General features: G+C 38.2%; 1 protein-coding gene across 1 annotated transcript; it reads left to right on the top strand.

Annotated features, from left to right (window-relative positions):
• Positions 1-32092: 32092 nt before the first annotated feature.
• On the top strand, positions 32093-54381 carry EMB (embigin). The gene is made up of 10 exons (XM_039710012.1): positions 32093-32668; positions 37582-37662; positions 40725-40799; positions 42915-43074; positions 44274-44362; positions 47781-47905; positions 48836-49112; positions 49859-49892; positions 51516-51583; positions 54130-54381. Exons 1-9 carry the CDS (start codon positions 32584-32586, stop codon positions 51550-51552), a joined length of 963 nt encoding a protein of 320 aa, XP_039565946.1. The 5' UTR covers positions 32093-32583; the 3' UTR covers positions 51553-51583; positions 54130-54381.
• The last annotated feature ends 17708 nt before the right edge of the window (positions 54382-72089 follow it).

Raw genomic sequence — 72089 nt, 5'->3', positions numbered from 1 at the left:
GTGACCACCGCGGTGTTAATTGCGCTGCTCTCCCTTCATTTTCCATCAACACTGTCTCGCAGACCTAAGGGCTTCGGGAGAGGGCTCGGGCAGTCCAGTCCCGAGCAGTGGACGCTCATCCAAGTTACAGGCTTGGGGCTCTAGTCCAGAACTAGTAATGACCATAATATAACTTGGAAGGAATCATCAAGTCCGCAGAAACGGTATTCTTCCACTCCAGTGCAATGTGTATAATTAATAAAACCAGGTCTGAAAGTAGTATAAACAGATTTGATATAGTATGGAAAGAATATTCACAAAATTCAGGTTTTATGTATTCACCCTGCTCTAAACAGCTCCTGTGGATTATTCATTCATAGTGGGTGGCTTTTCTTTTTCATTTAGGAAGTCTGTATTAATCTTTCAAACACAGAAGACAAGCAGTATTTTATGAAAAATTAACCCCATATTTTTTCTATCTATAGGAGGGAGTAGAAGGGAACTTTAAATCCATCATGTGATAGGACTTTCTGCCTCTTAATAAAATCATTTGTCTTGAAGGGAGACTTCTAGATAAGTTTTCAGTGTGGAAACTGTGCAAGATTGCTTTTCATGGAAGTCTGTCCTTACATAAAACTTACATACAGTTAGGAATATATTTTTTTACCATACAAGCTTATTCTTTTTTCCTTCTGCTTTGGTAACAGGGAGCAGCAGGCTAATGCTTTTCAGCAGGAGATTTATATGAGGAAGTTGTTCTGGAACCCATAGCAGGAGGTCTGGAACTAGATGATTTTCAAGGTCCCTTTTAAGCCAAACCATTCTATGGTTCTATGATTTTAGTCAGCAAGACTTTTCCAAGGCATACAGAAGTTGTCACTATAGTCCAAAATACAGTATAATATGGTAAGACACTGTCATTCTGTCCTGTGATGCAACGTTGGTTAAGAAATGCTGCTTCTTGAGGTGTGTTTCTAGCTCTTCCATCTAAAACATCAGCCGCCATGTTTGCTGCCTTCCCCTTCATCACAGTTTAAAGACTTAATCAGAACTTGATTTATTCTGGTGGGGTTTTGGTCCTGAACCTTGTAGTGAAAGGTCTCTGTTATCCCTCCCAGGTGGATCAGGAAAGGGAGAGGTTATTGGCCAGTTGCAGCATATTTATGCTGACAATTCTGCTTACAGTTTATTCTAACCACAGGGTTCTTCTCAGTGTCATGTCAATTAGCACAATTCTTGACTGCCTTTTTTGAGCCTCAGACTATTTTCATAGGCTTGGTAAAAGTGTACTGAAAAGTCATCCATGAACTAAAAACACCATGTTTAAGAAAGTTAGTATGTTTGGCTTCACAGCATCCACTGAATTAAACAAGAAGTCTGCAAGTATGGTTATTTATTGTATTTTGTTGTTGTTGTTAGTGGTTCTTAAATTCCTGTTTTCTTAAGTCAATTTGGCCGTTGATTTACCTGATGACCTCAGTACAGTTATGTCAGCAATTGCTGATTTCAGTGAGGAAAAGCTCAATCATAGCTTGAGGTCATTCCATTTATTAAATACTGAAAATCAGGTGTTGGAAAGTCAAGGTGAATCCTTAGAATTTATCCCTAAATTTGTAAAGACAAGATGTTGGCATCCAGGTGCCTTAAGAGTTATTGCAAAGGTATCTGTATGCATGCTTTAATCCCTCTACAGGGGATGTACCCCCTGTGCTGGTTTTGGCTGGAGCAGAGACACACAGCTGTGAAGAAACTTCCTGGAGAGCTTTACGAGTAATTTCATGAGCAGTAGGACAGTTAGCCTTGAAAGTAATGGTCATGGAATTCAGGATATGTCTTTTTCAGTTTTAAAAACTGGTTCATGTAATTTCTAGTTTTGTCCCAAGTTCAGCTCAGCTCAGTTATATTGTACTGAACTGATTAAGTAAAAAAGAAAAAACTTTTGTGTTAGTACTCCCGGAAACCTGAAAATATTTACGGAGGTGTAAATTAAGTGGAAAAAAAATTAAATTAATGGAGGTACATTATTAGAAAACTTATGTGAGAAGACTGGCCCAAAATGTAAAACGGGAAAATAGAAACAACACAGTGAATGTGTTTCAGTAATGTGTGAACAGTGACTGAGAGAAAATACATAGGTCAGACAAATTCTGCTCATAAATGCATTTTGCCTTTTTAGACTAAGCAGATTTCTTTCATTTTATGCCAGAAATAACTTCCTTTCCCACCTATTAGTAAAGCTGTTAGAAATATTTCACTCAGCATCAGGACACCCTGTTCTCTCCCCAACTCTCTTTATATATTTTTCTAAATGTGTTCATGTGACATACAAACACACACTAAAAGTCTTAAGAAAAACTAAAAAAACCCCAAACTTGAAAGTTTGCCATTGTAGGGCATATATACAAGTTAGGGCAATGGTATTTGGCATCTGTCTAATATCTCTAGTGCAGGAGAGCATTCAAAAGGGCAGAGGTTAGAAAAATAATCCAAAACCACAAAATGGCCATCAACACTCCAAAAAAGCAACAAAAATCTTTATCCACTTTCATATGCTCCAAATAAAGCTCTATTAGAAGCCAAACCAAATTAATTTTTCTCCAAGGTCCAGGAATATCTGCCAGTCACCAGTAGAAGGAAACTCAGAGGTATCTGAAGACAGTGACTTCCAGAGGTAGAACATTTAAATGATAAAACCATTCCACTCTTAAGGCATAAAACACAATACTACCCTTCCAGCAAGCTTCTTTAAAATGACACAATGATTTCTAAAGCAAGCCGTCCATGAGCCAGCAGTGTGCCCTTGTGGCCAAGAAGGTCAGTGGTGTCCTGGGGGGCATTAGGAAGAGCACTGCCAGCACGTCAGGGAGGTGATCCTGTGCCCTTTGCTCAGCCCTGGTGAGGCACATCTGGACAGCTGTGCCCAGTTCATGGCTCCTCAGGACAAGAAGGACATGGAGCCCCTGCAGCACATCCAGCTCAGGGCTACAAAGTTACCAAGGGATAAATTTTGAGGAGAGGCTGAGGGAGCTGGGCCTGTTCAGCCTCAAGAGGAGACAACTGAGAGGGGACCTCATCAATGTCAGTGCCTGCAGGCAGGGGTCAGAGCAGGGACCGGGCTCTGCTTGGCAATGCCGAGCAATAGGACGAGAGACAACAGGCGGAAACTGATGAACAGAAAAGTCCACCTGAACATGAGGAAGAAATGCTTTCCAATTGCCCAGAGAGGTTGTGGAGTCTCTCACACTGGAGATATTCAAAAACCATCTGGGTGCAATCCGGTACCATGTGGTCTAGCACAGCCCTGTTTGGTCAGGGAGGACCTGACAGTAGCTATGGGCCCTTGCAGCCTGACACCTGCTCTGAGGCTGTGATTAGCCTGAAAACACAGCACTGAGGTGCGAGAGATGTAAGAGCAATACTTCCCTGCTAACAGAGAAGTGACATATGGCATAAAAATATCTTGGGTATAATTTTCACTAGCCATATATTATTAGCAACTACATTCTAATATTCTGATGTAATAGATGTAATGATGTAATAATATGCAGAATTTATGTAATTTTCTTTAAGCCTGTATGAGTTTTCAGAGAGATACAAAGTCAGCTGTGCTTAATACCATTACTGCTGTCCATCCAAGTAGTCAGTGGCACTCCATGTATATACAATCCTAAGTGATGTTTTCCTGGTGAAGCTATAAATATATTGACTTCTTTGGGTCATCACTACAAATCTGTGATTAAAACACACTAATATGGTTTACTTAACACAATTTCAGACTGAATTTCACTGTAAGTAAAGCATCTTTACTGATTTTTGGAGTGAGCTAGTACTGATCCATTGAAAAAAGTCACTTCCTTAAAAAAAAAGTTAAAATGTAATTAATAACATGACCTGAAATATTGGTTTAATTCTTAATAAAAACTTCAAATATTTTTGATTTTAAAAAGTAATGTCTTCAATTACAATATGAAACAATAGTTTATATATATATATCAGCTGTCCAACCCTCAGTAAGTTTTTAGGAATTATTTTAAGCTGTCTTATAGCTTAGGGAGCGTAAAAACTCTCACGTGACTTTTTGAGGGGAAAAAGCATTGAATTAATAGAGGACTAAGCCTTATTTTTTTTTTTTCAATTAATTGTTGAAATTTCCAAAACAACTGTATTTCTTTTTCATTTTAAAAAGTGTATGTATTAAAAAGCAGCAACAGTCACCTCAAAAAAACCCATAAACATGTACAGGTGCTACACACAGATGTAGTGTGGATTGCTGTGAATTGCTATGACAATGATCTCTAAACTTTCCATTCAAGTGAGTGCACATCCTTCCAGATGGCACCGAGGCCCACAGAAGCTAAACCTATGGCTGCTGGCATGATAAATGTTCCTAGCAATGTTTAGTAAAGCATGTAATTAGAGTCCTAAATGACACGACATTTCATTGTAACTCTTAGTATTATACTTTATAATGATGGTTTTAACTTGTTCTTCTTTTTCCTCCTTCACTAGTATCAGCTCAGCTTTCAGTCTGTGCTTGTTTGCCTCACTTCCCCTATTTATTTTTCTTTTCCTCACTAACTCCTACACAATTAGGACATTTTTTTCCTAGTGCATCTCATTTTTCCCTCTTTTCAAGCTCTGAATTTCTGTGTATCCCATCCATTCAGTACCTTTCTTGCAGCTCACTCTTGGTATATCACTTCATAAGCAACTTGTGTTAGAAGGGCTGAAACGGAACTTTCTTTGCAGAAATTGGAGTTTTAAAAGAAAGGCAAACAGTAATATTTCAAAACCTTATATGCACAATTTTGTGATGTCAGTCACCATCAAGTCCAGAGGGAAACCCTAAAGTTCCTAAACAGAGTTGCCTCTTTCCAGTAACCTTGCTATTTCTACAAGTCGTGGGCATTCCTCGTTGCACAAGGGCGATGCTCTCTAATGGAAGTGATGGGGCCTCAATTCTCAATCACTCTGCAGCAGGGTAGGTAGCATATTTCTCTAGAATTTGAGAGTCCGGAATGTATAATAGACTCATTAAGTTGAGCTTACTGTGCCTCTTATCAGTTACAGCCTAAGGCCAAGCAGTGATCAATGCTGAAGGTCCACCCTCATAACAAAGCATAACATAACAAAGCATAACAAAGCCTGAGCATAACAAAGCCTTCCCATCAGTCTGAGGCACCTGTCTCCAGGAGTGCAGATAAGCACCTAAGCCCAGGGGAGAGGCAGAATTTCAGCTCCCTTCCTTACCTGGCCACAGGCTGTGCCTCTTTACAACTCTTCTAAATAACCTTCCCAAGAACTTTACTGCTCCCAGTCACTTCACAGGGAACCTGGATGGCTTTGCTGTGCACACAGAATAGCTGAATTTATGACCCTGAGACCTGTAAACACTGCTCCCAGTTCACACTTTGTCCCAGAATTTTAGTGAATGGCTCAAGAGTACACAATTCCTGAAATTTGTACTATTTCTGGTGTCATTAAGCAGAGCTGAACTTACTACATGGTAAATTTCTCAATTTCTGAGCAAACACATGGTTTAAAACCTTAAAACAATCTACTCTGTTCTCTTATCCAGACTGCAATTTCTTACTAGCAAATAGTCATGCCAGAAAGTACTCAAAGCATAAAATACTTACCTTGCTAAAAATAATCAATTAATTCCATTTTCTGCTATACTAAATATCATTCACCAAGTCAACATCTATTATCAGGCACTGATGCTTTCCTTCTGTAACAACCTCCATTGCAGCCATCCTGTGCCTGATCTTAACTAAGAATCTGTAACCCCAAATTAAAAGGGATTGTCAAGTATTTCCTGTTTAGCCGGAATTGATAGGGTGGGAAGCATTCACACCTTGCAAGGTTAACCTTTAGAAACTGAAGACTAATTCCACCAGCAGACCATGTCACATTTACACTGCAGGCTGTGGGGTACTGATACCTGACCAAACTCTAAATGAGAGGCTGAAGAAGAGGGAAGATTAGCCTCTGTGCTGCAGCAGCTATACTCTTTCCTGTACCCAAGCAAAGTCATATAGTGTTTGCTCAGCCACTGCTGCACAACCTTGCTTAACTTCACAGACATAATTAGATTTGGGTGCCTGCATTTGTTCCCTTCAGAAGATTGGAACCGGGAGTTAATGCAATGTGCAGTCAGTCCTCTTAAACCAAGGCTCTCTTTAATCTTAAGGAACTAAACATAAAAGAAAGTGACATTTACAATAATTAATGAGCGTATGCAACTGTCTCATCTAACTCTTACCAAAAGCATCCCAAGCTTGTATACAACAGCCAAACTTTCAGACTCACTAAGGGTGTCTTCTTTGGTCACTTTCCCACAGTCTTTCATCCAGCTCCTCAACAGCTAAGGGTTTTATCTTTTTAACTGTTTACAAGCCATCTTTTATGGTTGTTTCTCATCTGGTAGAAGAGTTGTGTCATGTGGCAGGAGCTAAGGTAGCTTTTTCTCCTTTATAAATAATAGCTCAGCCATTGTATTTAACATTAAAATCATGGAAAAGAGTGCATTATGTGGGGTTTTGCTTATTTCTATAGCTGTCAAGAAACACAAACAAACACATAAAGTATTCATCACATTGACCATGTCTTTTGGTAGTTATGCAGACAATTTGTTTGCAAGCCATGCTCATGATTGCCACAAATATAAAAGAAAGTGTGTAATATTTAAAACAAAAATACCTGTCCCAAGGAAGTGTACAATGTTGCAGGGGGACAGAGAAGAAGGGGAGGTAAAAACCAAAATTAATAAAAATTTAAGAAATAACAGGAAGAAAATGAGTGAGATGTCTTTTACTCGGAAGAGAAGAAACATTTAGGTAATTCAGTTTTTTTTAAAGGAATAAAGTCAGTATTTTTGCTCCTTTTTAAATAAAATAATGTCCATGGGTGTTAACTATTAATGAAGACCTTGCTTTTGCAAAGCATATCTAAGCTTTCAGTATGAGTAGTCCCACTGATGCAAGCAAGACAATTTATGAATTAAAATTAAATTATTAATTGGGTTTTAAACACAAGTCTTACTTGTGCCACATCCATACTTTGTTGTTTTTTTAAAGAAAAAGCATATTAAAAAAGGTTTCTGTGAAACTAGTGATGTTTTGCCTGTTACAGTAATCGTCTATCTATCTATCTATCTATCTATCTATCTATCTATCTATCTATCTAATTTAAATTAATAATACAAGCAAGGCCTCATAAATACAACATATTCTTGAAAAGAATTCCAAATCAATTCACCGTGTTTATTGTAAAGATTCATTAATATCTTTGGAAAGGAAGTTGGGATATGAAGGGCTTGGGGGAGCTGTGGGTGAGAGGCTGCACATGCCCCGGCCATGGCACTGCCAGCCCAGAGAGCCAAACGTGTCCTGGGCTGCATCCAGAGCCCCGTGGGCAGCAGGGCAGGGAGGGGATTCTGCCCCTCTGCTCTGCTCTGCTGACACCCACCTGGAGCACTGCATCCAGAGCTGGGCTCCCAGGAAGGACATAGACCTCTGGACTGTGTCCAGAGAAGAAACACAAAGATGGTTGAAGAGATCGACCTCCTTTCCTGTGAGGAAGAGCTGAGAGAACTGGGAATATTCAGCCTGAATATGAGAAGGTGACTTAATTGTGTCCTTCCAGTATCTGAAGAAAGCCTACAAGAAAGATGGAGAGAGACTAATCACAAGACCATGCAGTGACAGGAAAAAAATAGTAGGTTTGTATTAGAATTTAGGAAGAAATTCTTTACTGTGAGGCTGGGTAGGCACTGGCACAGGTTGCCAAGAGAAGCTGTGGATGCCCCATCCTTGAAATTATTTAAGGCCAGGCTGGATGGGGCTCTCTGCTACCTGGTCTAGTGAAAGATGTCCTATACCTGGCAGGTTGAAACTGGATGAGCTTTAAGGTCTCTTCCAACCCAAACCATTCAATAATTCTGGTTTTATGGCATGACCACTAATGAAGCAAAGCTTATAGCTGTGTATGTAATATCTGTATTCTCCATTACTTCCCTGATACACAAAACATGCAGTAAGACCATGGTTATATGCTAAAAGTAAAGATACACTCTTGCAGACAGTTTTTCTACCTTAGCTCAGAGAGAGGAGCGTCATATTAATTCAACACCACAAAAGTATTGAGAGAAAACATGAAAAAAAAGTTTCTGGATTAAGTGTGTTTTCAGATCTTCTATATCTTCTATGTGACCTTTTCAGCTTCCCTTTTCTTTCTCAGTTCTGCTTTGATTCTTTCTCTTAAATGAGATCTAGGCTGCCAGCAGTGAAGTAACCCATTTTACAAATCCTGTTGTAGCTCCATCTGTTTTGGTTGAACTTTGTCCCATCTAAAACCCATAAGCACTAATTAAATATATTATAAAATGTAGATGAGCTGTCTTGTGACTGATAATGTTGTTTTACAAAGCTTACAGTGTGTTTATACTAAAACTTGCTTAGAATAAGACTAATTTTTTGCAACAGTCACAACATAAAGTATATAGTTGTCTAAACAGACTAACTGAATTATACTATTCTTGCTATGTAGGAGTAGTATAGAAAAGCAGCCACAATTGATATTAGGCCTTTATTAATGATTTCCAGGTGCAAACTTCAGGGTTTTTATGTTTTTATATAGCATTTTATGCTTGATTTTTTTTTCTTTCAAATCTTGAAAACATATACATTTGTAAAATATTTCAAGGGTGAAAATAATCAGTTGATAATGTGTCAGCAGATTTTCTTTTTGCATTTGCATCCACCTGAATTAATTACTAATATGATCATCACTGTCTTTATTTTAGTTTTTTATATATGCTGTATGAGGTCTGGTGTGTAAAACAGTGATAAAATGTTTTATAAGGAGATTTACCTTGATCTTCTTATCTTTGTGAATTTATTTTATACCACTATGGACATTTCTGTACTATCAGCCTTTTTTTTTTCCTTATTAAATTAGATTTTCATCTTCCTACATAATCTGAATTCTGTAAACTACACAGACATAGCTCTTGGCACAGAATTTCATACTGAAAAGAGAATGCTAAAAGACAAATACAAATGGATAGTCTTCTAACATATTCAGGTCTGATTTATGCATTTCATTAAGCATGGTCACAAGAGCAGCATTGAGTAAATAGTAGGAAAAAAATCTTCATGAAGACATTTACAAATTCCTCTCTTGACTATAATCCTACCCCTTATACTTGCTTATCTTAGAAAATATTCAGCAGGATTGTTGTATTGGATGATATCAATAGGCAGACATGATAATTCTGGTACTAGTATTAGCATTTACATCGAGACAGAAAATTATTCTTTTCTGTTTACATGGTCTAGAAAGACACAGTATTATGTAACATAATCACAAAAAATACCACAAATAAATATCTAAAAATATTAGAGTGAACTATTTTCAAGCTATGTAGTACTCAACACATGTCCACAGAAAGGTGTTTAAATTAAGTAGTGATACATATATTCATGAAAATGGCAGGGCAATGGTTTTGGTATTCTGAGGTCATTTCATCTGAAACTTTTGCTGTTGAATCATCAAACAAGGTAAATCATATTTGGTTTTTATCAAGCTAAACTTATTTTTGTCAACCCTTCTTGAGACTGAAAAAGGACATAGAGAAGTTCTGGTCCCTTTAACAAAAAAATTATCTTTTCAGCCTGAAACAGAAAGTTTTGTTTTGGGACACTCATTTGAGGGAAAACTAAAGCTCATAAAACTGCCCTATGAAGAAACATCATTTTGTACAGGATTACGAGGCCTGAGGAGGCCTCATATCAATGCCTCACATTTATGGAATGCCTTTTGACATGTGTGTAAATATTTTACAGAAGATGAAACAGCTTCAACAAAGGACTCTAGCTCTAGAAAACTCCATCAGCTCCTAGCTAAAATACTTGGTAGAATTCAGGTTTGGTTTTCTGCCTTGATTGGAACAGAGAAGCAATGAACCTTCAGCTCCACTGTTTTGAAATCCCTCAGGAGGACCCCAGGCCCTTGCTCAATGTTTTGGTTTAGAAAAAGAGAGACAACTTTACAAGCTCAGAGCAAATGCACTCATTCTGATAGCTGTGTATTTACGGCACTCTTTTCAGGACCATCAATCTGTCTCCTGAAGAGGAAGGAACGCAGTTCTACTTTCCCATATGTGGAGTGAATGCACAAGCCACATAATTCAATGAAGGAGAAGATTATGTTCTGCTGGGAAAAAAATAACCTATTCATTTAACCAGAATAAAAAAGTCAAAATCTCCCTTAGAAGGCATTTCTGTTACTTGACAAAAAGAGCAATTGTTCATACCACTCTGATACTCTACTAAGAAGGAATAAGTAAGAAGAATGTCCAGGAAAATTAGGCATAATTTGAGCACCTTTGGAGTTTTGAAATCCTTAATTTTCAGAAACTTGTTGATTGACATTGCCATTAGTATTCTCAAGGCCATGTTCCTTGAACTAGAACATCCAGTGGGGCAAAACATGATCAATCAAAATCACTGAAAAATACAAATTTTTTAAGCATACATTCAAGAAGGAGAACAGACACAAAAAGATAATAGATAAAAGAAAAAAAACCCCAATCCAGACTAGACTTCGAATGTGAATTTTTGTGTAAATGTCAACAACAGCCATTACAACATACTATAGAAGGCAGTTTCTTCCTTCCCCTCCCCAATTCCTCCCCTGAAATGATGATGAAATTTCACAGGTTCAGTTCAAGCTTCCACTGTCCACTTATCTTCTGCCTTTGCTTATGTGTACCTTTTGACCTTGTGCAAAGAGTGAGCTGATGCAGAGAATGAAACCGAAAATCAGGCATACATAAAAAGTGATTTTCAACTAGATCAGGTCTTGAAATGGCTTTTTGCAAAACTGTACACAAAGTAACGTGCTGATTCAAGAGAGGAGATGGGACCAGCACAAACCACACCGGTCTGTTGAAGCTATCCTGAGAAGTTTCCTGTATTGGTTTGGCACAGCCTGGTTTTTCATAGCAGGAGGACCACAAAGGAGGTTCCTGTGAGAAGCTGCTGGAAGCTTTCACTGTGTTCAGCACAGCCAAACCCTGATGGCTCTGAAGCTGGACATGCTGCTGGCCAAAACTGGGCCAATGAGGGAGGCTGGTAATATCTTTGTGATTACATATTTAAGAAGAAAATCAAAACAAAGTCACAAGGTTTCAGCTTTTAGTCAGCGAAGAGGAGGGGGAGGTGAGAACATGTGAGGGAAACAACTTGGAAAACAACAAGGTAAGTGGAGAAGGAGGGGGAGGAGGTGCTCCAGGCACCAGAGCTAAGATTCCTCTGCAGGCCATGGTGAGACCATGGCGAAGCAGCTGTGACCCTGCAGCCCACAGGGATCCACAGGGGACACAGAGACCCACCCACAGCCCATGGGGACCCACAGGGCATGCAGAGATCCACTCACAGCCCACAGGGATCCACAGGGGACACAGAGACCCACCCACAGTCCATGGGGACCCATGGGGGATGCAGAGATGCACCCACTGCCCATGGAGAGTGGACCCACACAGGAGAAGTTCACAGAGAACGTTCCCATGGGAGGGACTCCATGGCCTCTCAGGGGAAGGATTCCTCTCCCAGAGCAGCAGAAAAAAGTCTTGATGATGAATTCACCAAAACTCCCATGCTCTGTAGCACTGGCAGGAGGAAGGAGGAAGGAGCTGGGGGGAAATTGTGTTTAAAGGGCATATTTTACTTCTCATTATCCTCCCCTGATTCTGTTAGTAATTAAATTTCACTTTGTAAGTACAGTTGAGTCTGTTTTGCCCTTGAAATATTTCTCCTTGTCCTCGTCTCACTCATGAAGCCTTCATTAATTTTTTTTTTTTTTTCTCTTCTCTCTCCTTTGCCCAGCTGTAGCAGGGGAAGGTGAGCGAGCGGCTCTTGTGGGTGCCTGGTGTTGGGCCAGTGTCAAACCACAAAATTTCCCAAGTCCAAATGTCATTGTGCATACACTGATAAGAGCCAAGCAGTCTACTTACCCCTTGCACAAGAACATAAACATTATGGTCTAAAATATAAACCTTCTACTCAAGTACAGAATATGTCACTTCACATTAGTCCTAAAACACGCCAGCTAAGCTGTACTGCCGAAACATTTGATGTGATAAGGAACTCATAACAAAGTGAGATTTTAGAAAACGGGCGGCCACATAACATGATGCAATTGTCTCAGTTACCTCCTTAACACACAGGTGATCAGAACAGCTGGACTCTGGAGATGGGTAGGCTGCCAAGTGGGAAAGGCCACAAACTACCCAGGAAGGAATGGTCCTCATAATGTAAACATCAATCTCTGTTTTTCAGATAGTCTGGGAACAGATCTGTGTGTTCCAGTTTATGAGGGCACAGATCCTCAAGTTAAGCCTCCTTTCAGCCTGGAATAACAAATATCACTGTCTTACCTAAATAGGCACTAGTAGTTTTGACTATGTGTGCTTCCCACTGGGCGATCCATAGAAGCAAACATTGTTAAGACCATCCCTCATTTGTCTTCCTACCTACAGAGGAGTGGCAACACTATCCAATAAATTGCTCTAAACACCATTTGTGAAGAACATATTTCAGAAGAAATATTGCGGGAGAAAAGAAGCATAGTTACTTGCCATACAAGCACTTGATCTCAAGTTCAGAAACTAAATTTCTTTAGCAGCATATGCCCCATTAAATTCTTCACATTTTAAAATTATGTATTGTCCTATGGCCTTATTACATTTTAAGAAAGTAATGTAGCATTCCTAATTTTTCAGGAATAAATGAATGTGGAGACCTGTGCACTTGTATTCATTCTTTGGCTGCTGCAGTATTCAGCTATAGAATTTAGTCAATTTATCTACATTATCCTGAAATATTTTTAACAGTAAAGACAGTGTACTGGCATCAAGCTTCACACTGTGAGTACAAAGAATAAAGCTCTTTATGTGGCGGTTTGCAGCTTTCTCTAATTATTCCCTGTGTTTGCTTTCTCATATACATCCAAAAAAAAAACTGGTAGAAAAGTTTGTCCTTCATAACTTCATGCCATTACTAAAAGATTTGCTAAATCCGAACTTGCTATCTGTCTCTGAAATCATAGCAAATAATAGACAATGAGTAAGAAGACCTTTAATTGTATGTAATCAGAACTATTCAGTTAGATATCTCAGGTCTTTTATAATCATTATTTTTGAAAGCTAAAAATTGCTTTTGGGCTGTACATCTTTCAGTTCTAGGACTGCGCATCAGCTTGATCGGTACAATTTTGTTTTTCTTGGAGGGGAGACTTGAGGGCTAAGACATGGGGGGACTTGAGGACTTTGGGAAGTATGTATTTGGGGTTCAACATAACAGGTGAACAAGAAAGGAAATGTGGTAGGTACATAAGCCAAGTGAACAGCAGGAGTTGGTGATTTACTTTTAATTTAAAAGTCACCTCACTTTTTTTCCCCCTAAGCAACAGTACTTTCATAGCAGAAGCTTGAGTTCTAGATAATTTCTGACAAGAAGCACTCCCCTAGTTTCTTCAACAGTTTGCTGATCACTCCCATAGGTAATACCACTTGACAAAAATTTTTGCAACACTCAAGAGCTGGGGGTAAGTAACTGTAGAGATAAGGCTCCTGTAGACTCCCATAGCTACTCTCTCTATAGGAGGAAAGCTGCCTGTCCTACTAAAGTGTATGCCTGTGTACTGAAACCCAATCCCCCCTTTCTGACTTGCAAATGTCATGAGGTACCCAGAGCTTCCTTCACTGCTGTGGGCTGGAGGTGTCCCCAGACTACCTGTTTGTTTCTGCATGCCACACCTTCATTCTGTGCATTCTTCTGTTCTGCTGTCTGCCAGGCTGTGAGCTCTGCATCAGTCATACAGAAGGCTTGAACTCCATCATGCAGAGATTTCCTTCCACAGTGGGAGTAGGGATTGGGGGCTGGGTGGGGGACAAACAGCAATGACAGATTTCCTTTCAAAGGCATGTTCATACACCTGAAGTATACAGTAAAACAAGGGCCTAGACAATTCAGTTACACAATGCCCATGCTGGTAGAAAATACATTGGATGAATTGTTGCAGAAAGAACCTACAAATACTCTGTGTGGTTATATGGCTACAGCCAAAAGCTGTGCTTTGAGATTAAGCAATCAAAGCCTCCTACAGAAAATGGAGGATTAGAAGGAATCTGAATCTCCTCTGTTGGTGTCATAGTTTAAGCATGATATTCTAGTTCGATAGCATTTTCTTGATAAAAGGATATTACCTTTCAAAAACAGTATGATTACATGTCTCAGTTTAAGGAAGTACCTGTGGTGACTCCCCTCTTCCCCCACTATTTGGTTCCAGATCATGCACATATCTTCCAGATATTACTTTACTATCCCATATGCACAAGAGATTTCCTCTTTCTGAATTAGATCATTACTATTCAGTGTTATTTTCTGTATTTAGGAAAAGAAAAAAACATTCCTGAGTATTTGAAAAAAAAACCATAAACATGACCACTTGTAGTTTAAGCAAAACCAAGTAGGTGGATTTGTTGTAAACTACTGTTTCATGGTTAATAAAGAGACATCTGTATATACAGACTATAGACTACTGGGTTATAATAAGAGTTCCACTAACATTGATGTAGGGCAGCATAATCAGATATGAACACTGTTTCCTTGCACATGCAAGACTTATGCCTGGCAACTCTTTCTACATTTTATATAAGGTTCATGGAATATGTTGCATACAATTTGGCAATGAACTCTTAAAGAATGAATAAAAAATTACACTAGGTTTTAAATATATATCATGAGAAAGAACATGTTGACAGAAAAAAAACGACAGAAAAAAAAAACTGGGAAAGACTGCAAGAGGGAAGACTAGTCTCTTTCTTACAGAGACTAGTAAGAACATAAAAAAAACTCCACAAACAAGCAAGGGAGATCTTGCATGCTTATTGTTTTACACGAAAGACACTAATTATTGTTTTACCAAAGACACTAATTTTGCCTCTGTAGTTTATATTAATATTCCCTGATGCCTGTTCAGAAGTTCTCAGGTCTAAAAGCATATTTTTAATCCCTAAAATTACAGACAATTTTGGTAAGTAGTAAGTTTACCACCAGTGTAACAGTAGCACATATTTCTTCTCCACAGTGAACTATAAACAGTTTTCTCTGTTCAAATATAACAGTCTTGGCACTACACTAGATATCATTTAAAAAAACCCTGCTCAAACTACCTTTTGATCTGAAAAGGCATTTACATTTTTGCACTGATAAAGCTTATTTCACCTTCAATGGAGAAATCTCTTTTCAAATGACCATGATATATTTGTCAAATCTGATTTAATAATGCTACTGACAGCTCCCAAAAGAAGTGACTGGGGATGAGTCCATTCAATGCTTCTCTTAATCTTGGTGTTTCTGTACTTGGCCTTACTTACTCAAGTTTCTGACTTACACGAGTATTTTAAACATGGTCATCATAAAGGACTAGAAATCTTCAAAAGCATCAGCCAGCCAAACTCATTGCATTAGCTTATTTATTGACGTCCCCAAGTCTTCCCAGCTTGGCATGATTCTATTTATTTGCATGTTATTTACTGACACTTTCTTAAATTATGTGAAAATCTTTCCTTCTGGAAATATCTGGTTGATTTTCATCATAGTTCAAGAAATGTACTTGGTTATGGGACAATTAACTTTACGTGCAAGCTTCATTATATTCTACAAAAACAAAATCCCATCTGCTTCAGTTTATAATACTTCTGCCACTATGCTTTCTTCTGTCTTTTACCAAGGAGCCTCAGGAAGAAAAAGTCATTTTTGAACACTATAACTAGAAGAGACTTTTTAAGAAATCACTGTCAAGCCTTAAAGAGGCATAAACTGATACCAAATTGCATGCATAAAAATATAGGCAAAATGCTGATGATTGTACACATGAGTAGCTCCTAGTGAGGCTTAAAAGCAGTGGACGAGCAAAACACAGAGGTATATTTTTACTTCAAGAATCGCTAAACAGTTAAATCAAAGATAAATCAAAGATAAAATATTTTTTCTTTGATTATATATTGTTAAGCAGATTTCACTGCTCTATGTCAGAAAATACCCCCATAATTAAAGGAATAAAAACTACCATATTTCTCTTTTGACATTTATTTTTATTTAGCTGAAATGAAAAACTAAAATCCTTGACTGTTATCAAAACCAGAATTTCTTGAATGAGAATAAAAGAGGATATTTAAAGACTGAACTACTTAAAAGCGCTTCAGTTTTGAGGAGATTCACAGGGACAATAATAAAAGAGTGTGTCTGTATTGAGGCAATGGAAGATTATTTTTCTGAATAAATTAGTGTGTGACTCCTTTAGAGAAAATGTAACCCTTAGGAGGTATGTAGCCATCAAACAACAGCTAATACAAACCTGGGCTGGATCCAGGGAAGAGAGAGGTCCTTTGTGTAGGTGTTCAGAGAGGAATTATCTACTCAGCCTGAAAACAGCATTTAGCAGGCCCCTTACCTTGCAATCAGCCAGATGCCACGAGGTGCCATGGGCTGTGCATTTGATAGGCATCACTGAAAAGGGCTCTGTGCATCACAGGTTCGTTCTGATGGCACTGAGGTGCTCAGTGTCCCCAGTCAGACTGCACCATCATCCTCCTGCACGTGCCTCTGTGTTCCAGCACAGGCTTCTAGCACTGCCAAGAACCAGCTCCCTTCCCGAGGGCAGCCAGTCTGCTAACACTAGCTCCTTGCAGGACAGCTGGGGAACAGCCCTGCAGTGAGTCCCAGGAGCCAGAGTTAAGGATCAGCAGGTAGGACGCTCCTGTGAGGCACAGACACTGCTCCAGGTTCTCCTCCCCCAGTGAAGGTCCTGAGCCCACGTCTTGTCTCGCAGGTGAGGGCTCCCCACCACTGCCAAGTCCTTGCTCAACAGCTGAGATTCAGGGGCTGGGAGGAACGTGAAAGGGATTTAATGTCACAAGGCCCTTCTTCTGGTCTGTGTTTCAAGGTCTGTAATAAATTAAAGTGTCACTAGATGAAACACTTATGTAATGACTGGAGCACTCAGAGGTGCTGGAGTTACCCAGAGTGCCTTGAACATCTCAGGGCATGGGCTCAGCATCTTCCCCTGCTAATGGGGCTTCTTTTCCTTCCCATCAAAGGGCTAAAAAATGTTTCCACCACAGGAAACACATGAGTTGACAGCCATTGATAACACTTTCACTCTAAAAATAAAACTTGAAATATGAAATTAAAAAAAAATTTGATACCTGGTACTGTTTCAAGAGCTGTTACCGAACAAAGTACATAAATGGGATTTAGAGTATTTCAAGTTACCCTCCAGTGACCACATGGCCACAGATTCATGCCCTTTTTCAGTCTGCCTCTTCCACTCAATTATTCTTTAATTATGCTGTAACAAATGTGAAAGCTACTTCAGAGGGGGTGGAGAGACAGAGATGGGGTTGGAGCCTGACATGGTGCAAGAACCAGTACCATTTCAGTGCCATCCAACTTTGAGATTTTATCCCACTTTGGACATTGAGGAGGTGTAATTTCCCATTTTCTCATTCATCAGCCAGCTCAGGTCAGGGTCAATCCCTATGACACATCTCTGTATCTGCTCTAATTATAAATGTAGAAAGTGCAATTTAGTTGTGATGTTGGTATCAATAACTCTTACCTTGAGCATGCATTATCTGGTTATGTATTTTAAGTAGCATATTAGAGAGACAAAGGCAGGATTGTTTTAGCTTTTTCCTTAAGAAAAATATTCTAAATTGTCTGTGCAAGCATAGCTACCAGAACAATGAAAAAAATTCACAAAACCAGAACAGGTACAAAAATAAAAGAATTCTGAACCTAGGACAGAAAGAACTCTATTAAAAGCACAAAACTCTGAAGAGTCTCATGACAAACCTGAGGAATGGAGAAGAATACAGACAATCCCATACTGAGAGAGGGAATGTGAGACCTGTGAAGATAAAAATTATGAGAGACTACAAGCATAAAAGCATATGCAAACTGCTGACTGTAGTACTGAATTCAGCATAATGATAGATGAGCAGATGTTTATGTGTGGTATGCATAAATTCCTTGCTTCTACAAAATAAACAACTGAGGCAAAAGCTAGAACAACAATTGGATTTTAAACAGAGAGAGAACATCGTTGAAGAAAAACAGGAGAAAAGGACATGATTTTTACCCTAAGGAACAATTTTCTCAAGTCTCAGCTTTTCTCACCACGAAGAGAAATGTAGAGAACATTTAATTCAGGGTGGTTTGGGCAGACACAGTAAGAGAGAGAGAAAAAAGATAAATAATTAGGCATACCAAGAAATACTGAAATACACAACTACTTTTTCCCCAAGAATGGTTTCCCTACTTTTCCCACTATATCCTTTTTGTTAGATGCTGAAGCATCTAACATGAAGCAACATGAAGCATCCAGAACTTCAAGATGCTGTCCCAAGCAAACTTTATACATCTGACCCAGACTTTTGCATTTTTTTCCTCCTTAAAAGGAATAAAAGCTCTCAAAAGCTCATGTACTGCAATTTTTCACAATGTATTTATCACTATCATTAGAATTCTGGAATTATCAACTACATTTACATAACTAAGGCTTTGCTTTACTACTTATTAAATTACAGGAACGTCAGGAAGTAGCATTTAGGTACATATGCTAGGATTAACTGTAGCATTCAAGTGTTTCAAATAATGCACTTTAATCTTTACAAGGAAGAATCAAGACATTGTTTTTAAGGCCATCTCATTTTGTACTGACTGCAACAAAAATAACTCTTTGCCACATTCAATATTCAGCATTCTCTCAGATTTCTAAGGGTTTTAAATTCACCTAACACTGTTACCATCTAACCTCCTATTATAATAGGCATGAGAGAATGAATAATGGTTTCAAAAGTTAAGTTGATGCAACCATAATCAAAAATAACTGCAAAAAATCACACAGATAATTTTAAAACATTCACACTTCTCGATATAGTCATACGATTGTTGTTCATCATCTTGCATCCTGCTGTCAAGAGGAAATGTCCATTCACAGCTCAGAGAACCAGCTTGGGCTGCATCAAAAACAGAGTGGCTAGTAGGCTGAGAGGGAATTCTGCCCCTCTGCTCCACCCTTGCAAGTGCCCACCTGGAACACTGCATCCACACTGGGGTCCACAGCACACAAAGGATGTAGACCTGCTGGAGTGAGAGCAGAGGAGAGCCACCAAGGTTATCTGTGTGCTGGAGCCCCTCTCCTGTGAAGACATGGTAGGTGGGGTTGTTCAGCCTGGAGAAGGGAAAGTTCTGGGGAAACCTTACTGTAGTCTTTCAGAACCTGGTCAAGGCATCCAAGAGAACTGGTGAGGGACTTTTGACAATGGTGTGCAGTGACGGAGCAAGGATGCACGGCTTCAAACTGAAACAGAGCAGGTTCAGACTGGATATTAGAAAGAAAATTTTTACCGTGAGGGTGAGAAGGCACTGGAACAGATTGGGTAGAGAAGCTGTGGTCTCCCTACCTCTGGAATTGTTCAAGGTTGGATGGGGTTTTGGTCTAGAGCATGATGTCCCTGCCCATGGCAGGTTTGGAACTAGGTGATCTATAAGGTCCATTTCAACCCAAACCATTCTAAGATTCAATAGGGTCAGTAAAATTCAATTACTAGGAACACTGATGTTATGACTATGGCATTTTACTAAATGTATTATTTACCTCAACTACTGGTAAATCTTCCACTCAAAAAACCCAAAATCTTAAAAAAAACAAATATATAGTACTTTCCAGCGTGGATCAAGAAGACTTTTTTACATTTGAAACTATAGTTATTTAGGTGTCACCAGAGAATGAGGACCTTTCCTTTCATCTTACAGCTCAGCAGTCTAAATGAGCTTGTCTAAGCATAAGTGAATGCTGTTTCCTTCATGAAAGTATTCAGTACTTTATACAGTGTACTACAAAATTCTTGTATTCTGAGCTTTTTTGCCATTTATTGCAGTATATGAAGTGCAAGCACATTGCAGTCTATGGGGATAATTTTAGCACTTTTAAAAACAACTGGAATACTCACTTTTAGTCAGGTCCAAACTAAAAGAAGAAGCAGCTGGGAAAAAAAATAAAGCTATAATGAGCTGCTAATCTGTTTTTGAAGAAGAATGCCTTTAAATCTATTACTGGAGGAAGACAGCTTTTAGAATGAAAGGATGCAGTGAGTGAGCATATTTATGTGAGCATCCAATGTAATAACAATAGGATTCAAAACCTGGTTGAAAACGACACACAAAAAGTACTAGTGAGCATATTTATGTGAGCATCCAATGTAATAACAAACATTATTCAAAATGTTGATTCAAAACCTGGTTGAAAACTACACACAAAAAGTACGTTATTTATTGTAACACCATCAGATTCTCACCTGTTTAAAACAGTACCATATATTGTAGTCCCAGGAATTTCTCTTCAGTGTCAAAGACAAACACAAACAAGGGAACTACAGTTTAAAAGTGTTCCAGTGGCTGCGAAGCATGGACCAACCAGCTACGAGTGAGTGCCTTGGATCCTAACCTGCTGGTGTGTGGTGTCCAAACACAGCCTGGCTGTAGGGATGTTTGCAATCAGGCACTGTGCTGTTGTTTGGAGCTGGAATTCAGGAGAGACACAATTTACAACAAGTATTAGGGGGAGATCAAGTTATCCCAAGGGGGCTGACTCTTTTCCAGTATGGATTTGTGTCATAAATAAAGGAAGCAAGATAGTGTGCCAGTTTTGGACATCAAAAGGAATTGAGATATTAGAAGATATTTTTTCACAGAGAGGGTTGTTAAACATTGGAATGGACTGCTCAGGGAGGTGGTGGAGTGATCATCCCTGGAGGCGTTCAACAAATGATTGGAAGTGTCACTTAGTGCCACAGCCTAGTTGACAATGCAGTGATCAGTCAAGGACTGGACTTGATGATCTCAGAGGTCTTTTCCAATCTAAAGGATTCTGTTAATCTATGAATATTCTAGGATATTCTGCTAGCTCATTAGACAGAACTGAGGTTCAGAAAAGTATTTGCTTAGCCAGAAAGCATAACTATGCCCTACATAACGTGCAGCACAAAGTGGAAAAAAAGTCAAAACAATTCCAATTTTATTTTCCAATTTATTATTTTCTAATAAAAAACATTTGTAACAAGATTTGGTGACAACTCAGAGAAGGGCAGATTCAGTATGATTTTAAGATATATGTTATTCTTGGTTGTCTTTGAAAGTTTTTTTTAGTATGTATCAGTGATTTCTGTTATACACAAATTTAACCCACCACTAATTCACTGCAGATATGTAAACTTCTTGTTAGCTTGACAGAGCTTACTGAATTGAAAAACAGAGACTGATTTTAAAATATGTTTACTGGAAGACTGCGATAAAAATCAATTTATCTTCCAGATGAGTTGAGATCACCTTCCTTCCACAATTAAATAGCTGCCACCACCCATCTACTCTCTCTTGTCACTGAATCCTGTATGCTTGCATGTCAGTATATCCCTATCAGCAGTGAAGTTATCTAGGGATAATGAGGCAGAATCTGAAAAAAGGAGGTTTTCTTTCCTGCAGAGTTGTGCCCCAGGGCAGTTATGGTATCTGTGAAAGAAAACTAATGATTGTCATTATCATTCAAAAAGTTAAGCTTGCATTGCATAAAGGATTTTTGTTTCAATTTAAGCCTGATTTGCATATTTGTTGCTAGCTGGGCTTTATATAAACGTGACTGGTTTAGATATGTCTACACTGTTTTCCAGATACAAACCCAAACCTGCACACAAGTTGAAGTTCATCCATGCCAAAAGCACATGGGCTTTGGGCAAGACTCAACCATGGCTAATAGGACAGCAAATCACACACCACTGTTCAGTATGACCCCAAGCACATTCCTGCCTGGTCTCTAATCAGTGCCTACTGACAGTAAAACAGCTACCTCACATTATGGAAAACTGTGCATGTTTCCAACAAGGCAGTTTTTTTGTGCCTTGTAGTTCACGTTCTAAATGTGTTCTACAAGACAGCATTTTCCCTCTAGGTCTGTAAAGGAAGAAGAGCGATTTAAATAACCCCTACATTATAAACTTAGCATTAGGGATGATATTCACATTCCCTATCTCATCTTTTCCAATAAGAACTACAACTGATGACTGTACTTGTTCATTCAGATAATATCCACATGCACACACATAAAAATGGCAAAAGCTATTGCAGATAGGTAACACCAAGGGAGAAACAAACAAATGTACAGTTTAGAAACCTTCTCTAGCTTCTGTTTTAAGAGGGAAAATGTAGCAAACACTGAACAAAGGCCTTATCTGAAGAAGAAACATAAAAGTGCTACTTGATAGCCCTGCTGTTCTCAGTAGAAATCTTCTGGAGAAATGCTTGCTTAGTTCCCAGAGAAATTCAGCCCTTTTGCGAGAGATCTCCCTTTCGTACTTTGCTTCCGTTTTTAAAAGCCCAGAATTTTAATTTTTTTGAACTACAGAGGATTTCTGTTTGGGACTAAATGTGGACAGTCATACTGTGAATCAGATAAGCTGCATACTTGGCAGACAAAGAATTGGAAGTGTGATGCTTCTGGCTTCAGGTTGCCATTACAAGATCCTGTCTGTTTTTGAAACGTTTCCCTTCTGAAAATCTCCAAGTGTGGATTTTTTGAGCATTCACGTTACACAGTATGTGTTTTAGGAAAATGTAGATAGTAAAACTCTCCCCCTTTATTCTGGTATCAACTCAGCATGTTGTAAAAAACAGTTCATGAAAACAGATTCATTTAAAAAAAAAGAAAAAAAAAAAAGGGAGTGAAATAAGAAATAAGGTAGCTGAAAGGTCATGTCATGGTCTAACCCCAGCTGGCAAATCAGTTCCAGAGCTGCTCGCTCATTCCTCCCCCAACAGCAGAATGGGGGAGTGAATCAGAGGAATACAAGTGAGAAAACTCATGGCTCAAGATAACAGCAGTTTAATCGAGAAAGCAAAAGTCACGCACAGAAGCACAGCAAAACAAGGATTCATTCACCACTTTCCATTGGCAGGCAGACATTCAGCCATCTGTAGGATGGCTTGTGGGATGGGGTAGGTGCAGAAAAGGCCTTGATACTGTATAAGAACTGCTCAGCAACAACTAAAACATCTGTGCATTATCAGTATTGTTTTCAGCAAATCTGAAACACAGTCCCATACCAGCTACTGTGAAAAAATTTAACTTTATCACAGTCAAAACCAGCACATTCATCACTCATTTGGCCAATGAGAAAACTAAGTGCCTTATGGACCACATTATATTCCTAGCTACAATTCCTTATAGAGATGCCCTTTCCTTGGAAGGTTTTCTGTTTCTCCAGTAGTAACTAACACCTGTACTGCTTCTACCTCAGATGTTACAACATAGTGCAAAGGTTTTCATGGGCAATGTATGGGCCATTTTTTTTCCTACTAGGAAGGAAATACATGATTCACAGAGTTTCAGTGGGCAGAGCAACTTCTGCAGTACACAACAGTTAGAAAAATTAGTGCATTGTCATGAGAACTGCCTGAGAACTGTTTTCTCTTTCACTGTTCAAGGATAAGGCTGCAGAGGAGCTGTAGAAGTAGTGATGAATTATACTGCACTGATAAAACTGATATGTACTAGATGATGCAGGCTTGTCCATGCCTATCCAGAATCATCACAGAAAGGGTTGGTTTGGAAGAGAATTTTAAAAGGACATCTAGTCCAACCTTCCTTATCAAGATTAAATGAAACAGTGACTAAGAAAGGTGTATGAAAAGAGTCATTTATTTCCCAACCACTCTAGTCATAGATTTCTGGCAGTGCTTTCTACAATCCAGATTTATTCTCTTATTTTACTATTCCTAAATTCAATTAATTTATTACACAGAGTTCATGGTCTCTGTGTGAAGTAAAAAATATTTAATTATTACTTTTAAAAATGTAATTAACACCTGCACTGCCCCTGGCTTGATGCATCGTACTAATGAAGGTCCACTATCCTCAAGAGTGTATAATTGAGCAAAGAAAAAGACTCAATGTAATTTAGAATTAATAAGCTTTGTCTTTACAGCTTTATGAAAAGTTGAAATAATTTTATGAAACTTTCAAGCATGTTTGAAAGAAGTGTGTATCAATATGAAAGTATAACTGAAATTTTATTTCTGGTTTGAAAATCCCAAGACAGTTAAAATGTAGAAGTGAGCATACCACTTTTACAGTAAAGCTGGACAGTATTTTTTGTAAATCTAGAACAGACATCTCTGTAAAAAGGTTTGCCTTAAAAGGAAGGCATTTTATATAGTTGATACACTATCTACAAATCAAGAGATCTGTAACCACAAAGCCCCTAGAGATCTACAAATCTTTTGCAGAAGTCCTAGAGGATAAAAAAAAAAAAAGAACAGCAGTGAAGTGTGTATCAATATGAAAGTATAACTGAAATTTTATTTCTGGTTTGAAAATCCCAAGACAGTTAAAATGTAGAAGTGAGCATACCACTTTTACAGTAAAGCTGGACAGTATTTTTTGTAAATCTAGAACAGACATCTCTGTAAAAAGGTTTGCCTTAAAAGGAAGGCATTTTATATAGTTGATACACTATCTACAAATCAAGAGATCTGTAACCCCAAAGCCCCTAGAGATCTACAAGCAATAAAATCTTTTGCAGAAGTCCTAGAGGATCAAAAAAAAAAGAACAGCAGCTTTTGGGTCACTCATACTTGGAATCTCATTTCCAACAATGCCAATGTATAAAAGTGCTCAAACATTTCTTTTCATCAAAATCACTGTGTTCACAGAGCTGTCTGCTGCCACAGATGCTCACCTGCAATCTGCACTGTGTGCTACCGACTGCAGCTCTCATTCTTCCCAAACCAAGTCCAAGCATGCTGTCTGTACAAAGGGCACGGTTTGCTCTCTCCTAAAAGAAAGAAGAGTAATAAAGGTCAGCAGGGAATGTCTCTGACTTTTTCAGTGCACTCTAAGTAGCCTTTTCTATCTACTCAGCTTTGTCCTTGAAATCAAAAAATAACCTGGCACGGGGAAGAAAAAACTAGCAAAGAATAGTTAAATGTAACCCTTCTCCTGGGTTATCTTGGGTGAACCACTTTCTGTTTCACTGGACTTAACACTACCCATGAGGCTGATGTAAGGACAAACACATTAAAGGTTGTCAAGCATGGGAATAGGGTCCACATGGAGAGATCACATTTCCCTCTGACAGACGTGTTTCAAACCCTGTGAGGAATGTAAGTAAACTTAATAGTCAGAATGACCCAATATCCTCAACATAGAATGTTTAACATTTTTATCTGAAACATAATTTTCCAGTAAGTAACTATGCAACCCTTAGCAATATGTTTTCTAAAGCCCTACCACTGTCAGATACAATTTATCATTCTTCTTATATGAGTTATTTAAATATCAAATAAAATTATTTTTTTCTTATAAAAGAATGCCTTAGTGGTACTAACTGTAATTTGTGGCTAAATCAATCAAAATTCAATAATTAAAGTAAATTAATTCTTACACTAGAAATTGAACTGCTACAGTACTGTTAAGCATTAGTTCCAGTAACTCTCACAACCAAAAGAAGGCAAAACACACTGCAGAGGAAGATGGGACAATGAAGGATGACAATATGCCATTTTTTTTGCCCCTGTCATTTCTGAGGTTTACAAAACTGGAAATAAAATTTATAGATCAGCCAGGATAAGTTGGTATAAGTTATTGTTGGAAAAATTTTGTAATAGATCTGTAGATTTTTCACTACTGATATGCCGTACACATTCTTCTCTTCATTAATAATTTTTAAATTATTTTTTATATTGAAAGGTGAAATTCAATTAGAATAAGCTATCTTTGTATAATCCTCTCACAGTTTACCAAGACCAGAAGTATTTGGAAATATCTTAACAAGAATCATAACTAAAATTAAAAACTACTTATGACTATTCTTTTTCACTTTGAAATTCACATTCTGTAGACCAATATATTTTAGGCTACTTTCACTTCTAAATGTATACGTGTATGTGTTTTGCCTCTGGAAATATCACCCAAGTTGTAATATAACCCTGATGAATCTTTTGTGGAAATGCCTTGCAGAACAAATCTGCTGTTAAAAAGTCACACTCAGAAGTTCATCTTTGAACTCCTCTGACGTGACATAATCTCAGTTGAAAAAGCCATTTTAACTCTATTATTACCAGTGTCAAATAAAATTGATGTAATTAGAGGACTAAAAAGATACATGTAATGACTCATAGTGGAGGAGCTCCTCTCATTGATCCCACTGGATGCTTCTAATTAAGTGGTTTACACGTCTAGATGAAAATTATTCCCATGCAGAAGTACATAGTGCATATCACTTTAGGCACCAGAAAAACAGTAGGATTGTGATGCATATTCAGCCTGAAAAAGCAAACAAAGGAAAAATAAGTATTCCACAGATTCTTGGCATGCAAAACCTGAGTCCTGATAATCACTCTTATAGCAGCAGGCAAGTAATTTCCTTAATACTAAGGCTCTTTCTTTCCTTTGTCTGAACTCTACTGCATGATATTTTTCCATTTATCCAAACAAAATATTTGTAGACTGGAAAACAGCTATTCCATATGGAAAGAACTAGAAATGTTTGCAGACTCTTGTGTGTTAAAATAGTGCTTTCCTTCACACATGAAGATAATTATCCAAGACCACGTCTCTCTGAACCAACATACTTATTTTTAATTAAAGTACTAAGCTACTCTGTTCTAAGTATGCATCATTTCAGTGAGTATTTCAATAATTCTGTATCTGTTACATAAATGTTGAATTTGGGTGAATTAAAAACTAGCTGAATTACCATTCTAGTAAGCCTCGAAACTGATTTTTTTTTTAACAGAAAGAGTATGGTAAAATAAGCATGGATATATTCCTGTAACATGGAAATTCCAGAGTACATTTGCTTGTGCTGTCTTGGATGGATACATGTACGTGTATTCTTAAAATTTAGGAGAGTGAATATGCACATTCATTCAGATTCTCTACTATTGGGTATGTCCAATGCACAAAGACAGAGGTCTCTGCCTCTGGTGGTGATGAGGACAGGGGCATTTCTTACCTGCCTTCTGCAAAGTTTTAACTTCAGTTCTTTGGTTATGACGGCTCTGTAGTCAGTAAAAGTGCTGAAGATTGTCTTATGGTTTTCAACCTTTTTCATCTTTCTTATTTCTGCTCCCTTACTGGGAGCAGAAGTCCTGTCATTAGAGCAAAAAACAAAATGCTTAGCTTTCATTTAAGAGACAAAATAATTAAATGACAAAAGACTAATAAAAGCTGTTTAAAGTCTCATGGTTTTGGAATGACAAATAACACTTTTATCTACATAGCTTTCTTCACTATTTTTCACTGAAGCCCTCTTTCCCCCTTCTAAAATAATACATAAAAACTAAAGGCAAAAATGTTCTAAGTAAAAGGATGCTGTCAGACTTTCTAAAGTTTGCTGAAGTTTGTTCATAAATAAATGGAGTGATATTTAACTTGATTATTTCCCTCTACCAGGGAAGGCTTATGCCACTTAACTTGTTACTTATTTTATGCTGCCTTATCTTCAGGTTTTATCTCCAGAATTACAAACATATTTCCGAATTTAAAAAAAAAGTTTTAAAAAAATTGATGAAACTGAGTTTCTGTCAAATTAAAAAGCCAAAACCAAACCCCAAACAAATTACAAACCTCCCCACAGCCCAGGAAAACCATAGAACACATAATTTGTATGAGAAAAAGTCTATACTCTGTTACCATACCCACAAGAAACAGAAAACTTTCACACGTTGATTACCCCAGAGCAGGAGCCCAAAGTAGCCCAAATTCCATCACATAAGTAAGGCCTGGTTCTTCAAACATTTAGTGCTCCTGCTTATTGGTGATAATTTAGCAAGTACTGCAGCAGAATGGAGGATACCTTAATTTATAATATAAAATTCTCATTATTTTTTATTGTTGCCACAGAAGAGAGGCTGTTTTTAAAAGTCTGAAAGGTTAGAAAATGGTGAATTTGTGAAAAAGAAAGACTTATCAAAGGTGATCTTCATGCTGATATTAAAGCAGTAGGTGAGACTCACCTGTGTGCATTCATCATAATTACAATTAGAGTAATTGTTCTCAATTTGCATTCAGATTTAGAGTAATTGTTCTCAAATTGTATTAGAGGTTGCCTTACTTTTTACAGGTATATTACTGCAATGAAGGATACTGCCTCCCTTCCTCCCTTGAAGTCTGATCGCGTTTGAGTCACTTAAAATATCTTCTGCAAATTTTGAAGCACAGCTTGCAAAGCAAACCCTGTGATAAGGTGGTATCCATTTGTATCACAGTGAACTTTAATTCTACATTAAACTAACAGATTGTAGACATTTCTTGTCTGTACGTACAGCTGCAATTTAAATTGTGTTTTCAATAAAGTACTGCTTTTTCATTATATTTTCATTTTAATTTTTTTTTTTTCAGATATCAGAAAGCAGGGGACTGGTAGGCAGAAAGAATTCTTTGCCAAAAATCTGGCTTGAATTTTTGGATGCCAGTTCCTTATGATGGTGTTTTTGCCATGTGGACAAAGCCTTTACTGCCTAATCTGCAACCCTGCACAGTAACAACTGAGTATTGACAGTATTGATAATCAGTATCAACAATCTCAATAATTGGCACTGGCAGCAACCTAGGATTTTCAAAAAATATGATCCTAAAGCACTATAGCACTAATTTTTGTTTCATATATAGCTCTGACCCTAGAACACAATATTAAACATTTGATAAATGGGAGAATTCTCAATAGAGGTTATATGCTTAATCTTGCAGATTGTCTTCAAGGAGGTAGCAGGAGATATTTGGATTTACAGCCACTCAGCAGGATGCAGACAGTGAAGAGAAGGCAGCTGCAGAGTATGCAGATTGCATAAACTGGCCTATAATTTTAAATCCAGACAAGACTTCTGTTTAGTTAAATCCTTAAAAGAGAGCAAGCAAAAGATAAATGTTTGAAGGAGACAATAAAATTCTGCTTTGTAGTTTTGTACTAGCTCTCAGTATATTACTTTGGCTCTTAGAAACAAGGACATTTTGCACCATTTTCTAAAAATTTTATTATAATCTGACTGTTACCATAGAATGGAGAACTAATTCCCCAAAGCTTGTGTTGCATAACACCTATTTCAGCACATCCTTTTGAAAGTGATCCACAGTTTAGTAACACATTATCTCCATAATTTCACCATGCAAAATTATTTCCTGGACAGCTTGCAAGACTTATTTCTAAAGTAATTCTAAATTGCTTCTCCTATTTACTACTGTTTATTTTCATGCTTTTACAATTAAAAATGTCATGCCCATAAAAAAAAATCTAGCTAAAGTTTAATAAGGTCTTGACGATTCAGCTTCAGATATTGACAGCTGCTAAGCACCATCCCTGAAGTCAACTTCCACCTTAAGTGGTTTTAAGTCCATTTTGTTTGTTTCCTTCTTTTTTCACAGTTCTTCTGACATATACATCAGTTACCTTTGCACAATTTTGAGTAGTTTTTATGAAAAGCAAACCTCCAACCAAGAAAACTGCTGGATCACATACATCCTTTGGTTATTCTACTGTTCCAGTTTTTAACATAAATAAATGAAAGCCAAAGACTGGGCTTTGAGAACAGGATTTGGATTTTACAGAAAATGAGATGTAAAAGTACAAATTACAATAATCAACATATATCAGTATTCAGAGTTTCATTTACTTTCCTTTTGCCATGAAAATTTTCAACAAAGATCTTCCTGAATCAGCTGAATAAACCAGCAATTTCCCTGTATCAGAGGTTTCAATAAATATAAGGTATTTTATAAGCCAGAGTATGGGGCAACATATGAATTCTCGTTCCAAAACAACTGTCACATTTGCCAAGTAACTACCATGTGAGAATAAGTCCAAGTTTCTCTGTGGAAGTGAGAGAAGAGGAAAATATGCTGCAGATTAATAAATGGAGTAGATTAATAAATGAATTCTCGTTCCAAAACAACTGTCACATTTGCCAAGTAACTACCATGTGAGAATAAGTCCAAGTTTCTCTGTGGAAGTGAGAGAAGAGGAAAATATGCTGCAGATTAATAAATGGAGTAGATTTGACTTGGTATGTAAAATTTAAATACTTTTCCTGAAATTTCTGATTACTGGCCAGAAAATGTTTCCAAATGCAAGCTAATAGTTGATTTCACAAATATTCTACTTTACCATTGTTATCAGTAACCTTATAATTTCTTAAACCTCTCCCTCTTTCAACGATCTAACCAAATACAGCTGGAATTCTTAGTAAATAATCTAATCTAGTAATCTAATCTAATCATATTATAATGCTAAGGCAAACACTGGAACATGGAAACCCTTAGAGGGCTGTTTGGTTTGCTTGACCAGTTCCTCTAAATTCTTCTTCTTTTTTGCCTTCCTTCTGCCATCCTTCCTCTTGCCTTTGTTTTTCTCTTTATTGTTCCATTCTCATATTTTCATTTGTATCTCCTGTATCTCATACCATGAGTATAGGAAAAACCAGCTCCCTCAGCAGCAGTTTAATAACTGCTTTCTTTCAATTCAGCATTAAGTAAGCGTGGGAATGTACCATTAGCAGATGAGCTAAGATGAAACCCTGCAAAGATGTTCATCATGTCTTCTGATGCTCACCAAAGTTAACTTGGTGGAAAAGATAGTCCAGTCGTATAAAGGACTAAACACCTAGTCATTCAAAACAAATTGTCTCCATCTGAACCTCCACAGTTTCCATTTAGCAAGAGCTGACAAAGCTACAGCTAGGTTCTAGATAGGACTGCCCTAGCAGATCCACTTGTGCCAGCCCCCAGTGTTTAGTCATACATCTCTACCAACCAATCCATGTTGATTCTGGGTAGATAAAATATGTCTCACCAAAAAGTGCTGCACACCCAACTGCTAAATAAAGTGAATATAAAGTTTTCCCTTCACCTATTCCAGGGAGAGTTAACTAGACCTATAAACCAGTCCTTTCATATCTTTAGGCAGTTGACACTCCTCTCTCCTCTGCCTCTCCCTCTCTTTTCCTCCCCTTCTCTCTCTCCTTTCTCTCACTCTCCCCCAGTACCAAGAGACAAGTCTCTTCAGTCCTAACTGGTTCAGATAAAACAGCTTTCAAGTGCCAGCCAGTTTTTTTCCTATTAAAAGCTGAAGACCATCTACTATTCCTAAACAGCTTTATCTGAATTGGATTCTCTCTCTGAATCCCATCATTCTGTGCATTTTAGCAGGCTGGCAGATTAACAAGCATGGGGAGGTTCAATCTTTCCTCATAGCACATTGCATTGTGAGTTCTGAATACACAGCAAAGACCCTAATGAAACAGTCCCATTCCCAGTCTTTTGTCATTAGTAGTATTTATTTGGAGTTTTTATGAAAGAAAATTTCATTCCAAAGGCCACCATACTTTTATTGGAAAATATGGATGGAAGCATGAACATGTCTAGTGCTGGAAAACCAACACATGGGGAATTTACATAAACTCTTACAGCTCTATCAGCATGGTGAGTTCAGATGATGGAAAGGCTTTTTTGCAGTGACCTTTTTGTACTGATATAAACTTCTTACACAACTCAACCTCTGCCTTAGCTGAAGCTGACAAGAAGGAAGAAAGTTATTCCTTCAGAGAATGCCACCTTGCTGGAGTTCATTTCGCACTATCAGAATTCAGTTATTTACCAAGCAAGAAACAGAAGTGCATATAATGTACATATATAAATATATATACACACATATGAGCGGGCTTACTAGGTAAGCACACATGTATACAGAAACAAAATGTAAACAATTTCACTCAGCCATAATCAAAAACTTGAGGAGCTTTTGCTAGAAATTGCGCTCCCTAGTCACTGCTGTAAAAGCAGCGGGAGACTTAGGGATGCAAAAGAGTCGCAGCTCCTATACAGTACAACCCAGCTGTCCTGGAGCCAGTGACCCTCGAAGCTGGGCTCTCCAGAGGATCACCAGGCAAAGGGCAGGGACAGGCAGGCTCTGCCCGAGGCAATCCTCCCTGCGCAGCCCGGCCGGAGCCGTTTGCTGCGGCGCGTCCCTCCTGCCCGGGCGGTCCCGCAGCCAGGGCCCCTCTGGGCCAAACACCAGTCCCGGCCCTGTGCCGCACTGCCCCGCCAGGCTCCCACCGCCCCGGGGGTCGCCTGCGCGGCTCGGGCGCCAGGGCCTCTGTCTAATTAGGCACCGGTGCGCGCCCCCGCCCTTCCTCCGCCGCTTAAAGCGCGGCCGGCCCGCTGCTGACCACATCCTCACGCAGAGGGCAGCGGTTGTAGCAGCAGCGCCTTCCCGGTGGGGGGTTTTTGGCCTGTTTTTTTTTCCGTCCGAAGTGAATTTGGAGTAGCTTTGCTTTGCATTTGAGCCCCGTCGTTGCTGGAGTAGCCAGCTCTCCCGTAAAGCTGCTCCGGCCCACTTGAGGCTTCCTCAGGTGGTGCAGCCCGCGGGGTGCGGATCTGAGCCGAGCCAGGGGAGCCCGGCGGAGTGAGCGCGGCGGGGGCACCATGCCTGCCACCTTCTCCGGCCGCTGCCTGCTGCGCCTGCTGCTGCTGCTGCTCTGCACCAGCCTCTCGGGCGGGAGCCTTGCAGGTAAATGTAAACTCTCCCCGGGCCGGGCCCCCTCCGCCTTCCTTGCCGGGAGGGCCGGAGCGAGGTGGACCGGAGCACCGCCTGGGAGCAAAGGTCTTCCTTGCTCCGCAGCATACCCCCGGCTCTCGGGGGACGGTAGCGCTGCCCCGACACGGCAGCTGCCTTTCGACCTTACCTGTGGGAGCGGCTGAGGCGTTTCTCTTTCTTAGCGGCCCCTACCCTTCCTGGCGCCCCTGTCTCCCTCAGGAGATCGGGGTTCTCCTGGGACAGTGGGGATCCGCTCTCGCTGTTCCCCAGCACCGACGTGGTGGACGGCCGCAGATAGAGCCATATCGGCTATCAGCCGTCCCGTAGCCTCTGCACAATCTCCCTCACTAACGAAGGGTTTATTAGCTCACAGGTGCAGGATTGGGAAGGTGTGGTGTTGTGTCTTACTTCTGTCCTGGCCTTACTGAGGAAATCGTTTAAATGAGAAAAGCCTGCAAAACAACCAGTCCCCCCGCCCCGCTCAATCGACGGATTACATTATTTAGGTATCTACGTGCCTAATGAGTTATGAGGGGTGCTCCTTGGGATTTGTGATTGCGTTTTTAAATGTAGCATTTAAAATCCATGAAGAAGGAGTGATGTGAGCTTGCTGGGCCCCGTTCCTCCTCTAGAGGCTTGCAGCAGTTCAGGAGCAGGCCATTCTTTCCCAGGAAATTTGATCTTATTTCTAAAACTAGTGAATTTGTAATTTTTTTTCTCTTTCTTTAGGCATTGCAGATTAGTAGAAAATGCTTATAGCAGGAATTACCAGATTGCTGGTGGTTGTTGTGCAGGGTGAGATTCTTGGAGTAGGTCTTGGCAAGGCTAAGAGTTCTGTCCTGTCTATGTGAGCATATGCATACTTGTATGTGGACATCAATGCTGTGACTTGAATTCATTGTGGTTTAGTGTATTTCACAGTGTGAAATACAAGCAGTTATGGGTTCTTCTGCCTCTGGTGCACTTCCTAGTACTGAGAAGACCAGTAGTGCTCCCCAGGTGATGGTACCTTCTGTAAAATTTCCAGTAGTTTCACATAATGTGAAAGGGAACATACTTTGCACTTCTCAAGTCTTGTTTGAAATGCGTATTTAAGTATGTACACAGACAAAAATCTACTTGGTGGTTCTTAAGTCTTCTTTAAAATACACGTGTATTTATGTACACACAGAACTTGAAATCCTTTCTAGCAGTTTACTTAATTGAGGAGTTTTTTGGGTGCAAATAGTCTGATATTTGTAGGAATGTGTGCGTCAGCATGTGTCTAGTTGCCATAAGATAGTTATTTTTTATAGCTGTTAATGCCAAAACCCATACCAGATGGTGGCTGAAGCAGTTTTAAGTTTATGTAAAGCTATTGGTAAAATGATAGCCTCTGACCAGAAGAATGAATCAAACAGCAAAACCTTCTTTGTGTTTGCAAAAAACTGTGCAAGCCTACCATCTTCCTAAAGTCGGCGGCGGGTATTGTGGTTTAGAGCAGATGTCAGAAATAAGCCACTAACTTTAGTACTTTTCATCTGTATAGAGTGAAGGTGTTGTTTTCCAGACTTCCATTAAATGTTTTTGCAGCTGTGTGAACTAGATAGGGAGGCATCATACTGTGACTTCTGTGATGATTTAATTGAAAAAATGGTGATTTACTCTTTCATAGGTTATTAACGGTGTATGAAGGTAGTTGAGCACAGGAACTCTCTACACAGCTGCAGCAAAGGGAAGTTCATGTCACCTGAAGGGAGAAACACTTAAAACTGTTTTCCACTGGAGTCCAGAAACTCTGTTTTGGAGATGTGAAAGTGCTTAATCCAAAAGAAATGCTTGCAGTAAAAGTAAGCAGAGGGAGCACTTGCACACAGGGACTGAATTGCAGAAAGGTGAATTACATGATCTGCAGGCTGGTCAGGCAGATGCCCCAAAAGCCCCATTAGATTTTTATTTTGAGATAATATCTCAAAGAAGATCTTTATTTTGTTGTTCTTAGTCATATAACTGTTAAGTTACTTGTTTTGGAAAAAATCTAAACTATTGCTTTTATTTTGCTATGAGTTAAGGGTAATTTCTAACCAAGTGTCAGAACACTGTTGTTCAGAGTTTGCTGCTTTGTTTGAGTTACCTTTATGGTTGTCTTAATTTAGTTGCAGCAAGTACTGCCAGATTGATGTAGGAAAAACAGTCCCATCACATCTGATCTCTCACTTTCTGCTCCTGAAGAATTCAAGGAGCTGTGAGCATAGAACACACCTCATTCCTTACAGATGTTGCTTTCAAGTTGGGTTTTTCTGGTTTGACCTGAGAGAGCAGCTTTTATCAGGGTATTTGGGAGTCCTTAATGTTGATTTGTTGATGTCTCTGGGACATGAGGAAGTTCTGGTGGCTGATTTTGGATGCTACTGAATGCATGTGAATTTAAAAAGTATATAATTTATATTAAACTAAACAGTAAAATAAAGATATTAAACTAAAGCAAATTGTATTTCAGCCATTTCTTACTCAGGTGCTTTTCTGGCTAAAAGAGAACAAGTAGATTAAGCCTGAAATTACTCTGGTAATAGTAAGCATGGTACATCCATACTTTTTTGCCCGAAAATATTGACTGCCATGTGAAGCAGAAGTAATGTAGAAATCTAAATTCATTATATTGTACTCTTGCCTATTTCCTTTTCTGCATGAAAATCAAGGAAATGAGACCTCTACTAGTGACCACGCTATTGATTAAAGTAGTGCAGAACTACTCTAGGCTAAGGCATGCAGCCATGACTCAGTAGTTTGAGAAGTTACTCCATGCAACTTCCTACATCATTGCCTGGCTGGATGACACTGGCAGTGCTGTGCTGGCCCATCTTGATCTCCAGTGCTATTCAGCAAGTATATATGAGAGGAAGAGAGTGGTGCAATGTTATCTCTGTTTTGGGTAGCTTGACATGTGGACAGGTAAGGTGAAAGATACATAAGCAGGGGTGACAAAAATAACACTGCTTGACTTCTTTCACTTGCTACATGAATTAAGGAAGAAAGCCAAGATGAGAACCCTGTTAGTATGCAAACCACATTGCAGGTTATCTGCCTTCATTGCAGAGAGATAACAGAGCTGCTGTACAGCTTGGCACTGGCACCTTCTAAATTTATCATCTTTGGGGATTTTAATTAATATGCAGGTGATCCATAACATACTTGGAATGCCTCAAGATGCTGCAGGTACAAAAATTCATGGACCTTTTTCTTCAGTTGTACTATGAATATCAGAAAAATAATAGCTCTCCCTGCTCAGTACCTCTGTGAGGCAGAGAATAAGACTCAGTCTTTTTAATGTCTGGCTCATAAGCCAGCACATTCTCAGAGCAGATCTTCTAAGCTTTTTTAAACTGAAGGGCTGGGAGGGAACAGCTGGCTATGGTACCGGTGGACTGATAAAAAAGTGGGCTGCTCTTAAGAACCAGTAATGCTTAATTCTTTTACTATCTTTTGACTATTGGGTTTTACTTTTGGTCCAAACTGGTTGAAGTATGGTGGGCAGATTGAGACAGTAGATGGTGTAAGCCAGGCATGGCTGTGATGGAATAACTGTGTGCTGGAGGTGCCAGTGGAGAATCTATCAGTTGTCTATGCCTACTGGTGCTGAAATGGGGTAGAAGTGTTAGTAATGTTCATTTGTAGGAAATGGCACAGTGCTGACTTCACCTTCTGCAGAAGGCATGTGATTCTCAAGTCTGAATGCACCTAAAATGTGATGCAGCTTTTTGCTGTTCACTTCAGAGTTCAACTGGATCCATATAGGTCCCTTCCAATTCAGAATATTCTCTGATTTTTGTGATTTGTGATGTTTGTTGCTTTCTTGGGTGTCCAGAAGAGTTCATGGTCCCAATTCCAACCCCCTGTCAAGACTTTAATTACAAATACATGTCTTTTCCTTGTGCGACGATGTTTGTTGCTTTCTTGGGTGTCCAGAAGAGTTCATGGTCCCAATTCCACCCCCCTGTCAAGACTTTAATTACCAATGCAAAATACATTTCTTTTCCTTGTGAATCACTCTCTCTGAGTGCTATGGCACTAGAATATGTCCTGGAATACCTTTGTATTGTGCAGATAGTACAAAATAAACACTAGCTCTGTCACCCAAAGGTGGAAATAAGGAATGAGGCTGCACTTCCATTCTTCTAATACATCTAGATATCTTGATTTTCTTAAAGAATGACACAACTACTAACCAAGTCCTTTGCCTCTTCCATTGCTGTTGTTTTTCCAGTCAAGAACACAAATCAGACTGGAGTCTTAAATGGTTCTTGTAAAAACTGTGTCATAGGAAGAGGATCAGTTTTGCAGTGGTACTGAGGAAAGTTGGAAGTAATTGTTAGTATTAGATGCTGAAGTTACGGTTTGATACAGATGTATTTTCTCCTGTTTACTGTGGTGCTAGTGGAGCCAAAGGAGGTATGTACATTGCTTGTTCATCACACCAGATTTGTAAAGCTGTTATGAAGTCTGTACTCTATTGGAAAATCTACTAATCTGTATTAAAAGTAATTGACCGATGTCAGTGGCATAAGTGGTGTTTTAAGCCTGTGAACAAAAAGGATGTGAGTACAGTTTAAAAAGTTGCTGGAACATTCTGAGGAGTGGCTTTGCCTGCCTGTAAGCTAAGTGCAAGAAAATAACTCTACACAGAAATTAGAGATCAAATAAATATTGCCTCCATTCTTTAATCTTCTCTTGCCTAAAGTGAGCTAAACAACTAACAAAAAACAATTATTGTGCATTTTTTAATGTGTATGCTCAGAACTTGGGAAGAAAGAAAAAGCTACTTCATGAAAATAATCCCGGCAGAATATCCTCACCTCAGCCTACGGTTTCTTTAAACTCTTTCTGCTGTTTTGTTCGGTTTCTTTTAGATCCACCTATGACAACACAAGACTCCAATCAGACTTGGGTGAATTCTGTGACAAAGATGCAAGCTGGACATGAATCATCTGGTAATTGTTTTAGTTCAGTACACTTAAAACTATATAGTCCTTTTTCCTATTGATAATTTGTTTATCATGTAGAGTCAACATTTTCACACTCGTGAAATAAGATTGTGACTTTTTGGAAGAAACAGAAGCAGATACAGCACCTAGGTCTTTTAAAACCACTACAGGAGCTTGAGTGTTGCAAGTATCTTCAGAACTGGAAAAAGCTATGCAGCTGCCAGTTTCGTGGCCTGTTGCCCTTAGGCATATATGCCTTAAAAGCAGGCAATGACCCTGGAGGTTGGGCAGGGCCCAGCTAGTGCCACTGCAGGGACATTGTGTTCTAGGTTTAAGCCGTGATAATCTTTAATATGGGAGCTCCTTATGCCTTTGTGTTAGTGAAAGGTATAAAAAATGCCCTTGCACCACTGTACCTGCTAGCTTCATCTTTCTTAATTATGGCTGTCTCAGAACTGTCTGTTGTACCTTATACCTTCATTGTATTTTTAACAGGGAGCCGAGAATAAGTTCCAGGCAGGACAGGAAACCAATGCATGTTGGTTCTACTTTTCCTTTCTCCATAAAGATCAGAGAATCAGAATTTCAGCACTGTCCCAAAGCTCATGTTGATTAGTGCAAGTCAGACGTGAGCTAAGTTCTATTTCTATGTGAACTCAATTTCTAGCAAGTTATTTCACTTACAAGTTGGAGTTTTCAATGAGATAATGATATTTATCTGGTGTTCATCTTTGGAGCCTTTTCGCACAATGTGAGAACTAGGAGTGCAATAGCCAATAGCTTCAATAACCCTCTACATACATAAACACACATAGACATACAGGAAATACAGAAAATGTTTCATACAGTATGACCTCATCTGAATATTTTCCTTTGATATGTGAATTGAGGAAGAAAGTCAATGTGAAAATCCTGTTCGTTGCAAGACACTTCAAAGGCTGTCTAGTTTTTTATGGCTGCATCTACCATACGAAGTAGAACTGGTGCCTTCTGAATGTATCATTGCAAGGGATTTCGGTGAAAAAGCAGGTGATGTGTGTAGTACTGGACTGACATAAACTCAGCTGATCAATGTATCATTGCAAGGGATTTCGGTGAAAAAGCAGGTGATGTGTGTACTGGACTGACATAAACTCAGCTGATATGTGACAACCCTGGCATGCTGTTTGAGTGTTTGTGCACACAGGCAGCCTAAGATCTGCTAAGAACTTTTCAGCCTTGATATTATTTCCTGGGTAAACACTTGGACTAGTTTACTTCTCCATGGGGCAGAGATCAAGGCTTGTTGTGTTCTTGTCTAGAGCTAACAGGACTATTGTCTACTGCTAAAGACAGCTTTGGTTTCTCTGCTTAAAAGGCCATTTTGTACTATCAGTTAAGATTGACAGCAACCTACTGTCAACATCACCAAATGAAATAGCCTGAAGTTCTGTTCTTCCACACCAAACACCTTAATATACAGGTTTATTTTTCCTTAAACTAATTGAAGCTTGAGGGAAAGTATGAAAATGGAGATGGAACGAGCCAGGAGATGCTGTGAGCTTGAGAGGATGTTTTCTGAAACTGGCCAACAATTTGAAAAGGCAGGTGTACCTCTGCTTATACCTTTAGATGCAGACCACTAGCAGGGACCTCCTTCAGCACAGCCAGATCCTCCCAGCTGTAGCTCAGAGGCATGCATTTAAGATCTTTACCTGAGAGTTCAGTATTTTATGCAGGGGAAGAAAAGGAGTAGTTCTGATGAGATGTAGGCTTTCAAAGTTGCTATTTCACAGTGGCCAATTTGGCTACCCAATACATCTATCAGTGGGAAGGTTAAAGGTGTAGCCTAGTTCCTCTATCTTCTCAATTGTGATTAGGAATCTTTACAATCCATAAACAGCAGATATAATCAAGCCCCTTTCCATCTACAAAAACCAGAATAATTCTCTTAAAATGCTGTGTGACTAGGCAGAATCAGTCTCTACCTACTCTTCATATATTTCTGCAACTCATTATGAAATATTTGGCAATGAAATTACTTTCCAAGTATGTAAAAGTACGTGTGTCATAAAACATTTAGTGTATCTTTTGGGGTGGTGGTGAAATCTATCTCTTCCCTTTCTTCACCTTATTTAAAAGAAGATTATTGCAGCTGGGCTACATCTGTAAGAGCTGCAGCTTATTAATTTGCTTTCTTTTTCTGTTCTTGAAATGCATGAGAACAGGTGATGGGAACAGACTGTGCTTAGAGTTGCTTTATCAAGCTTTGTAGAACTTTATAAAAGATCTTGTACTCTCTGAAGGGTATGTGATCCACAGCTCACCAAAAAGGAAGTTGGGTGACCATACACCTTGTAAATGTAGGTTTTCCTAACAAAATGAGAATAATATTTTTAGGTCAGCCATACGATGGTTAATATTGGTATCTATTCTTTGTAGAAGGGTGTTGCCTGCTCTGTATCAGAAGTTTTGAGAAGCAGTGACAGTCTTTGACCATTTTGTAGTTGACCACAAGGTGTTCGTGCCTCTGAATTCATTAAAGCAACACTTAAGATTAGATTGTCTACCTCTGAGTTCCTGGCTGTGTTGTTAGATTGTAGTAGCTTTGAGAATGGCAGCATTCTGTTGTTCTGGCGTTTTTTGTTGGGTGACTTTTGTTGGTTGGTTGGCTTGGATTTTTAAATTTTTTCTTAAAGTTTTTCTAAAGCTTATTACTTTTCTAAGAACTATGTAAACGTAGATGTAGTCCTGTATGTAAGCTATAGGTGACTTTTTCAGTCAAGCTGTAGAACAGTGATGACATTTTAGATACCGGCATTCACAACTGCAGCATCACAATAAAGGTAGAAACCGTTATCTAACAGCGTAATTGCTACAACAGCAACCCCACAACACTGCTCTTATGGCTGCCAAGACAGGTTTATAAAAGGATTGCCACTTGTCAGCACTTGGCAAGGTCTGTTTTCTCCTTTCAAGATTGTTGTAACTAATAATTGCCAAACTATATTGTGTGATTTTTGTCATTATTTATGTATTATTTATGTAGGATAACATAACTGTTTTCGCCCAAACCTTGTTATGTCCAGGTGCTGCCACACAAGAGCTCAAGCCTGGAAGCAAGCACAGCACTGATATCACAGAGTATGAGATAGTCCTGCCTGGTGAGTGTGTTACTTTTTGTCTTCCAATTATTTTCTATTGAATGTGAGTACACACAAACTTTCATATGAGTTGCAGAAGCATCTAGAATGGCAAGTTCTTGATAAAGTGAAGATGTTCACGTGAGCATGAGATGAGCCCAGTGAAAGGTAAGTACATTTTTGTAATTATTAACTTTTCTGTTCTGGTAATAACTATTTTGCAGTGGAGAATTAGATTCCTATTTTTATTAAAACTAAAAGTAAAACTAATTCATAACTGTTCCTCCAAATCAATTGAAACAATAGTTTTTTTGCACTTGTGAATCCACTTGGAGAGACCACATGAACTAGAGTACTTGCTGAACAGCAGGTGTTAGCTTAGCAACATTGCTGGAGTTGAAGTGTGGAGAACAGCAAAAATAAACCTGTTCCTAAAGTACATATGGAATTCCCAGTTGCCAGACACTAGTCTAGAATTAATTTCTTGGACAGCTGAAGAAACTGATCTAACTGAACTATCTCTGGAAGATTTGCAAAGTACTGGTGTGATATTTTAAGGATGTAATTTTGCAGTATTTATGCTGTATTTTCTTCTAGCAGGAAACTTAAAGTACTGCTGTTTGCTGTTCAGGTATCTGCACTCTTAGTACAGGGATGCCCCAGACATCAGTCTTGCTATTGGTTAATCTTCAACATCATCCATTTTTATATTTTGTTCATTCACATTTTAAAATCATTTCATAAGGGACAGATACTGTTTTCAGCTTCTGTAATTAGCCTGACTGTGAAACTTCTGCTGCTGTGGAGCCAATTCCAGTTGTAAAATTACGTTGTTCATAAACAGTCCCAACAAGCTGAGTTATGCTTGTCTCATTTATTCAGCCTAATTGCCCTAATCAATGATTTTCAGTGACTGATGTTGCTCTGCAATGGAAGACTGAGGTGTTGCACTTCTAAGTTTATCTCCAGTTTGACAGGTTTGAGTTATTGTGGCTGGGACTCACAGTTCTGGATATGCCTTCTTCAGATTGTACATGTCTCTGCCAGACCCAGTAAAGTTCACTTACTCTGGATCTTGTGCTATCACTCCAGTGAGGTTTTGCTGCTGCATAGGTATGACTTGCATTACAAAGTCAGTGAGCTGTACCTTAAAACTTCATTTTCTCTTGGAAGGAATGTGAGCTGTGCAATACACCTATAGTTTTTTGACCACCAAATACTACAGGGTGCATCTAGAATTGAAGTGAGGCATGCATAAATTTCCTTGGAGTATTTAGATGACTAACCACGCTTCTATCCAGAAGGCATGAATGAAAAGGCCAGTTATGAAATAAAGTGTCAGTACTAATGGATAAAACATCCAAAGTGTTTTCTAATAGAAGGCTGTTTCTATGGATCAGAGAAGATATTTGCTGTTGGTATCTACTTTTTGGATGTGCTTAGTTTATGCTCATGAACCTGTATTCATAAAAAGCAAAAAACTGACAGGTTTTTCTACTATACTGTAATATTTTCCTACTGTGATTCTACTGACTTGCCAGGAAGGCAAAGGTGGCCATAAAGGGGTTTGAAGAGGTTTTGATATCAGCTTGAGTAACTGTAGGTATGAAAGGCCTGATCCAGCTATGTTAATGTTGCAGATTTTATCAATAGCTTACCTAGCAATAGGATATACCTGTGATCTCACAGTATCCTAAAAATCTGCAATTGGCTAAGATCCAAATAGTTACAGATACTTATGTCTTAACTTTTCTTGACATTAATAAAATTTTCTATATACATACTAAGTACTTAATATTTTTGGTTTGGATTAAATCATGTAAAAGCTTAAGTCTGTCTTGCTCTCAGTGATATGAGTATTTATGCTTCTATATTAGAGCCCTCTAGGAAATTTACCTACAAATTGGGAGTGTGTTATTTTTGTAAAGGTATATGTATTTTAACTCAGTTATTACTTAAGAAAATTTCTGTGAAACTGATTTTGCAGGGACTTTTTTGGCCTGGAGAATATAAAGAGCACCTGTGTCCACTTGTAATCCTGTATATGTAAACACAGTCTCTGAAGTTCCTTCACTCATGAGGCAATGAGAATGAGGCAATAGGTTTTTTCATTAAATGTTTTTAAACTTCTTATAGGTGTGTCTGAAAAAAATATCTCTTTGGCCAGTCCAGCTACAGTTGAACTTACATGCAGATTAGATGAGAATTCGAATTTGAAAGATCCTCAAGTGACTTGGAAAAGGGGAAGTGAAACAATCAGTCACACCAGTAAAACTCCAAACAGCTGGACCATCCAGTAAGTAGTGTTCTTTACATTGTGATTTGCAGATTCTGATGAGCTACAATGTTATATACAGTACCCAATACTAGTAATGTGTATATTGGAAAAGGGAGAGATGCAGAGATTAGTGTACTGAAGCTGTCAGAAAGGAGAAAGACTGCAGGTATCTCAAGCCTAGAGGATGAGCTCCTGTTTTTCTTCTACTGCACATAAAATAAAGTTGGGGTTTTTTTTTAAAGAATATAGAATTACAAGACAGTTCCTTAAAGTGTGTTCAGTAAGTGAAATAATAATCAGTCTGAGATTAAAATACTTCAGCAATTTCTCTTTCCACTCCCTCATTTTCCACATCCCCCTTTCCACCTCATTGCTGCTTTGCAAGAGTCTGGAAGTCATCAATGGTCATTTTCTTTCCTTCATAGGTAAGAAATGGTAGAAGTGAGATTTTCAGTAAAGATATTTTGATGGTTTTCTTAAATCATTCAGACCTCTGCAGAAATTCAAAAAATATTGTAAAAGCCTTTCTATAATCAATACAATTTATTGTTGTTCTTTAGAATTAGGTCAATTACACATTTTAACTGATTGGTCTCCATTTCATTTCCGTATAGCTTTAAGAGCAGTAATACTTAGATAAAATTTCTATTGTAGAAAATATGATGAGATTATAACTGTCACTTTCTTGATAATCCATATACACAGACACTTAAATCTTTTTCAAAGTGACAGTAAAATGTATAGTCTACCAGTGGAGAAGATGCTGGACTTAATTAGATGAAAGCTCTTTAAAACTATTTATTTATTTAGTGTTTTTGTAAAGGTATATGTATTTTAAATCCTAAAAAAGATTACTTAAGTCATTTGTTCTTCCTAAAGCCCTACATAGGATATGCTTCTTAGTTCACATGGTGAGCCCATGTCTAACTCAGTAATCTGTAGATATTGCTGCTTAAAGATGTCCTTCTGTCAGCACTTAGGGTAAAAATGTTTTTTATGATCCGAAGTGTGCTTGTGCCCATCTGTTTTCTTAAAAACATTGTGCCATTTCTGCATTGCACTAAACCTGAATTGTAGTGTTTCAGTGGTGGTATCTTCTCTGCTCCATTACTAATTCCTACTGTTTTCTTCAGAATGTTAATTAGCAGTCACTTTTAGTGGCACAAAAAGAAAATACAAAAAAACCCCAAATTTGTGATTTTTTTTTTTTTTTTAAGACTGACCATCTCAGGGAGCAGTGAGCTAGGAAGTTACACTTGTATTCTGAAGGCTGAAAAAGAAGTCAGTGCCACGTTTCATTTGCACGGTAATTTAATTGATTTGTATTTATTTAAAGTTTTTGTTTCAGCTGACTACTGCAAAGTTGTATTAATGTTCTTTCTGGAGAGTATGGAAATTGAAATGTAATTTCATAAGTAATGGCTAATACAGTCAGACTAAGTGAGAATAATTATTACAGTAATTTCTGTAGCATGGATTGAAGAATTTTAAACCAAAAAACAAAAAGCCTTTATAAATAATTCTAATAACCAAAACAGCATACAAGTATGGTTTTTACCCTTCTTGACTAACTGATTTCCCCTTCCCTCTCCAGATGTAAATACACTTCACTTTCTGGGGCATGAGATTAAAGGATGGTGTCTCAGATAAATTTCCTCAAAAAGCAGAGCCAATAATTTGCAATTTGAGTCTGAGGTTAGGTGTTAAAAGTGAAGTAGAGATTGCCAAAATGGAGGCAGGACTTTTAAGATTTTATTTGTATTTCTGAAACACTACATTATTGCTTTAGTGCTTCTTTTATTCTGTAAAATTTTTAGAATAGTAGTTAGATGAACAATTAGTGTACTTCATTGAGGAATATGAGTGCCCTTTCTTCTGTTTTTGTTCTCTTCTCCAATAATGTTACCCTGGAAGATATGTGGAAATGAAAATACAAGCTGCTGAGCTGATGAATATTTCTAGTGGGAGTTACTCCTTTCTCTATTCCTACTGTCCAGATTTTGCAAAGAGCAAGGCAAGCATCTGTAAAGGTGGATATAGAGACATTTTTCCTATATACAGGCTCTGAGGAAACCTAACTATTCAAATCATTACCTAACCTTAGCTGAGTTAAGCAGTGGGGCTCCCTAATTCTTAAGCTGCAAGCTGCCTTTGTTCAGTGGGATATCCAGTAATAGGACATTAGGGAGCTCGTGTGGATTCAAATATCAATCATTGATACCTGCTTTCAGACCTTCAGCCAGGAGAGACTAGATTGCAGTGCTGAATAAAGACAAAGCTGTAGTTATTCAGGTCTTTTAATCTCAAGAAAATAATTATGCATTTTTCCTGTCAGCATGTGTGTAAGGTTTAGTCAAATAGCTATCCAAGTCGGTGTAGATGGAAAAAGGTCCAAGGAGAATTTTTTACAGAATTTTTTTTTGTAAGTATGCGATAACTATTACAGTAAGGGCAGCAATGACTCAATAGGAAAGTCATCTTTTCCAGAACAGTGCATAGGACTGGTTGATTTATTATAAGATGATCAGAGAATTGCTGCCTGATAGTTGAATGCTGCCACTTCTGATGCCATAAAAAGCATCAAGCCAGTACTTTTTAAGTTGAAGGCAAGAGTGATGAAAATGGGAAAGAGAAGTCCTTGAATCTTCCAGTCAATAATGCAGGAAGAACAATTTTCAAGCTAAAGGATGAGTAATGTGTTGGTATAGACTCAGTGGTGTAAGTCATCACTGCTGTAACTAACTGCAATATCTTTTCCACAAGACAATTGGGGATTACTGCATGTGTTACCTCTCCTCTTCTTTCCCCCTGATTCCTGGCCTAGCATAACCTCTCAGATTTTGAGGGGTTATGTTTTTACTCAGGTTTGCAGAAAACAATGAGATATTTACAGCAAGTTCAAGTTAATAAACACAGAGAACATTAATGGGTGTTATAAAATATTGTGAAGTGCTGCTAGCTTCTGAAAGGGTAGAATAGATTAATTTCTTTGCCCCCTGTTGGGGATCCTCAAGCAGTAGTTGAGGTATGGGCACCATGAAATAGCTCTGATTTTTAACACTGTGTGGAAATCTGACTGATATACGTGCTGGTGCTGACCACCTGTATGTTTGTTTCTTCAAAATTTGGCTTTGTGTGTGCAGCAGAATTTTGTCACCAAATTTGGTGTGATCCACTTGCAAAAATACCTGTCACAAGCCTTGCATGCATTCAGGGATTTGGAGTTAGAGCCAGATCCCAGAATTTGAAATATCATATTCATATCCTTAATCATGGGTAATGTGGTCAAACATATTGCTGGCATGCTTATAGCTGACCTTTGTCACTCACCAGTGTGACTAAATCTCTTTGACTGCCACATAAGCTTGTTGTGCTGGGTATACAGAGTTTTTTTATCCTAACCTGCTTGTTTCTCTTCTACTCTAAATTGCAGCAGAGATTGCAGCAGTAATTAGTGAGGTCATCCTTTTTAATGGCAGCAGAGAAGATACACTGCCACTACTCTTTAAAATTTTAGTGCTTAATGATTAAAATGCGCACATTGAGAGAACTTCACTAGTAAGGAGTCTTGATGTATGGTGCAGCAAATTCTGAGACTAAAAACAGTGTTCTTATTAACAAATTGGTTTCATAGATATTTCTGTATTGGAAACCTAAGTTTGAATACACATGAGAAGCAGACTTCTTTGGGGAAAAAATAATTCGTGCTCACCAGTCAAGAACGGGTGAGGACAAGAAAAATCTTAGTTTGTATCAAATTGTTCGTCGTAACTGCTGAAAGCAAATACTTGGCCTATTTAGTCTAGTGTGATCAATAATATCTGTAGTATGTACTGGATCTGTACTTAAAAAGTAGAGCAAAAGAAACTTGAAGTAAAATTTAAAATGAGTGCATCTGAGGAAGACATATTGGTAAACATCCTAATAAACAGGGAAAGGAAGCAGAAATACATACTTCAGCATAATTCATTTGCTAAGCTCTAACAGTATCTGTAGGATAGTCTCAATACATTCAATAGCTTGTCTGGACACATGCTTTTGGAAGTTTGTGGGGCACGAGCAGTGACAATGGCTAGGACAAGTAGCTCTAAAGTTAGACTGATGCCTTGTTTCTTGTTGACTGTATTCTGTCCTCAGCAAGACTGGACCAAAAGTCCTTTTTATTGGCATGCACCCAAAAGTTATTGCTTCAGCTCAGAAAATGTTTAACTACAAATCTCTATCAATCTGCAGTTTTTTTCTCAGTTACAGAAACATTCTCTGTATACAACTTGTCAGATACCATTATGTAGTCTCATTGGGGCTGAAATAGACTTCTAGCAGTTTCTGCAGATAGAGTGAAATTGCAGGAAAATTATATGTTTGTTTTTAGTGTACTAGAACTGAAGCATGTAGCTTGCAGCTGCCAAGGAAGGAAAAGAGGAAATGGGCAAGAGTAGAAATCAGTCTGATTTTTTTTTTTTTTCACTTGATGTTTGGTATTAATTGGCAACTTTCAAGATCACATAGCAACTGGTAACAGGATTCCACTTATCTCCTGCACAGATGATATATCTGAAATAGCTGCCCAAAACAACTTCTCATGTCACAAATGATAGAATCATAAGAGCTTTAAGTAGAAAAAGTGAATGGAGTACTATAAATGAATACCTAAATATATTCTTTGTAACACTAATGAAAACCTGTATCTCTCACTTGATGATTTTTTTTCTCCTTGTTCTTAGTACCAACCATTGAAGGAAGAGAAAAACCCATAATCACTTATATAGGTGATACAGCTGTAATGGTTTGTAAAGCTGAGTATGATGCCAAGGCTTGGATGTGGTATATGACCAATGGAACTGAGCTGGTAAGATCTCCCTCTGTTAGGCAAGCAAAACAGTGTGACAAAAAAAAAAAGTACAGATACTTCATACTGCACTGCAAGCTCTACAAATTCTATTTCCGTTACCTTTAGCGGAAATATTTATGGAAATGGAAAAAAAAATCTGTAATATTTACAAGTATTTGTTACAGGGATGTAGGTTTTTTATCTGGTTTTTGTTTCTTTTTCAAAAAGCCCTGCCATACTCCCAAATAAGGTGAGTTTTGAGGGACTTGTCTTTACTGTATTTATATTGGTTATACTACTCAAATCTTGATACTGGATACAAAAATAATCTTACAGTGGGACATGCTTTCATGTGTAAAATGTTGTTAGGACCCTTTACCTCCTCCAGGTACAAGGAATTCTGTTTCTTAGCCTTATCTAAGACAGCACAGCTTCCTAAAACACTTTCTTTCAGCCCTTTTCTGAGGCCAGCACTGTCAACTGAGAGAAGGTAAAGAGATCTGTCTCCTTTATATGGCTGGAGACTAGCACTGGTCTTTTTAAGAGTTGTCAATATCCTTCCTGGTGCAGGAGAGCTCCTTCTTCCACTTCCTTGAAAGTGCATGTTTTGTGCTATGGTGAAACCCATGCATTAGATCTGGCAGCCAAGGATGCCTTTGTCATTGGAGAGTCAATAGAGCTGAAAGTGTTTTTATCTCCTCTTAAATAAACTAAAACAGGTCAGACAGTTTGCCCACTGAAACTTTGTCTTTTTTTCCAGTGAGTTTAGAAAGAATTAGGATGTCCAGCTAAAATAAACCCTTCTCTTTAATGCGGGGTGATTGTGCTTCACGAATACCTTTTGTTCATAACTTACTGTATGTATCTATAGAGAACTGAATGTTGATGGTACTGTTTGATGAAACACCTCCTGATTACTTTACTAAGACTTGCAATGTGTTCTTTTAGGTTCCCATTGATAAGGTTTTGCCTCTGGACAAGTTTGAAATGAAGATGCTATCTGCCAGTGAAAACCGTTTGGAGATACACAAGCTCACCATGGAAGATAGTGGTGAATATTGGTGTGAAGCCGCTTTTGAATTAGCGGGCAGTAAAGCGAGGTTTGAACTTAGGGTTCTGTCCATTGCAGAACCTCTCAAACCCTTTATAGCAGCTGTGGCTGAAGTCGCTATTCTTGTAACTACTATTGCCCTCTATGAGATGTATTCGAAAAAGAAGGCAAAAGGTAAGTTTTGGTGGAGGGTTTTTAGTTGGTCAGTTTGGGTTTTTTTAAATTAATTTCTAGCTTTCTGTTGAAATTATAGCCAAAGGTAGAAAAGTTGGTCATTTTGGGTTTTTTAAATTAATTTCTAGCTTTCTGTTGAAGTTATAGCCAAAGGTAGAAAAGACCTATAGTGCAGCATATATAAAGTTAAGTCATTTTCAGATCTGTGTTTCTGAAAATTCTTTAATCTAAAACACTGCAATGAAAAGAGCTTTCACTAAGCAATACTTATAACAGTTTTGATAGAGTCCTGGGGTTTTTTTTTCCCTTACAATACAAGACAATTTTGAGGCTATAATATTTGGGGGAATGATTAGGAATAGAAGCAGTTCTTAGTAGCCTTGATGGGAGGAGTTTCTTTAAAGACATTTAGTAAGAAGGAAAAATGCATGTATCTAATGTAGACATAAATGCATGTTATGTATATTTTGAAATAAAGAAGTGTATAAACCTCTATGTATAAAAGATGATTTGTATTAAAATCAGTCTAATAAAACCTTATCAAAATGAGATTTTTTCACCACTTTGGAGGTAACTCCCTTGAACAGATAAGCAAGGTAATTTGAAATACATATTTAAGAAAACTAACAAAATAAAATAACGTTTTTTCTGATTAAGCCAAATGTACTAACTAAATGTACTAAACAATAAATTTTCTATTGTTTATTAAATGGATACTGCTATATGGTACTTCTTTTGTTCTGCAGGAGGTGGAAAAGAGTTTGACCAAATTGAGCAACTGTAAGCAAAAAAGTTCCTATACTGTAGTCTGATATTTGTTCTTATGTGTATTTGTGTTTTACAAAATTATACCTTGTTGTTGATCCCATTGGTAAGTGGGATGGTGGTCAGTGTGAAAGAACAGTTTGTTTTTTTCCTTAAGAATTCCTGATTCCAGAGTGAGCAGAGCACTATTTTCTGCCTGGAACTTGATTTTGAAATTATGATTAGGTTTTTTTAGTAGTTTTTTGTTTTGTGTTAGTTTTGGAATTTTTTTTGTTTCTTTTTGAGAGTACCATGTGTCCTCATAAGTTCATTCCAGAAGATGTTACTGCATAGAAATAATTTCCCAGTGAAAGTGTATCAGAAGTGGTTCTGAATGTTTTTTTTCTTGTTCCAAAGTGTATTTGTCTGTATTAACATAGATTTATCTACTTGGCATGTGGTCAAAGCCCTAACTCTCATATCTAAGCCTGTAGTTGCTGGGGTGTTGGGAGCTGGCATTTTTGGCTGTTTTGGTGGCTAACTCCAACCTCTCAGGAGATTTCTCACTGTGGTGGTAGCTTGGGCTTCCTGGGCTGCACTGCTAACCAAAGGAGCAGATGTAGGCACTTCTGTTGCTGTTCTGCTGTTCCAGGGTCTGTGCTCCCATGCTGGCTCCCCTGTCCTTAGGATCATATATTTCTTCAGGCTTGCTTGCTTAAGTATGCTATACTTGTCTTTCTGCCTGTTCTCTGAAGCCTGGTTCCCTTATCTAACCTGTTTACCTCTTAAAAGAAGAGGAAAGTTGTCTAACGGGTCATTTTAGATGTGTCCAGTCTACTCTAGTTTTTGTTGTCTTGATCCCTTTTCTCCTCCTGTGTTTTGTTTCCTCTTTTCTTCTGACTCTTCTTTCTCTTTCCCTCTGATTTCTTTTTGGATTTGTTTTTCTGCAGTGATGTTTGTTTTCCTGTGTTGTATTCACTTTCTCATTCCTTTTTCAGTGCTGAAAATATATTTTGGTCTGAAGGGATTTAAATCTCTAATTAAATTATGGTATAAAGTGGGAGTATGTCTTGGGAATATAGTATTCTATTATACTGCTGAATGTTTGGGGGTATGTCTTAAGTTGAAAATTGAGAAATTGTCCTTATTGCACAGCCTGCTTCTCATAAACATGCTGAAAATACTAGTATGGTAACACAGAATAGTTCACTAAAATAACGTTTTTGCGAATGTGGGACATGGTTCTGTACAGCTGCTTGATCTTTATTGTGTAGTCCTTACATAAACACATGAGGAAAATTTATCTATGTACTTCTCTGACTCAAGAACTGAAAGTTACTTCAACTATTGGCTGTTCAGAAGATGGATTTGTGTACTAGAGAGTGGCTCCAAAGAAACATGTCTGGTCTGTTATGTCAGGGGATGACTAATACAACTGTATTTGGTTGATGAGGCTGTAATTAAATGTCACATCCAGCAGTGTATTTAGGTGGGAGCCTAGTGAATCACAAACTTTTTTTTAGCAAGAGAACTTCTAATTTAATTTAAGTCTTTTTTGTGATGCAGTGTAATAGCTAGTTGGAGTTATTCCAGAAGGAGCCTGGGAATGATTGTGCTGTCTTAATGTTCGGTTTTGGAATTTACCTTTTTTTCTTGTAGTAAATCAGAAGACAACGTAACCACGGGAGGCAAGTAGTTCTGTGCAGAGAAGGAAGGTTCCTTTCAAGGTAAGTAAGAGATGAAAGAGACTGAAGTTGACTTTTCTCTTGAGCAGCCTAATACTAGGACAAAAGTCTGCTTTACTATCTCAATTTTTTTTTTTTAATGTGGCAGCAGGAGAGTAATTAAATCATTGTTTAGGTAAAGTAAGATACAGTTGAACAAGAAATCAAGTCCAAGTAATTTTAACTCAATTGTGTTGTCATTGTCATTGTGATTTATTAATTCTGTTAACCCATGCAGTCTTTAAAATGGGGTCCAGGTTAATCTGCTTAACCTGGTCATGAATGCCTGGGTAGGCACTGAAATGTATAAGAGGTACTGCTGTGCTCAAAATCCCACTCTTTGCAGCTGTATTTTGGGTGTCAAGTGAGTTTATGAAGAAAGGATCCTCCGTAATAGCACATGAGGAATATTGAAGTTCTAGAGAGATGTAGAGGAGTCTGGGAAAGAAGACTGGGCTTAATGGATAGTGATTGAAAGGACTAGTTGTAGAGTAAGGAACTAGAGCATGAGTACCCTTGTTGCTGGTGGCAGGCACAATCCTGGGAGGGGATCGGCCATGAGTGTGGCAGTAAATTAAACAGGGACAGGTATGACTGGAGTGCTCAAAAATCAGTTTAGTGAAGGAAAAATAAAAGGCGTGCTAACAATAAATGCACAACAAAAACATAAGCTGTACACTGTAGAGAGCTACTCCAGAAGACCATAAAATGAGGCACATAGACACATAGAGGGCAGGGAACCAATGAATAAAGAGAAACAGAAACCATACCTTTTATAGAACACAAGACTAACCAATCAGAATGCAAGCTTCATAACATAACAACCTTGGAACAACTTAATCTGCATAACTGCTGCCATCATTCCTTTCATGTCACCATAACTTCAAGGGAATTCCTGGGGCCTATGATATACTCTTCCAGGGCACGGCCCTGGTAGGCTCACAGGCCTCCCAATTTGTAGTCCTGTGAAAGCTATATAAAGAATTTCCTGATTCTCTGCCTTCTTCACAGTCTGATTATAGGCAGTTTCTACTTATGCCATCTGGAAATGCTTGTCAGAGCAGTCTGTTAGTTGAGGACCAATCCTATGCACACTTGCTTCTCTTCTGCATCTGGCACCTCAACCTCTGATCTGTAGATGTGTGAATGAACCAACATGAATGAAAAGTCATTCTCACCACAAGCCATCTACCTGACTAAAGATTGTTGCCATACCAAAGAACAGAAGGAAACATGTCAGGTAGAGCTCACATAAAGAGAGTAACAACTCAGAAAATGATCCAGAACAAATACTTTCCAAGATTATATGGTCTTTGTTCCTCTTAGGTTTGACCTCACCTGGCAGCTTAGCCCCATGTGGGCACTTGCTTTTACTTTCTGGTGGTATGGGGGAGAGAATCAGATGAGTGAAAATGGGTGAGCTTAGGGAATGAGATACCGACAGCTTGACAAAAGAAAGCAAAAGCTGAATACAGAAACCAAGGGAAGAATTCATTCACTCTTATGGGCAGGGGGATGTTCAGCTGTCTCCAGGAAAGAAGGGGCTTTATTATGTTTGAACATGTGTAATACCTGCTTGAGTTAATCAGGAAAACAAATGCTGTGACTCTGAAGGTGTGTTCCCTTCCCCATTTCTCCTTCTTTCCCCAGCTTTACCTGCTGAGCTTGATGCTGTGTGGGATGGAGAATGCCTGTGATCAGCTAGGGGCAGGTGCTCTGGCTGTGTCACTTCCCAACTCTTTGTATTCCCCCAGCCTCCTTGCTGGCAAGGGAGAGGACAAGGTCTTGTGACAGTGTAAGCACTTAAGAGCAATACCTAAAACATTTCTGTGCTGTCAGCGCTGTTTCCAGCACAAATCCAAATCTAGCCCTATACCATGTGCTGTGAAAAAAATTATTCCAGTCAAAACCAGCACACAAGGGTTTCTCTTATGTTGACTTTGAGGTTCCATTCTTAGAAAGTTCTTTTGACACATAGCGCTGAGTCAATAAATAAGGATTCTTCTCTGAGAATCACCTGCTCTGTGTTCATATACAGTGCCAAAAGTTTTAATGTCTTAACATGGTGAAGTCCAGTTGCTCTCTATAGCTCCCTCAAAATAGATTGTAGCAAGGTGGAATTCAGTCTCTTTGTTCAAGTAACAAGTGGTGGTACAGAAAGAAATATCAAGTTGTATCAGGGAAGGTTTAGTTTGGATATTAGGAAAGATTTATTCACTGATGGGGTGGTCAGGCACTGCAACAGGTTGCCCAGGGAAATGATGGAATCCTCAACCCTGGACATGCTCAGAAGGTGTAAGGATGTGGTACTTAGGGTTATGGTTTTCTGCTACGTATGGTGTGCTAAGTTAATGATTGGACTTGATGGTCTTAGAGGTCTTTTCTAACCTAAATGATTTTATGATGTGATTTGCAAATTGGATCATTTAAAAAAAATTGATGTGTTGATTAGAATGAAGTTTATTTTCAAACAAATACGGGAAAATACTAAGCAGTAAAATAATGGAATTTGTATTATAATGAAATGTGGTTATTTTTTTTTATTGCAGGAGATTTAAGCCAATAGAAGTGAAAATTGCCACAAAGCTTCAGAAGATGTATACAGCTACTTAAACATTCACTGTGTTTTGAAGTAAAGTTCTCTACATTTGAGAAATAAGATGCTTTTAAAATAGCTCTGAAAGTAGTCATTTTATACCGATGATAATATATTGTATTCAGAAGTTTATCTGTAACATTTTACTGCTAGCAGAGTTTTTTATGTGATTAGGCTTGCTCTTGGTGTATGATTATCTGTTTGATTTTTACCTTGAAGTTTATCTGTAACATTTTACTGCTAGCAGAGTGTTTTTTATGTGATTAGGCTTGCTCTTAGTGTATGATTATCTGTTTGATTTTTACCTCCCAAATTGGAACTGGCATTGTATTCACTGAAAAAATGGTCAATATAAAGTAGGTATATTATCTGAGTGTTATAAAACTGGATATATACAATGAAAAAAGTATTTACACCAGAGAAAATGCCTTTTACTAGCTGATGAAGCAAATGTGATGCAGCTATTTTTACCAAAGAAATGGTGAAAGGGGAATCTTTATCAGGACTTAAATGAAACATTGAGAGAGTTGTGATTTACTCTGAGTAGTAAAATACCTTCATTCTAACTTATCTTAGCTTCATTCTCAGTTCTACTATATTGTAGTCCTTAGTAAGCTAAACGCTTAGATGCCATACAGCTCAGATATTTCAGAGTTGAAGAAGTATTGGGGATACAGTACCTTCTCAGACTAAAATTGCAATAATTCCTTATGCTTGAAAAAAATACTGCACTCTCTGGGGCTGCAAAACCAGTTTGGTTATTATAATTTTTATGGAATGCTGAATTTTCAGGAATACACCTATATATGTTTCTGATCATACATACTTTCTAGTTGGTACTTCTGCTTCTTTCAGTAAGCTGTTGTTTCTCAAACTCCTTGCAATGCACAGAGTGGGTCCTGAGCAGCTAAAATTTTCAGGATAATAGGATGAAACAGCATGAATACCATTACTACTCTTACACAAAAAATTAAACGCTGCTGTTAATGATTTACAGTATTGCTTTAGAAGAGTGAGTTGTCATAATACTGTTCAGTTACATTATGCATTCAACAATTGAAAATGTTTAGCTAATAAGAAAATGGTTGTATCAGTTGCCTTTGCTTGAAATAATTAAAGCTTCTCTTTTGAGAGGAAGTAAATTCTTCAGGAAATTCTTTTCTCCATAAAAACGTAAGGAAAGAGGCAGCATTTGCAGACTCCATGAGAAAGTGGAAGAAAATAAATACACAGAATTTCTTTGTACTGGTCATTTTTTTTTGAAAATAAAGGAAGGTAGAAAAAATAGATAAATTGAATTCCCTTTCTTGATTTTTTTTTTTCTGTCTTATTGTCCTTATGGGTTTTAAAAATATCAGAAATCCTAGCATTGGCTGTTTCGTTGGAAATAGGAGTTAAAATCCAGTTTGACATATGCTTTTTTGTTTTTTGTAATTCATTTTCCAGTTTGAAGAATTACAAGTTAAGGTCCAAATAAGACACAATGAGAAGTGTAGAAGCATTGGGTGATTGACTGTAAGGAGTCAACACTGGTAAATAAGGAGTGAACACTGATAAAGATTCCCCTTTGCTTAGATACTGTGTTTATTGTATTTTGCCTTGGAGTTTCTGTGCACTATTACAACTAGAATGCATCTACAGTTTTTTATAAGAATTTCTCATTGATACAATTGATGTTTTTATTGTATCAAGTAAATGTGGGCAGTTTCAAAATGTTTTCTTCTTTAAATGTTTGTAAATTTTTGCCATATTTTAGAGTTTGTAGTAATTTGTTTACTGTAGGCAGTTAAATAGTAATAAAGTTATTCTTAGAGAGCTAAGAATTACATTCTGAATAAAGCAGCATTAATATATTTTGCAATGGAAATGAGGCTAGATGCTATCTGGAAAAAAACCTGCCAGTTAATGAGAAATATTAACAATCTTTCTGCCTTCATATAACATTCCTACCTGATCTTGCAGTTGGAGTGTAAAGTCTTGGCTAACATAGGCAAGTTATACAGATGGATAGTTTTTTAGCATTAGCAGGGAAAACCTGGATTAAGCATGGATTTTAGAAGCAGCACATCTTAGATCTTTAAGGGCTATATAAGCTTGGTCAGACTGGCTGCTAAAGCTATAGCTTTGCCTTGACCTGCCTCTAGCATGTTCTGCTTGCTTTTTCTGAGGGGTTTGGTGTTTATTTTTAGGTTGATTAGTAGTTTTTCATGATTATAAGAGGTTTTATTCTATGCATGTTCTCCTAGGTTTAAAACCCTTTTGGGCTGCCCTATGGAGAGTAAGAACAAATGATACTAAATGGTAAATATTAAGTAATTGTCATAATTAATGGTCAACTTCAAAGGCATAAACTCGGCTTTTCTTGCTCTAAGTACCACAAGCTCTGGAAATCTTGAAGTTTATCTTTTGGGAAGCATGTGTTGTGTATGTTCAAAACATTCCTACTGTACTTGCTTTATGATCTTGGCATTGAATAGAACAAAAATTTGTAACTTTAAGAAAACCTTAAAACTCTAGCCAGTGATTTATTATTTTTCATTTCATTCAAGCTGGAGATACCAAATCTTTCCAAATAAGATCCAAAACAATTGTGAAATTTCTTTCAAACACCAGTTGGAGCTAAGTGTAATGATCCACAAAATTAGTTTTAATAACAAAACATTAACAACAGACTTACATTGGTAGACCGGATCTTAACTATAACTGTTTGACAAATTTTGTCTTCCCAGATTAAAACCTTTTCTTGCAAGAGGGGATATTTTACTGGATTTTAGACCAGCAAAAGCCTTACCAGTTTCATAGTGGAAAAGGTTGAAATCTGCAAAAGAATCCTGGAGGGCTGTTTCCTAAAACTTCAAGCTGCTGCACTGCAGATTCTTCCTGCCCTTAGGTCCAAAGTAGACACAAGCAGCTGTGAGACTAAATTCCTAGTGAAGATGGGGTTCAAACAGAACTACATTAATATTTCTTTAGTATGGAAGCATACCTAAGCATTACCCTGCAGTTGTTCAGCAGAATTGGTTAGCTGTGGGTCCTTCAACTCATGTAATTCTGGGGAAGAGAGTGACAACTCATATGTACTGATGCTGCTGCTAGAATCAGCATCCATGTGCCTTTAACTCTTTTTCAGCCAGAAGAAGTGAGGTTTATAGTCCTTTAAATTGTGCCTCAGAACCTTTGAACAGTTGATTGCTGAGCAATGAAAATTGAAAAGAAACTGATCGGTACCTTAAGGGCAGGGGTGGTTTTTGAGATGTGTGGCACTCTTTAAGTGTTGAGCTACCCAGCACGTGTTGTCTGACCACGATTAGCTGCATCATGGTTCAGTTCTAGCTGGAAGCTCCCCTGAAATAGCAAGGTGCAGATAGTGAGGGAGCAACAAGATGAGAACGTTTTAGGGACATGAGAAGGAACTGCATTTTATTGTTTTGTAGGGGTCCTGAGGGACAGACAACAGAAGCTGAGGTGACTTAAAATTAGTCATGTACAGGGAACACGGAATGCAAGAGAAAACATGTTTTCAATTGTACCACTGAGACTGTGTAGGAAGTTTTGTATAGCAGCTGAAAACAATCTGCCATTGCTGAACACTTGGACAGATGATAGCACAAAGCTAAATGAGATGTCTCATAAGAGAACTAGAAGTTCCATGCTTAGAAAATACTTCTCTGCTAGTTTAACAGTTTTGTAGTCTTGCTACTTCATTATGCTAGAATGTGCATACATAATTATGACATGTGCATACATGTATACTTTGTGAAAAAATAAACTACCAAGTTTCAAACTTTACAGCTTCTAATGGAAGATCTTGATTTGTCACAATGTACTGTTGGCAATTGAGTTAATTTGTGTAGTTGTATAGTGTTTGTTGTGTCATACCCAAAATTACTTCCTTCCAGAAACTTTTTCTGCTTTGGTTTTGCATTCAGCTTTATATTTAACCAAAGATATTTTGGGGCTTTTTATTACTTAAAATATTTCTATTGACTGACTTGCTGAATTATTTTCAGATTGACATTAAAAGTTAACAGTGCCTTGAAGGAAGACTTTGTTTACCATAGTTAATTTTGTTTTTCTCTTTTGCAATATGTTTGCTAAAAGTTTCCCTCTGAAACTTGACAGCAAAATCTGTTTGTCTAGTAAAAGACTACTAAGCCTAGTGCTTTTTTCATGCTTGCCTTATTTTGCATTCTGATTTTTATGTTCTGTGCTCACACAACTGTTCTATTTTATTAGTTAATGGAAATGCCTTCTGTTTGTTTGATGTATATCACATAATGAGGATGGTAGTTATGAATAGTGTGAATTGATATGTGTACTTAGAAATAATTTCAATAAATTTAACTATAAAGGGATTGTGATACTATGCCTGGTGTCATAGAGAAACATAATCAAGCTCCCTCTTTATAAATTTTTTCTTTAAAAAATTATTTATTTCTCTATACCCTCAGATCTTTAGACCCAGACAGCGCATTTGCTTGATTACCCAAATGTCTTCACCTGGATCTGTAACCTTCTAGATGGAAATTCCCAAAGATACAATCCAAGTAATTCCTTTTTAAATGCACACAGTGCATCTGGCTTAGATTCATCCTTTGTAATTTGGACATGCAAATTACATCTAGTGTTGTGTCTAGTGTTTCACTGTTAATGGGAGGTGGTGCTAAAGGGTATCTTCCAGCAGAAAATAGCAGCCTAAGTAGAATCTGGATTAAGCAGGGTGACTATCACCCTGTATGAATCCTATTTTTTTTTTATAAAGGACAAGAGACCAAAACACATTTACATGGTGTTTGTCTTCCCATGAAGATAAATCTCTGCACTTGGAACTTGAATTAAACACTGTTTTCTTCCTTTTTTTTTTTCCTTCCAGTTATCAGTTGAAGGAAGACCTAAGGGCATTTCATAGGTGGTCATCTTCTATGATCTCCAAGGAGTAACATGACATTTTGCTAGTACATATATTGTTTGTGCTGTGTTAAGCAACACATCCTTGCTTATTGCTGTCTTTGCCAGAAGAGCTCAGATGAGATAAATGAAATAAACTGCACAGTGTGAAGTGCATTTTCGGTCCCTCTTTTGGTAGGTGTTTTGAATGTGAACTTGTTCCCTCCCAGCAGAGGACACTTACCGGGCAGGCAGATCTTTGGAAGAGGACGGAGTACCATTACCTGTATTTCTGCCACTTGGAGTTTGCTGTACAGAAGGACAAGGCTGTAGAAAAATAGGAAAGACTAAAGCTAACCCCTATGAATAAGTGGTATATCCTAAGCAGAGGTAGGATGTGCCAAGAGCACTTGGTGGACAAGTTATTGCAATAGAGTAAAAGTGAATCTATGTTTGTAGTACCAAATAACTTCTATATTTTCTTTTTTAAAAATCTACTATTTAAAATGCACCATGTAGAAAATGGAGAATAATAGCAGTGGGAGATGAAGTTTGGAGTTCTTCCAAGAGGGGGGAATAAGGGAATTTGTATCCTTTGCTGTTAAGGGTCATGAGTCTTATAAATGCTTGAATACTTCAAAAAACCATAAAGGAAAACAAGTAGAACAGTATTGTTTAAAAATGCCTAACAACTTGACAGCTCAAATGCATACTACAGATTGGAAAGAAAACATCTCCCCAGTGCAAGTAAAATAGCAATAGCCTTTCCATATTGCAGAACAACTATTGTTTACTAACTTTAATTCTGTTTCTGTGGATAAAGAGCTGGTAGTCATGTCTGATATTTTTAAATACATTAACCTCTAAGACTATCAGACAAAATAAGGTCATGCAGTTATGCTTTGAAACTCAGGAATTAGGATCATTTTTTTATAGTGATGTATTTCTCTTTGTGAGCTGATGGCAATTTGCCACATAGTTCAGCCATTGTTTGCAATTGTTTTATCAGAACTTGTGGGTTCAGGTGCAGTGGTTCTGCTCAGAGTTCACACAAATCTCTGCAACCACTAACTTCTGTGACTCAGGAATGAAGGAAAGAAGCGGTAAGAAATACAAACCGAAGATAAAACCACACATTCAGAAAAACTGAATGTGTGAATTGACACAAACAAATACTCAAGGATGACCATTAAACCGCTGACAAAAAGCAGAGACCAGATTTATTTCATTACCCTGGTAACAAGACCAGGCAGCAGAGACACACAGGGACACAGGCCCCATCAGCCTCAGCTCATCCTAGCAGACAGTGGGGGTGCCCTGCTGCCTTCCCTTACATAACAGAAGGCTTTCCACATGTCTGAGGGTCTTACCTCTCCATATGATTTCTGCTTCTCAAAGGATGGGCAACAGCGGGTATAGGAAATGGGAGTTTTCTCACACTGGCAATTTCAGCATTCCCAGCTGCAATGTCACTTTGAGCTATTCCTTCTTCCTCACTGAATCTTCTGGGTTTAACCCTTTAACCCATACATTGAGTGTATAAAAAAGTTCTTACTGGGCTTTTTGTATCTGTGTATATATAGATACTACCTAGACAATGCAAAAGTTTGCCTGCTTTTGGAGAAGTAAATAAAAGCATTTTTGTCAGATTAGTTAACTTGAGAGAATGAGCTACAGGATCCGTTTGTTCCATCAGGCTAGACAGAAGGATCTGCACGTCTGTATGCTCTGTCATCATGAGGAAGTAAGATACAATACTTAAAAGCTGTTCAGGTGATTTTCACTTCTACCATGCCTCAGATTTTGACAGTGCAGACATATGAACTAGTGAATATTCTGAATATTGTTTCCTGTAACCCTTCAGAGTTCCCTACCTTTGGAAGCATTTTACATTGTTTCTGGCTTTCTGGTATTGCTAGTAATAAAAATATGCAAAGAAGAGAAGAACAGGCTTTGAAAACAGGTAGTGAATGTATTCCTGTTTTTGCTTTGATTGCATGCACAGCCTTTACTTCCCCTATCAGAGTGTCACTGTCCTGATGCTAGAGTGATTTTGCCTGCCTTCCATTTCCTCTGTATCTCACAGGGAAGCAGAGGGAGAGAGCAGCTCTGTGGGCTTTTGGCTGATGGCCAGGGTCAAACCACCCCACAGCCAGCTGCCCAACAACAGGAAAAGCATAGACTTTGGGGCATGTACCCCTAATACAGCTCTTCCAACCTAAAAAATTTAATTGATGAAAAGAAAATCAATAGCCTTTCAATTGTTTCTTCTGAAATATTTATTATTTCTCCTCGTATGAAAAAGCCCGAAGTACAAATCGGTATGGTGAAAAACCATACTGACACTAGTAAAAACATTGGTGCCTCATTAATGTATATAAATGGTTTCTAGTTAAAGCAGGCTTTTTCATCTTTCTGATGTTGGTACATCAGTAAAAGCTAAAATCAGCAGACATGAGTATAGATGGTACATTGAGGAATAGTCAGTATAGGAGTAGTGTCAGCACACAAATGTATAGGAGTTATTCCAAGGAAACCATAATCTTATGGAAACAGTGAAATGGTGTATTCAACTTCCAAAAATTTTTTTATAAGGTCCCACACTAGCAGTGTCTGAAAATACATGGGGAAAAAGCAACAGACCTATTATAGAACAACAGTTGATTTAACAAGAAACAGAAATATTTGAATAAAGTGCAGGGATCAACACCAAGATCCATGATGTTCAACATAGTAATAAAAGCAAGAAGGGTTCTTCAGAAGACCACTGATAGTTATGAATCTGAAAATGAGTTCTCAGAGTTGTAGAAGAAAAACATTTTAAGCAAGATTAGGTGGCAGATAACAAGCTGATCAAAACAAAACAATAGCTAGTATATGTACAGATTGTTAGGTTGTAGTTTTCCCATGAGATGTCATTAAACAGAGCTAACTGGTGCAGCATATTATGAATATCAAAGCTTAGACAAGCTTAAAAAGCAATTATGTAAATTCACAAATGAAAAGTCTGCCAATATTAAGTACTGATTAGAGCCTTTGTCTCAAGGACAGTCTAATCCAAGGATGGGTCAAATCATGCAGATATCCCTGAAGCATATCACTGTATGCCTGTATGCCTGCCATACTCTCATACCCTTTCATATGCTAAGGACAGCAGAAACATGCTGAATTTTAGCTTGTTCCCTTACTTCAGGGATAATGCTGCAATAACTAATAATAAAACTGCATAATAGAGATTTTTTTTTAAAATTTTTTCACACTGCTTAGGACTAAAAAACTATTTCGATTGAGAAAAGCTAAGATGCAGTTTGTCCATTTAAAATTTTTTTCCCAGTGAAAAATACCATCTGGAAAACATTTATATTCTTTAATGAGACACCAATGTTTTTACTAGTGTCAGTATGGTTTTTCACCCATACCGATTTGTACTTCGGGCTTTTTCATACGAAAGGCATTGGTGCAACATGTTTGGTCATTGCTGACTAGTACCTGGACATCAAAAAACCGATTCAGGCTTGAATCTGGTGGTATAATTCTGTTGACTCATTTATCAATCCAATGATTTCACAGACCAATGTAGCCTATATTTAAATTTTTTACCCAGAAAAAAATATCTTGATGTTGTTCTTATGGAGAAATGGAAGAACTGTTTCTGCAATATAAAAAGTTCACAAAAATTCCTTTCCCCTGCTCACCAGGAGCCTAAGTAACAGGTGATTCCCAACCTCTGAAAAGAAAACTCTTGCAACAAAATACTGAAAGCTGCAGCAGGATACATGGTAAACTCTGTGCCCCAAAATGAAGGGACCAGGTGAGGCAGCTGGAAAGTTATTTTAACAGTGGGAAGCCAGTCAAGAAATATTGTATGACACTTGATGTGAATTTGTCAGGAAATTGTTTATTTAAACTACTGGTCAATTAAACAAAAAGTACCCCTGGAAGAAATTCTATGTCCTATTTATCAAAACTTGATAACTGAAGTAAAAATACTGCTTCCTTCTCAGTGCTATAGCTCTAATGACAATGAAGCAATAGTTGATAGCACATGCTGTCATTCAATTTCTTATTGAAACCATCCAGTATGACTTAGTTATAAAGAGTTACTGATTATCATCACTGAATGGAAGGGATCACAGAAACATTATTAGAAGGCAAATTTGCAGCCTACAATGAGACATGGTGCAGTGGTTATACTGAATGATCGCAGACAGAGATTGTTGCTGAAAAGAATACAACATAAAAGATTTCTGCAAGCAGACAGTATTAACATAGCATGTGAAAAAAATCCTAAGTGATACAGTAGTTTGGTGAATAATTGGAGATCCCCAAAGGGAAAGATCTATAAGGTATACCTGGTTAAAATTATGGGCAATGGCAAAGCATCAACATGTTCAATCAGAACACGACCATGGTCTCTTATTTGGTTATCAATATACTGCTAATATTGATTGCTTTCTTTTGGGGAATATTTTTAACTATTGACCTGCCCAACCACACAAATTAGGAGAAAATCAGGTTCTAGTCTATTTCATTTCACCCCTTGACTTGCTACAAGTCAAGTTGAAGCTATTTGGCTGAGTTATTGAGTTCCAGGTCATGTTTAAAATAATAGTATTTTTCCATTACAGTAGTTCATAAGCTCTCAGTTGGCCTAAAGGTACAGAACTGACACAGCTGAGTCAACCAACCAAAACCCCATCTTGCTCTATTCCCCCTGCTCTCACCACCAATTCTATTCATCATTGGCCATGATGATAAGCAGCATTTCAATCAAGGGTAGATTTTCTAAAGACTTCTAGCAAATTTAGTGCATAGAAAGAATAACATAAGGTTTTTATCAGCTAGCTACTTCTGGAATGCTTCAGATACTCAGCAGCCTTACCTGTCCTCCCATTTTCAGACTGTGAAAGAAATTGCATGTTGGTGTTTGGCACGTGTGTCACAGTCTGTGGAACCCCACATTGCTTGAGAAGTTCAGTGTGTATCACTTGGAACACTTCTGTGCCTGCCACATAGTGTTAGGACAAGGTAATGAGGATATCATTACCACACATCTCTAGAGATCTTGGCATTCTTCGTTCCCTTAAATAATGAATATTCATCAGCTTTTAAATGAATATTCATAAGGGATTTTAAAAAAATTGATTGGCGTTGATTTATTTAGTTCAGCCCAATTCGAAAACATCGCTGGCCAAATACCAGCCGTAGAATATTATGATTGCCAGCATTAGGCAGTAGAATGGTATCTGTAGAAAGCAATCAGCTGTCAGTATTTTAAAAGAAAACAGAGACTGCGGGAGAGACAATAATTGGTCTCTCTCCACGCCTGCACTACCCGAGCTACAGGAGTGTTTGGGGCGTTTTGCAAATCTACCCTTTGGCCGGAAGGTGTCACTTTGTCACCGCTGTTTGCAGGTTTGGGACGAGCTGCTGTCGGTGCTCAGAGCCCCGCGACTCGAGAGCGGCTGCCGCACAGGGATGTCCCGGGCACAGGGATATCCCGAGCACAGGAATGTCCCGAGCACAGGGATGTCCCGAGCACAGGGATATCCCGAGCACAGGGATGTCCTGAGCACAGGGATATCCCGAGCACAGGGATGTCCCGAGCACAGGGATGTCCCGAGCACAGGGATGTCCCGAGCACAGGGATGTCCCGGGCACAGGGATATCCCGAGCACAGGGATGTCCCGGGCACAGGGATGTCCCGAGCACAGGGATGTCCCGGGCACAGGGATGTCCCGAGCACAGGGATGTCCCGAACACAGGGATATCCCGGACACAGGGATGTCCCGAACACAAGGATATCCCGAGCACAGGGATGAGGGATGTCCCGAGCACAGGGATATCCCGAGCACAGGGATGTCCTGAGCACAGGGATATCCCGAGCACAGGGATGTCCCGAGCACAGGGATGTCCCGAGCACAGGGATGTCCCGAGCACAGGGATGTCCTGAGCTCTGTGGCTGCAGCCACCAGCCTGAGGCACTCAGCTGGGCCTCCTGACAGCAAAGACAAAATGGCACTCATACTGCAAGTGTGCCCATCATTCTCATTCCTGATGCTTTTAAGGAATATTACTGTTTTCTATCCCAGAATTAGGTAATATCCCTGAATTTCTGTACCCATTTTATTAGTTTTCTTTCTGCCAGCATTTGGCAACATGTACATCACAAGAGATAGGACTGCCTTTTGTTCAAAGAATTAAGTTACTTAAGTTTCTGAACTATTTTGTTTTGTTTTAAATTACAAGAGCCAGTACTGCTTCTGACAACTAACAGATGATAGGGGAGCATGAGAGCAAAGGCAGCAATGTTGCTGAGAAGTGAGTGGGAGGGCAGGAAGAACAGCAGTGGATTCTCAGACCTGATGTTTTCTTTCCTAATGTTGGGCACCTCAGTCAGCCTCCCAGCTTAGACATCTATTTATCCCAGTTCATCTGGATTTCATGAAGACACAGAGAGAGATGCAGCAACTCAGATTTAATGTAGCCTTAAAGCTGCCCTCTGTCTATAAAGCAACCCAGGCTAAAGAACTCCCCCTAGTTCAGCATCACAGTAAAATGCTGGAAGATAGCACCCGGATGAATCTGGGCCACCTCATTGGCTTTTTTCAACAAGGAAGGACAGCATCACAGTAAAATGCTGGAAGATAGCACCCGGATGAATCTGGGCCACCTCTTCTTCATTGGCTTTTTTCAACAAGGAAGGATGAGGATGCAATGTTTGAAAAATTGATTTATATCTGTTGTAAAAGGTATAGATCTCTTTTTCCCTGGCAAGGCTCTACTTGTTTCCACAACTGTTTTCCAGCATCACAGATTTTATTCAAAAGAAACACTCTGTGAGTAGCAGATCTGTGCAAACATCCTTGCAAATGTTCTGTGGAGTATGGCAGTTTTTAGATAATCACCTTCTGCACAGCCTTCACACACTCTCCCTGTCAGGTCCTATTAGAATCACTGTGAATAACACTGCTGTGTTATTCCAACATTATAACTCACTGTTGTCAACCATGCTAGTTCACAACGTGCTGTGCCAGTACCAAAGACATGACCTTCTAGAATGGAGTTAATGAAGCATTAGGCAAGCACAGTAACTCTATAAAAGCAGAAATATGTAACATATAAAATATATGCAGAAAATTACTGCTTGGTATATTGTCACTTATGATACATCACAACAAAATGGCTCCCTATATTTCATTTTAGGAACAAAAATGAAGTTCATTTAGTATGTTTGATCCTTTCCACTGTGATAGAAAGAGTGGAAGATTATTTCTCTAACTCATATTAAAAAGATATCAGGAACCTCTTGTAATTCACTATTTATCTTAAATAATGCTTTATGTAAATCTTAAAAAGTGTGTAAAAAATAAAAGGAGGGCATTGGTGTTACACATCATACTAAATACCAGATTCTCTTTACTTTTCTGGAGACTATGAGGTCATCTATCTTATAAGGTACAATAGGTCAAATAAAAAAAATCCCATCAGCATACTCAAAATGTATTTAGAGCCCAGAGCATCCCACTAGGGAGGCTGTAAACTGAGAAAGCCAGAAGTTCCTGATGAGCTCTCACGAAGTTCTTCCTTTCTGGGAAAGATAGCAGCTCCAAGGGGCTGCCAAAAAAAAAAAAAAAAAAAAAAAGTGGCTGCTTTGCAGCTGTCTGTGTTCACTGGAAAATGGGCTGATACTGTGTGTTCAGTGCCTCTCTTAATTTCCTGACAACTGGGCAACATCATTATACCAATGCATATCAAGTGGACTACATAAAGTTTCTAGTTTGTTGGCTAAGAATGTGGTATTTGAAATATCATTATGTCAATCTATATTGTGTGAACAGAATATATTTTCTATTAAGCATGTGTATTGGAAATAATTCCTGATTATATTTGCTTTTTTGGGCTTTTTTTTGGCTTCAACATATCTAGTTCTAAAATATTTACGGATTTTTTTCTAAAGTTTGCTTTATGTGCCTTCTTCTTAGTCCCTGCAGGGACACACAATTCCCTTCCTATCTAAAGATCTTTAACCATGTCTAAATTTCTGGAATAAATTAAAACATAACATGTCTGTTTTTTTGAATGCAGTTTTTCATTTGGTTTAGGATGAGTATCCTGGATAAAGGTAAAATATACTCTTTTCTAGCAAGGAATTGAAAGTCTCTGCCAGTGTCTTTTCCTCTCCTCCTTCCTATTACAAACTCTTGTAGCAACCTCAGTAGAACAAAAAAAAAAAAAAAAAAAAAAAAAGAAGTGGTAGTTTTAATGATTTAGGTAATTTAGATGTCTATCACTTTAGATACAGAAAATATTTCTTTGTAGCTAATATTGATGAACAGTGGAAAATTAAGAAAGCAAGCTGAAACCCATATGAAATATGTATTTTTAAATAAAGAAATGCATATTATAAAGTGAATATTGTAGGACCATACTCTGTTCTTAGATATAAAATATATTAATATTTTGTTTCCATTAATTCCACTAAAACCCAGGTTTGCTCTGCCAGGTCTTATCTTGCTAAATATGTTGTTCATAGAATAAGCTCTCCGACCTCCTGTTGGTTTCCCAAATATAATCAGATATTACTGCCTTTTATCATATGTCTACATGAGGATTTTGTTTTTCACTGGTGATTAGGCCAGGCGGAGGTTAATGAGGAACAGTGTGCACAGAATGTGACCTTGCAAAGCTGTTTCATCCCCCAGCAGCTCACAGAAAACAGTCCTTTCTAGTTTGCAGTGAATCATTAATTTTAGCTGACAGACCTGAAGGCAGCGTAGACATTAGAGTGCAGCCTGCAAGCCACCTCTCTCTGCTGACCTAACCAATGAAATCACTCTAATTTCTACTGTCTTCTCCAATTTACCAGCAGTTCAGAAAAACTCCTCCTCATCCCCAGAGACCACTTTTCAAAATGACCCTAATTTTACAGCAGTATCAAATATTGCAGCAGTATGTTTGTAACTGACTCACAGATGTCTAGTCTAATATACAAGAGGGGTAATTAATATTTTATATGATTCATTAGCAATTAAAGAGGGAACTATCAAACTGGTAATCATTTATTGAAGAGAAGCTGAAGTTATTCACAGACTTGAGGTTTTGGAGGTTTTTGGGGGTTTTTTTGGTACTGTTGTTTTTCCATCAAGAAACAGAAATTAAGCAATGAATAAAGTACTTTCACCATCATTCTGTCATTTGCATCACTCTCACTTATAAGTCCTGATGTCTCATATTCTCTTCCTTAGTGTCCCACCAGGTATCATATTATCTGTACAAAAGCTTTAATAAAATTTCAGCATTAATATGCATGAGACTCACTTCAGGTAGCAGTGACAGCTGCAAGGAGTAGGGTACATTGATTACACCACAGGATTGATAACTTCCTCAATCCAAATGAATCTGAAAAGGATGAGCTATGACAGGAAGTTGAAATATCAGGACAAGGACATTATTATATGACTGCAGAATCAAACAAGTATGTTCAGCTGAGAGAGATATGCTTCATCAAAAAGGGTTCAGTTAGAATATTTCTAAATGTACAGAACAAGTTGTCTGTCTGTGTTTTCACTGTTAGTACTCTTCCATTTCACCATTATATTTTCTAGTCCATGAAAAATGGAGTTTTGTTTTTATGGGAAACATTGTATGATTTCAGTGTAGAACAGATATGTCTTATTACAGGTCAGGAGGAAGAACTAGACTGTGGATAGTGTCAGTTCCCAAAGGCAGAAGCTCCTTTTTCCTTATTTGCTTCTGCACAAATTAAACAGATTAACTTAGTTTAAATGGATGTCTGAGTTCATCTCATTGACAGCTCTGGTAGTTATGAATTTTGAATATGATAGCAGCAAGTTTCCAGGTATCACTCTTCAGTATTTCCTAGCAGAAATCTTAATACTCAAACCCTATGGAAGTATAGGTGGTTGCTAACACACCACAATGAATTTTTCTGTAAGTTTTTTTTTGAGGCATGTAACAAAAAATGAGACGTTGCAACATCCAGTGCTGTGAGTGCTAAATCCTCCTGTAGGTGTAAGCTGCCTGCACGTCTGTGAAGGCAGCAGAAGCTGTGACACCAGGAAGTGCTCTTGTGGAGGGATGCTGAGACATGATGTGCTAATGTGAGGAGATGCCATTCCTGGTCATTTGGTTATGATGTCTCTGTCCCCAGCTGCTGAGGCTGGGTAGAAAGCTCGTGCAAGTACAGGGAGAAGGGAAAGAGGAGCTCTGGCTTCAGTGATGATATATAGAGCTGTCTGCTTCTCTGTGCAGGAAGATGAAAATAAAGATGATAGAAACAAGTGAAATGAGTCTGCCTATACTCTAGTTCTACAATGAGTAATGATCTTAACCTTTACCTTGATAGAAAATATTTATTATATGCTTTTAAAGCTAGTCTGTAATGCATTTTTTTTTTTCTTCCTAGGGAGCTCAGTACATAAAGTTATCCTTTATTATTCTCAGGGTAAATTCATTTTTGAAGTGGCTGAAAATCTGCAGTTCAAGCTTCCTTCAGAGTTCAAGGACTAAGGCTGCAATAATCATAACATAGGCTGCCATACAGGTAATTTTGTCCTGAGAAGGGTTAACTCAACCAGTTTTCAAATGAGAAAAACATGGAAGGGAGCATGAGACGCTGGGCTACTGCAGTTATGCCGGGAAATGATGCTCTGGCTGTGATGACCTAGCTGCTACAATTGAGATTGTAGTGCCTCCCTGTTCCTAATGTGACACTTCCTGATCCCCCAGCTGTACTGTGAGGTCTCAGGAAGATTATTCAGAGAGTTCATACAACAGTTTTTTGGTTTTTTTTGGTTTTTTTTTTGTTTTTTTTTTTTTTTTTTTCCCAGTGTTAGTTTTCTAAAATAAGTTTTCTAAAGATTCACAAGGGTACTGGTTTCTAAGGTGAGGTGCAGCACAGGAAAGTCCTGGTTTTCAAATTTTTTGTGATGTCAGTAAAAGAGATTTTAGAAAACCACATCAAAATTTATCTTACTCTCACCCTGTTTAATCTCTGGTTTTGTGCATGGATTATGGTGTGCATAATAGTACAACAGTAAATATGTACAACTTATTAAAAATATATAGGGAGTGTGCTGAAAATCGTTCTAATGATGGAGTGTGTGATTAAAAATTTTGAGGACTGCTGCATTAGAGAATCAGCTGATGAAAAATCTGAGTAATGAGGGTACAACCCATGTGGAGGGGTTGGGACCCTTCTTAACAGTAGCAGATGAAATCAGTCCTCAGTTGTGATAGTCACCCACCACTTTCTCTTCTCATTAGTGAAGTTAGCAGAATTTAAAACAAAACAAAAACCCAAAAAATAAACAAAAAACCCCCCAAACAAACAATAAAAAAAATAAAAAAGGACCCCCCCCCATTTATTTCTAAATTATTATTTATTTCTAAAATAATGATATCGGTTTCATTTCAAGCTTTCAGGCATCAGATCACCTGTACCTATGTGCACCTACACATAGGTGTAGGTACACTTAGAGTGCCTATAGTTACAGGATCAGAGATACAATTTTAAATGATGAAACAATGCTTACAGATGTTATTCTCTTCAGTTATGTTTAATAATTGGACTGAAGGAATCACCATACAAAGTTCAGATGACATAATAACGTAAAAATCTGCTTGATGGCTTCACAGCATTTTACAAATGTAATTTTCTACCTGAAAAATTCAGCTGAAATTTTAAATGCTAGGCAAATAATTCTGTAGCAAGCTAAAGCTGAAAAAAAGGACAAATGCCTACAAAAATATCTAGCAAAACCTAAGAAATAATACTATTAGGTGGGTAGAAAGAAAAGGGATTTTTCTGTGTATTGAGAAACAGCATTTGTATCGGGATCTGTACATATTCTAGTTCTTTCTAGACAGGTTAAAATGTTACCATTTACTTCAAAAGCAAGGTAGAAATAATACTAATGGCAAGCTCTATTTGCCAGATGAGACATTCTACTGTGGAAAATTCTCATTATAAGAAAATGCAATGTTTGCTGCAGGAATTCCAAAGGGCAGGTTTTTTTCAAAGACATTACTGTCAGCATCTATACTTCACCAGCAAGTGACCTGGCAGAGAGAGGAACACATGTTGCTAAAGGGATTTTTCAGTTAAGAGACCTCAAATTAACTGTGCTGGCAGCTCCTGCATCAGCTGGAGGAATATGCCCATTTTAGGGGTCAACAGTCCAAAAAATTCTGCAAACTTTAGAAGGCAATCATCATGCAAGACGTCCCTGATAAAAGACAATTATGCTAGTATCAGTTTTTATGTGTTCTTCATTTTTGCAGTATCTTACAGAAAGTAAAGACAGAGAAACTAAAATGACAAAGCAAACCCACAAGAGGGCAGATCCCACAGACCAGTGGTCCATCTAACGCATTATTCATGCTCTAATACCTGGCTGCAGTGGATGCCTAAGTAGAGAAATTAGAACAGAATGAGCATACTTTAGATTTTTCAAATGCCCTTGTAACCTTCAAAACCATGCAGGTCTAGGGCTTACTGACTGAATGCAATGCCTCTGTACTAATAACTTGCAGAGGATTTTCTTCCCATCGTTTGATCATAAACTTTTTGAATGCATGCAAATTTTCTCTCTCCATAGCAGCTCATGGCAGCAAAGTCCCATGGTTTAATTGAACATCCTGCAAAAGATCTCCATCTTTGTTTTTTTCTCAGCCTTTGCACAACTTCATCCAATGCTTTCTAGTGTGTGCAATGGAAAATATGTACTCATTTTCACACGATTCACCCTCTCTCCTGATTTCACAACCCCACCATATGCTCTCCATAGGCTGGAGAATTTCAGGCTATGTAGCTGTTTCCAGCTAAGTAACCCATTCTGGATTTCTACCAGTAAGAAAGTATTTTCAGGAGAGATATTTACACTTCAGCCCACAAGTGGCTGGTAGTAAGATTTGCTGGCAACCTATACATGAAAGTTGAATTATGAGTGGCTCAAAGAAGGCAAATACAGAACAACTGTTTCTTCCAGGGTCACTTGAGGG

This window comes from Passer montanus, unplaced genomic scaffold (genome assembly GCF_014805655.1).
Source record: "Passer montanus isolate IOZ18808 unplaced genomic scaffold, ASM1480565v1 scaffold22, whole genome shotgun sequence".
In the NCBI taxonomy this organism is placed as follows: Eukaryota; Metazoa; Chordata; class Aves; order Passeriformes; family Passeridae; genus Passer; species Passer montanus.
The sequence above is the reverse complement of the archived record's forward strand: the minus strand, read 5'-3'. Positions and strand labels throughout refer to the sequence as shown.

What these genes read in the sequence shown, in the direction of transcription:
- EMB (XM_039710012.1), top strand. Translation starts at nt 32,584, where the DNA reads ATGCCTGCCACCTTCTCCGGCCGCTGCCTGCTGCGCCTGCTGCTGCTG. An exon ending in CCAAACAGCTGGACCATCCA is followed by an intron (nt 43,075 to 44,273) that starts GTAAGTAGTGTT and finishes TTTTTTTTTAAG; the next exon opens with ACTGACCATCTCAGGGAGCA. An exon ending in TTCGAAAAAGAAGGCAAAAG is followed by an intron (nt 49,113 to 49,858) that starts GTAAGTTTTGGT and finishes TTTGTTCTGCAG; the next exon opens with GAGGTGGAAAAGAGTTTGAC.